Genomic DNA, 71,791 nt, shown 5'->3' with positions numbered 1-71,791 from the left:
AGCCCGGGCCCACAGTAGCAGCACCACTAAGCCCCACAGAGCCCGGGGCAGCCCACCCAACCCCACCGCAGAGGAAAACTACACCCACCCAAACATTCAATCACCAGAGGACCTGTAAAAAAAAAAAATCCTAAAAAAATAGTAATATTCCGGCAGCTGGGGCGCCAAAATAATACCAGAAAATAACAGAAAATAACTTTCTCATAAAAATACGGTTATGTTCAGTAATGACAATACAGTTTGTTGCCCTAATTTTACATGGGATTTTGCCTTTTTCAAGTGCTTTTAAACATTAAATTAGGAACATTTTAATGTGATTAAACAATGAAATTACCTATAAACAAGGTCAATGAATGCGGCAATGTGAATAATAATACTTAAATGTACAGAAATATGCAGTTAACAGTTGGTTTAAATGATAATAATAATGGATTGCATTTATATAGCACTTTTCGAGACCCTCATAGCGCTTTACAATTCCACTATTCATTCACTCTCACATTCACACACTGGTGGAGGTAAGCTACAGTTGTAGCCACAGCTGCCCTGGGGCAGACTGACAGAAGCGAGGCTGCCATATAGCGCCATCGGCCCCTCTGGCCAACACCAGTAGGCGGTAGGTGAAGTGTCTTGCCCAAGGACACAACAACTGAGACTGTCCGAGCCGGGGCTCGAACCGGCAACCTTCCGATTACAAGACAAACTGCCAACTCTTGAGCCACGATCGCCCTAAATAACATTATTTGATGTAAAAAAAAGTTTATAAGAATCATTTTATATATTTTTCCATAGTATTGCATTTGAAACTGGCTAAGATGGCGCCGAGTATGGCAGCCTCGTCGCGAGCTCCCCCAAGCAACAGCTGTTTTTTGTGTTTAATTTTACTTTTCCTTTATTTTTTCACGAGTAGCACATGTCTCCTTGTGTACGACCGACAAACCTTACTGGACATAAAAGACAGACTTTCTCATCACTTTCCGGAGTTCAAGTTTTGCAACACGGACCCTCCATTTGCAGACCCCCCCATTCATCTCACCTGAGACGCCTTTGTTCTCTGACCCTGGAGGCCGCAAATGCTGACGCAGAGGGAGAAGATCTGGCGTTCTGGTTCGACTGAGACGGCGCACTAACAGACCATCGTTACCCAGTTTATTACTGGCTAATGTGCAGTCTCTGGAGAACAAGCTGTGCGAGCTTCGGGCACGGATCTCATTCCAGCAAGAGATGCGGGACTGCTGCGTGATCTGCCTCACAGAAATCTGGCCATCGGATAAGGTACCGGACTCCGCAATACAACTACCGGGGTTCTCTGTGCACCGCGCGGACAGGTCACAGGATCTTACTGGGAAAAGCAGAGGTGGTGGTGTGTGTTTCATGATCAACAACAGCTGGTGTGATTATGCGAACGTGCATCCGGTCAAATCCTTCTGCTCACCGGACCTGGAGTACCTGATGATTAAGTGCCGGCCATTCTGGCTACCGAGGGAATTTACAGCAGTGATTATTATGGCTGTTTACATTCCCCCACAAGCCGACACTGACCGAGCACTCAGGGAACTGTACAGCTCGATCAGCAGTGAGGAAACCGCACACCCAGAGGCGGCGTTTATCACGACCGGGGACTTTAACAAAGGAAACCTGAAGGAAGTTTCACCAAAACTCCACCAACACATCCATTTCAACACTCGTGGAGACCGGCTACTTGACCACTGCTACACCTCTTTCTGGGATGCGTACAAAGCCCTCCCCCGCGCCCCATTCGGCCAATCAGATCACCGCTCCCCCAGCAGGCCACTGCATAGAAAAGGGCAGATGCTACCACAGTGTCATAGAATGTCCTTAACAGAGTCCTGCAGACTCCGAAGGACCTCAGTCTCCTCAGCAGGTGGAGTCGACTCTGACCCTTCTCATACAGGATGTCTGTATTTGTAGTCCAGTCCAGTTTATTGTTGAGGTGAACACCCAGGTACTTATAAGAGTCCACTATCTCAATGTCTTTCCCTTGGATGTTCACTGGTGTTGTAGGGGTGACTTCCTCCTGAAGTCTATGATCATCTCCTTTGTCTTGCCGGCATTGATTTGGAGTACGTTGGTCTCACACCAGCCAACAAAGTCACTGATGACCCCCCTGTATTCCTGATCATTCCTGCCTGATACGCATCCAATGATGGCTGTATCATCTGAGAACTTCTGTAGATGACAATCGTCCGAATTATAACAGAAGTCTGAAGAGTAAAGGCTGAACAGGAAAGGTGAGAGAACCGTGCCCTGTGGTGCCCCCGTGCTGTAGATTACCACCTCGGACACACAGTCATGGAGCCTCACATACTGTGGTCTGTTGGTAAGGTAGTCGATGGTCCATGCAGTCAGCTGTTTGCCTTCTCCAGCTCCCTCCAGCTTCCCTCTCAGTAGTGCAGGTTGGATGGTGACTGGAGAAGTCAAAAAACATGATCCTCACAGTGCTCCCCGCCCGCTCTAAGTGAGAGAGGGATCGGTGTAACAGGTAGATGACAGCGTCATCAACCCCAATTCCAGCATGGTAGGCGAACTGCAGGGGGTCCATCACTGAGCCCACCAGTGACCGAAGGTGGTGCAGGATGAGCCTTTCCATGGTCTTCATCAGATGAGAAGTCAAGGCAACAGGCCTGAAGTGGTTGGGCTCCCTGGGGTGTGCGATTTTTGGCACCGGAACCACACAGGAAGTCTTCCACAGTTCAGGAACCCTCTCCAGGCTCAGGCTCAGGCTCAGGTTGAAGATGTACAGGGCCACCTGACAGAGCTGGTCTGCACAGTCCCTGAGCAGTCTGGAGCAGATTCCATCCGGACCTGCTGCCTTCCTTGCCTTCGTCCTCTTGAGCTGATTTCTCACCTTATCAGCTGTGAAGTAGATGTGAGGCTGGGCTGGAGTGGGGGGTGGGGCTGGCTTTGTTGTGGGTAGATGTGTGGATAGGGGTGAAGCAGGGTTGTGGTGAGAAGAGAGCTCAGGTGACAATGGCATTGCAACCTGGGGGGTGGGAGAGGTGATAAGTGGGCCATTGTCAAATCTGTTCAAAAAAAGATTCAAGTCATTAGCCCACCCCCGGCCAGCAGACACTGTGGCTCCTCCATTGTCCTGGAAGCGTCCAGAGATTTTTTTCATGTTCCTCCAGACTTCTCTGACGTTTTTCTGTTGGAGTTACTGAATCATCAGAGCTGAACAGGTGATGGAGAAACAGGTTTACCTTTTAGGAGACATGAATGAGTTCAAGGGAAGTTATGAACTGTTTCTGAGAGACAAATAACACCAGAACCCTTTTCTACGCAGCTGACAGCTGATAACTATGCAGGGGCGGGTCTAGCAAAGTTTTGTCAGGGGGCCAGGTAGGGCATTAACAAGGAAAGGGGGGCACAAAAAAAATACTTTTCTTTCTTATTCTCATTTTAAATGTCTAGCTTTTAATAGATAATTATCTGAATCTTACAACCAAAGTTTTTATCTGATGTAAAATGTATAGAAATCATACATATACCAACAAAACAGTGTACACTGTCACAACAGCGTTTGTTTTCATTCAAAGGCTTTATGGCTTTTCCTATAATACCAGGTGGGCTGGTCTCTAGTCATTCAATTCAATTCAATTTTATTTATATAGCGCCAAATCACAACAAAAGTCACCTCAAGGCGCTTCATAGATACAGAGAAAAACCCAACAATCATATGACCCCCTATGAGCAAGCACTTTGGCGACAGTGGGAAGGAAAAACTCCCTTTTAACAGGAAGAAACCTCCGGCAGAACCAGGCTCAGGGAGGGGCGGCCATCTGCTGCGACCGGTTGGGGTGAGAGAAGGAAGACAGGATAAAAGACATGCTGTGGAAGAGAGACAGAGGTTAATAACAGATATGATTCAATGCAGAGAGGTCTATTAATACATAGTGAGTGAGAAAGGTGACTGGAAAGGAAAAACTCAATGCATCATGGGAATCCCCCGGCAGCCTACGTCTATTGCAGCATAACTAAGGGAGGATTCAGGGTCACCTGGTCCAGCCCTAACTATATGCTTTAGCAAAAAGGAAAGTTTTAAGCCTAATCTTAAAAGTAGAGATAGTGTCTGTCTCCCGAATCCAAACTGGAAGCTGGTTCCACAGAAGAGGGGCCTGAAAACTGAAGGCTCTCCCTCCCATTCTACTTTTAAATACTCTAGGAACAACAAGTAGGCCTGCAGAGCAAGAGCGAAGTGCTCTAATAGGGTGATATGGTACTACAAGGTCATTAAGATAAGATGGGGCCTGATTATTTAAGACCTTGTATGTGAGGAGCAGGATTTTGAATTCAATTCTGGATTTAACAGGAAGCCAATGAAGGGAAGCCAAAACAGGAGAAATATGCTCTCTCTTTCTAGTCCCTGTCAGTACTCTTGCTGCAGCATTTTGGATTAGCTGAAGGCTTTTCAGTGAGTTTTTTGGACATCCTGATAATAATGAATTACAGTAGTCCAGCCTGGAAGTAATAAAAGCATGAACTAGTTTTTCAGCGTCACTCTGAGACAGGATATTTCTAATTTTAGAGATGTTGCGCAAATGGAAGAACGCAGTCTTACATATTTGTTTAATATGTGCGTTGAAGGACATATCCTGGTCAAAAATGACTCCAAGGTTCCTCACAGCGTTACTGGAGGCCAAGGTAATGCCATCCAGGGTAAGAATCTGGTTAGATACCATATTTCTAAGCTTTTCAGGGCCGAGTACAATAACCTCAGTTATATCTGAATTAAGAAGCAGAAAGTTAGCGGCCATCCAGGTCTTTATGTCTTTAAGACATTCCTGCAGTTTAACTAATTGGTGTGTGTTATCTGGCTTCATGGACAGATAGAGCTGGGTGTCATCTGCATAGCAGTGAAAATGTATGCTATGTCTTCTAATGATGCTGCCTAAGGGAAGCATGTATAATGTAAACAGAATTGGTCCTAGCACTGAACCCTGTGGAACTCCATAATTAACCTCAGTGTGTGAAGATGACTCTCCATTTACATGTACAAATTGGAGTCTATTAGATAGATATGATACAAACCACTGCAGTGCAGCACCTGTAATACCTACAGCATGTTGTAATCGCTCTAATAGGATAATGTCATAATGCCCAGGCCCATTTTTTGTCCCAGTCCAGCCCTGGCTATGCCTGTAACACTCTGCCTATTGCCTTCATATTAAATAATTTTTTGAACATTAATTTTTAAAAACATTTCAAATCGAGGTGACATGGGCCGCGAGATTGAGACAGGCATTAGAGCGTCTGAACACGTGTTTTGTTTGGGTTTCCACCAGCGTGGAATTACCAAAAATAGAGAGGGCATGGCCTAACATATGAAACAGGAAAAGACTCACGTGTAATCCCTTGATTTCAACAAAGTAATGGTATTCTGAATACCACCTTTTTAAACAGTAACTGCAACGGAATACAGTTACTCATATTTTGTATTTTAAATACGTAATGCAGGTACATGAATCCTGTTACTCCCCAACACTGCTTATCAGGGCTTCCTGGAGTTCACCTGGTGTTAGCGTCGAATCCAGTGCCACTGCTTGTCTGTCTGGTACTTTTGGAAGGGTTACATGTCAAGAATAAGGACTAAAATTTCAATTCAAAGCAGTTTTATTTATACACCACCAAATCACAACAATTATATTGTAAGGTGGGACCTTACAACAATACAGACAAAACCTCAACAATCAAATGATGCCTTTTGGGCAAGCACTTGGGAAGGAGAAACTCTCTTTTAACAGGAAGTAACCTCTGGTAGAGCTAGACTGAGGGAGGGTGCAGCCATCTGCCACTACCGGTTTGGGGTCAGAAGACCAAAGTCACACTGTGGAAGAGAGCCACAGACTAATAATAACTATTGATTAAATGCAAAGTGGTGTATAAACACATATCATGGGATGCAAAAGAATTTGCACTGTTCAACAAGTTTAAGCATGTTACATGAGCTATCAGAGCTGCTTTCCAACCCCTGGACTATATAAAGTTAGTATCTATTTGCCTCATAGTGTTTAGTGTTTTGGTCCACTGTTTCTTGTTTTTTCTATAGCTGTGTGAAGTAATGTTGTTCAGAATATAGGAAATAATGCAGAGTTGACTCAAACTGCAACATTACACCTCTATCAGACTGTTGATCAGATGTTTTACCTCCCCATGACCGCACAGAGCAATGCCACGTGTCCCAAACCTACTTCAGTTTGACAAGCAGGAAGTGCTGAACTTTGACCTCTCTGCTGACCTCTGCTGACCTCAGACTCGCCCATGTTTAATGACTCGTTTCATTAAAGGTGTAAAGCCATCAGCAGTAATTGACCATCACGGCACTAACGAACGTCAGGGCTGATGATGATGTTGATCCTGTCAGTCATTAGACCCAAAGATGTAAGAAATGAGTTTTAATAAACGCCCCTGCCATTTTTTTTAATGAAAGCAAAACCAACTTCTTGAGTCATCACACTTTTTTCCTCATTTCAAAGGAAAATGACAGTGTGGTGCATTGGTTTGGCAGTAGATAAAAGTGTTGGATGAGATTAGCGACAGGGAGCATTTTTAACTGTAGTTTATCTTCTTTTAGTATTAATAGGATATTCCTTTCACATAAAATGCAATTGCAAAATGCATCAAGGGTTGATTTTATTCGATTATTGAGATGAATTATTGAATTATTGAGATGAATTATTTTCTCTCTTTCCTATCATTTTCTCTCTTCTCTTTCTCTTAAGCCCTCCCCACCAAGCTAGTTGTGGCAAATGCTGCCCCTCATTTTAGCCTGTCCCGCTGGAGGTTTACTAGAAGGGAGCTCTTTCTTCCCACTATCGCCATTTGCTTCTTCTTGGTGGGTAGCGTCATTGTTTGGGGATATCTCTGTAATATTTTTGTAATTGTTTTTACTTTGAAGTATAAAGTGCATTGAGAAGATTGCTGATGGTGCAGATCATTGGGTTAGCTGGTCTACACAGCTGTGATTCGCTGTGTTTTGCCAGGCTGCAGAAGAAAGATAAAAAATAATATAAAGCGTATGCAGTTTATACACTATCGATGTTTCTTTGATATTTAGCAATGGCAATTAGACAGAAAAGGAATAAGGGAATGGAAAAAGACATTAACATGTCTAGAAACAGTTAATAATATCTGGATGAAGACACTATGTTGGATTATGTTTATCGGACACTGTGAAGCAAAAAACACATTTTTAGGACAGAGACATGGGTGGTGTGTTTGTAAGTAGAGTGGAGCTGCAGAGACATCCAGAGGGTCAACAGTGGAACTGCTGCTGAACAAGTAATTTTTTTATGTCTTATAATAAATTATGATGTCTTTGACTGATTTCACCATTGGTTGCAAACTAAAAAAAAAAAATTAAGACCTCAAAGCTGCTAAATGTGGTTTGTCGCTGTCCCTAATCTAATCAGAGAGGAGATGGGTTTGGAAAACAGTGACAGAGTCACAAATAGAGACTAAAAAACTATCTCCTTTATTATTTATTTTATTAGTCCTTTATTTATAAAGGTAAAAATCTCACTGAGATTAAAAATCTCATTTTGAAGAGAGACCTGTCATTATGGCAAATAAAAGTCAAAAATACATGTGCCACATAAGTACATAACATTTAAAACAAATACAATATCCTCTACAAATGTGAAAAATATACAATAACAGATCAAACTTAGAGCGACATTAAAAACAATCACACTGAGTATTTGTACTCGTTTATAAGAAGTTAAGAAGCAAAATATGTGAATAAATCACAAAATAAAATGTATAAAAGTCAAGAAAAGAACCTTTTGCTGTTATTTCTTCACAGATTAAAAAAAAATCTGCAATTTGATATCAAGTGGGCCAGGGAAGTAAATTGCTCATTACTTATAAAAAAATAAAACCACATACACTTTTTAGTGTAAAGAAGTAAAGATAAAATATGCTGCCTTGTTTGTACAAACATGCTTTCATTTTCTGTTTTTTATTATCTGTTCCCTGTCTTAAATCTCAAATTGAAGTTTAAATGATTATAATGATGTCTTTATTTCATCTCACCTGTATTATTGTAATTACCTTTTATTCCACCCAAGTAAATCATCCCTGGATCGCCTACTAATGGTCCAGTTTAGGATTTTGTTGATGACTTTCAGAGTCCAAAATTTTTAAATGCCTATCAGTCATACATGTCTGAATCTCTGAGGTCAGTGGATCAGTGATCCCATTCCTACAAAACTGCTCACATAATTCCTGCCATTAATTAATGCTTCAATCTTAAATATTATCATCCTATCTCTAATAAACAGTTATGTACCACAGGCCTTCAAGCTGGCTGTAGTTAAACCTTTACTTAAAAAGCATCTCTAGACCCAGCTGTCTTAGCTAATTATAGGCCAATCTCCAACCTTCCTTTCATTTCAAAAATCCTTGAAAGAGTAGTTGTCAACCAGTTTACAGATCATCTGTAGAAGCAGGGCTGGACTGGGACAAAAAATCGGCCCGGGCATTTTGACTAGAGACCGGCCCACCAGGTATTATAGGAAAAATCATAAAGCCTTTGAATGAAAACAAACGCTGTTGTGACAGTGATGTACACTGTCTTGTTGGTATATGTATGATTTCTATACGTTGTACATCAGATAAAAACTTTGGTTGTAAGATTCTGATAATTATTTAATAAAAGCTAGATATTTTAAATGAGATGCCCCCCTCTCCCTGTTAATGCCCCACCTGGCCCCTCTGGCAAAGCTTTGCTAGACCCGCCCCTGCACAGTTACCAGCTGTCAGCTACACAGAAACAGTTCATAACTTCCTTTCAACTAATTCATGTCACCTAAAATGTAAACCTGTTTCTCCCTCACCTGTTCAGCTCTGATGATTCAGTAAGGACATCTCCTGGTTTCATCTTCATGTTTCCCTCTCCCCAGATAACCAAACCGACATAATGACCAGCAGCTTTTACAGCTGTGGCTCCAGCAAACATCAGCTGATACTAGAAATTAATATTAAATAAATTCTAACAACAGCTGATCGAGCTTAAACATGCTGCTTTTGTTTAGCGCGACAACCGCTGGTTTCCTCTTCCTGGCGCAAAGAGGGCGATAAACAAGCAAGAGAGAAAAGCCGGTCAGCTGATCATTGATCAGTTTCATGATTGAATGAGAGAAGAAGAGACAGCTGACAGCGTAAAGACAGAGAAAAACTCCAGCTTTGTGTCTCTTTCCATCCTAGCTGAAGTACGGGACAAACTGTTCCTTTTCACCTCCATACCAAACGCGTAATATTTTCTCTGAATACCGGACAATTCCGTTTTTTAGGGGACGGTTGGCAACTCTACTAACTAACCTTATGAATAAAATAAAGTTCACTATCAGTAACATAGCACCCACCCAGCTGTAGAAACTCCGTCATGCTAGCTAGTATGCAGTAACTGACGGTAAAAAGTCAGCACCTCCTAAACTCCACCTAAACTTGGTTTATATCTGACCCAGATAGACTGCAGGTCATAACTTCTTACTTGAAGTTCAGTTCACCTGACACTCCGGCCGCCCCGGGTCTCTGCTCCTCCTGCCTCACCTTTCCCTCATCCACCTGGCCTCTTGTGGCAGCTCCGCAATAGCCACCACCAAACAACTGAGTTATTTTTACACATCTGCCAGAATCCCTGGCATATCTGCCAGTCAATGAGTTGAGAGTGAGACTGCCGGACAACATTGGAGCATTGCAGTACATGTCAGTTTTCAATGTGGAGGAACAAGTCGTCTGTGGTTGGATTCAGAGTGCTTTTCTGAGACACCGACCAGGGCTTCCCTTGCGCAAGTAAAATCGATTGATCACTGAGTGTCTTGCTTCCTTATCGTTAACGAGAATAAGTTTCTAAACCAGCGGGACCTGTGGAAGCGCAGACCCAACAGTTAGCCTGATCTAGTCTGTGAGCAGCAGGGTGCTGAATCCACTGGCAAATGTTGATGTACTCAAAGAGCCAATAGAGGGATACATCAAATCCAAACCATACCTTGGTTACATTTTTGAGCTGAAAGCAGCTGAGTTGCACCTTGCGCCTGAGGATGAAAAAAATGTCAGAAAGCGGTGTGTAGCCTTCACCATGGATGGACGGACGGAAAAACGTCCATCCACAAAAGGTACGTCCAGATGAACAGAATCACCTTTTTGGGGTTAAACCAGTAGTGTCACTGCCCTCTGCTATGACTGGAGATAATATAAGAAATAAAGGAAGTGACAGCTATTGTTTTAATCACCCCATTATGTCCATTTTGTAGCACATAAAAATTTTTAGTTAATATTTGTAGAAAGACATGTTTTTCCCGTAACTGCATTTTTACTCCAATCTTTGTAGAAAATGTAATTTTTGTAATGCTGAGTAGATCATTTCTAGTATGTGAGAATTTTTGTGACCCCGTTGAGCTAATGGGATTAAATTATAACAATATCTTGATTAAAGTATCATATAAGCGCAGTGCTGGTGTGCAGTGGTGTTATATGCCTTGTAGGGATACTGCTGACATATTATAAACTGTTATGTTTATATCAAACTTTTATCCTAATAATAATAAGAGTCTTTCTTAAAAAATTCAGATCCTTAGAGATTATTTGAGAAGTACAGTGGCTTGCAAAAGTATTCGGCCCCCTTGAATGTTTCCACATTTTGTCACATTACAGCCACAAACATGAATCAATTTTATTGGAATTCGACGTGAAAGACCAATACAAAGTGGTGTACACGTGAGAAGTGGAACGAAAATCATACACGATTCCAAACATTTTTTACAAATAAATAACTGAAAAGTGGGGTGTGCATAATTATTCAGCCCCCTGAGTCAATACTTTGTAGCACCACCTTTTGCTGCAATTACAGCTGCCAGTCTTTTAGCGTATGTCTCTACCAGCTTTGCACATCTACAGACTGAAATCCTTGTCCATTCTTCTTTGCAAAACAGCTCCAGCTCAGTCAGATTAGATGGGCAGCGTTTGTGAACAGCAGTTTTCAGATCTTGCCACAGATTCTTGATTGGATTTAGATCTGGACTTTGACTGGGCCATTCTAACACATGGATATGTTTTGTTTTAAACCACTCCATTGTTGCCCTGGCTTTATGTTTAGGGTCGTTGTCCTGCTGGAAGGGGAACCTCCACCCCAGTCTCAAGTCTTTTGCAGACTCCAAGAGGTTTTCTTCCAAGATTGCCCTGTATTTGGCTCCATCCATCTTCCCATCAACTCTGACCAGCTTCCCTGTCCCTGCTGAAGAGAAGCACCCCCAGAGCATGATGCTGCCACCACCATATTTGACAGTGGGGATGGTGTGTTCAGAGTGATGTGCAGTGTTAGTTTTCCACCACACATAGCGTTTTGCATTTTGGCCAAAAAGTTCCATTTTGGTCTCATCTGACCAGAGCACCTTCTTCCACATGTTTGCTGTGTCCCCCACATGGCTTGTGGCAAACTGCAAACGGGTCTTCTTATGGTTTTCTGTTAACAATGGCTTTCTTCTTGCCACTCTTCCATAAAGGCCAACTTTGTGCAGTGCACGACAAACAGTTGTCCTATGGACAGATTCCCCCACCTGAGCTGTAGATCTCTGCAGCTCGTCCAGAGTCACCATGGGCCAGTCACCAGAAAGGTTCATGCTTGTTTTCTCAAAACAGAAAACAAGCATGAACCTTTCTGAGCATGGTTTTGTGTCTCTGCTTATCATAGCTGGACTAGCCATCGGGCATACCGGGCATTTGCCCGGTGGGCCGATGGTGATTTTTCGTTTTTATGGGCCGAAGGGTTTTGTTTTTGTTTGTTTTTTTCGTTTTTTCCCCGTAACGGTATAAACACTGAAAGGTGGTGGATTGGCCAGATGAAGGGAGATGTGTAAAAATAACTCAGTTGTTTGGTGGTGGCTATTGCGGAGCTTCCACAGATTCAGTAACATTAGCAATAGTGATGGGATTTCCGGCTCTTTTTAGAGAACCGGCTCTTTCGGTTCGGCTCACTAAAAAGAGCCGGCTCTTTCAGCTCCGAACCGGCTCTTCAGGTTGTTTTGTTGCTTTAATTCATTTATTATTAACAATAATATAAAATTATGCACAAAAGGAATTACTAATGTAAAAAAAAAAGTGGTTTTATTTATATATGTTTATATATAAATATATGCGGTGGCCCCTAGAGACAAAACACGTACAAACTCCAAAAAGCACGTACAAACTCCAAAACACATTTCTAGCATGAACTGAACTTCCAAAACAGAGCTACCTAGATCACTTAAATTACACAATTGAAAGCATATGTGTATTGTTTGTGTATTTATACACAAGCATTCATATATGGTCAAATAATAAAAAAATAAATAAATGTTCATTTACCTGTTATTACCACACACCAAATCCGGTCGTTGGTACTTGCTGGCTTGTGTAGCCACTAGGTAACAAAAGTTCAACACTGCCCCTAGCATCCTGGAGCACTTCTGTTGTCTTATGTACGTGTTTTTGAGTTCGTACGTGCTTCAGGGTTTGTACGTGATTTGAAGTTTGTATGTGCTTTGTCTGTAGGGGCCACCGTAAATATACTTTTATTTATTCACTCCACATAAAATGTAATAAATAAATCATATAATACAAAAATCAACTATTCACATTTCAACTTTTAACTATTTAAATTTTCAGCTTTTTCCTTTTACAAATTTAAAGTGAAACAACACAAAACACTGCAAACCACAACACAATTAAATATAAATTAAAATATGAAAACAAAAAGAAGATGCACATTCTCTGTCATATGGACCTGCATGAATAAACTTTCTGAATCCTTTATCATCCACAACTGAAAATAGTTGTGTATGATTACTATACCTTTCTAATGTGACGTTGTTGTCCCTGGCTCTCTTTCTCTGTCTCTCCCTCCTGCTCTGTTCCTGTGCTACTGAGTGTAACTACCGCCCCTCCCCCTCTTCCCAGCTTAAAGCACAAGGCTCGCATGCTGAGTGAAGCGGAAAAAAGTGCGACAACCAACGATTTATACAGGAAAATGATGGCTATTAACAATGTTGCCCAAACTTTTGCATCCCACTGTATTAGTATATTTTGTCATTAGTATAATATGAAATAAATTCTACATGTGTCAAGTCGTGTGCCAACATTTGCTGTGTAGTAGAACTGAGACATTAGTCATTATAAAAATTTATTTGAAATAATATTAAAATTCTCACACAGAAAAACATTAAACATAAATATATAAAATATAAGTATTTACAGAGAGACAGGAATAAAAAGGACCCAGCTGCTCTCCAGAGCAGGAACAAGGCTGAGGAGGAAATGCTCCATTGGAGACTGGTGTGGCCTCTTCAGGGACTCCAGGATGGCCAGCTCCATCACCGATGGACCGTCCTGGGACCCGTCCCTCATCTGCCTCGGAGCTGTCCTCCTCTGTGGGCCTGTAAAACAAAACACAAAGAAATGTGTTTCTCTGCTACTAGATTTTAATTTCAACATCAAAAAAAACAAAAACAGGATATAATCAGATTGGTTGTAGACATTTAGTAAAGGTGATCACAAGGGAATCCCACAGAGTAGAAAGCTATCAGTGCTTGCTGTATATCTGATGCTACAATTACATACCTGTGGGTGCAGCAGCAGGAGCTCAGGGACTGGGGAGCCAGGAGAAGCAACAGGGGATGCTCTGCTGCAGAATCAGTTGGCTCTATCAATACAGTATTAAATGTTAACAGGTTGAATATAATAATCATAGAGTAGACAGTGGTCCCTCATTTATTGCAGGGGTTCTCAGAATAACTAGCCCCTCGTCCCACACTTCATACACTTTTTCCCCACACACATGAACATTACTCACAGTTCTCACAAGTTGATTCCCAAAGTACAAACCTTTGTAGATTGCAAAACGTAAAAGTATTATTATGCCGCGTTGTCTTCATCTGCCTGCCACTTTCGTGCGCCTTTTTCCCTCACGGTGCAGGTGTGTATTTCCAAATGAAGGTCATAGTTATGGGTGTTTTTGTGCTGTTTTTTCTATTGGACGTGATGGTTATCAAAACCAAACATGATAAATTTGGCAAGCGCAGGAGACACAGCACGGAGGAGATTTGTCAATCAGGCTGCAGAATGCAATGCTGTACGTGCAATAAAAAATCAGCGAAAAAGCGAAGCAGTGACGGATGAACAGCGGGACCACTGTGTGCTGTTTATTAATAAACAATAAAATATATTCCTATATGACAACATGCATAAAAGCAGAACGGTATTTGTACATCAGTGGGAAAATAGCGGTGGCTTGCTAGCTTTCGTGCGGCTTCCCCGGGTCAGTGAAAACTTTCAAAAGAGAAATGAATGAACTTACCAGGTTGCTCGATCTCTTCACATATCTTCCTCCAAGCTCGGTCCTTTATATTCCTGTCTCGATACAGAAAGCAGCTGGTGTCGTACAGCTCCGGGTTGTTTGCTACGGCCTTGATTAGCCTTCCCTCCATTTAAGTATGAAGGGCTTTGGCTGGATCTGCCCCTTTGACCTAGGTCACAGCCACGTCACCAGGCTCCTGATTGGTTGTCGGCGCGATTTGACGCTGGAGTTCAGATTTTTCCAACTGAGCGGTAGACGCGAAACGCGCATATGCAAAAATGCAACACAAAAACTCACGTTTTTTTCCCGAGTCAAACGCGCCAGACGTGGTACACTGACGCGCGTTTCACGCGTTTTGGCGTTTTGGCGTTTTGGCGACGCAAATCTGCTTCCGAATTTTCGCGGGACCCGCAATCGCGTGTCATCGCGTTTTTCCATTGACTTTACATGTAAACCTGACGCTCTGTTCGCGTCTATCGCGTTCGGTGTGAACACACCGCAGAGCCATTTCGTTCGCGACCGACCCATCACTAATTAGCAAGTGGTAGAGGCCAGCAGATGCAACATGCTGGCAGGTGGATGACGGAAAGGCAGGAGGAGCAGAGACCCAAGGCGGTGAACTGAACTTCAGGTAAGAAGTTATGACTTGCAGTGTCTCTGGGTCAGATATAAACGAAGTTTAGGTGTAGTTTATTTTCATTGTGCTGACTTTTTACAGTCAGTTACAATAACTTGTACTGCATACTAGCTAGCATGACAGAGTTTCTATACTGCTGGGTGGGTGCTATGATTTTATTGATGTTGAACTTGTTTTATCTTATTTTATTTATAAGGTTAGTTATCAGAGTTTCCAACTGTCCCGTAAAAAACGGAATCGTCTCGTATTCAGAGAAAATATTGCGCGTTTGGTATTGAGGTGAAAAGGAACACAGTTTGGGCAGGTGTCGTGCTGAACTAGGTATCCCCGACAGAATTTGTTTCCCCTGCGTCGGGAGCACAAGCTGGACTGTCCAAATCACGGACAAACAGTATCCCACATTGTTGATTTTTAGTTTACAAACACTTCTTGTAATGACTAACTACTCCTGACATTTTTGAGATGTTAGCTTTTTATACAACGAAGTTATAGTGGGATACAAATAATATCAGGCTGATCCTGCCACAATTTGTTCTCCCTGTGTAAATCACGGACAAACAGTATCCCACATTGCTGATTTTTCGTTCACAAACACTTCTTATTATGAGGCATTACTCCTGAAACTTTGGAGGATTTAGCTCTTTATATAGTAAAGTTACAGGAGAATAAAAATAGTTATCAGCCAAAATGTTAATGGTTTATTAAAATAATCCCATCTGATACCCCGTGTGCAATAAATATGTAATTTTCTGTTGTAACCCTCAAACTGAATGGTAATGTAACGATACTAATTTTTCACTTTTTCACAAAATGAAAACATCATTACTTCCTGCGTGCTCCCAGCACAGGGGAAACAAATTCTGTCGGGGATACCTACTTTGGCACGACACCGGACTTCAGCTACAATGAAAAAGACACAAAGCTGGAGTTATTCTGTGTCTTTGCTGCACAGCTGCCTCTTCTTATCTCATTCTCTCTCCCCTCTCTCTCCTGTTTCTACTTCAATCATGAAACTGATCAATGATCAGCTGATCGGCTTTTCTCTCTTATTTGTTTATCTCCCACTTTGCGCCAGAAAGAGGAAACCGGCGAATGTTGCGCTAAACAAAAGCAGCATGTTTAAGCTTGATCAGCTAGAATTTATTTAATATTAATTTCTAGTATCAGCTAAATATCAGATTTTAATATGACATTCACTCTAACTGATTTTAACTGTTAACTCACACCTTGTTCCCACATAATACTTGTCCTTAGTTTAGTTCTGTATTATATGAGATGTAAGAACGCAGTCTAAAGAGAGCAAAACCTTTTATAATTGTGTGTGCCACAGGATCTTAGACGCAGTTTTCCATTCTTCTGAGCGACCCCCTCAACCCGTCTGTCTTTAAAATGGACATCAGGGACCAAAACAGTTATATTTTGGAAACAGTGCAGTGGGAAGAAGCGCCTTCCACTCCTGAAGTTGACATTCTGGGGCAAACATCCTACCCTCTGCCTCTCCCTCCTTTCCCCACTGGGACACCTGCCCCCCCTCAGCCAGCATCAGATCCTCAGACTGGAGGATTCTTTAGCCACATCCTCCCAGAACCAGCTCCTCTTGTGTATCAGCAGCTGGTTCCACTCATGGTCTCAGCACCAGCTCACCTCTACAGTCAGCCAGGGACAGATAGCCAGGGACAGCTGAGACACCCAGAGGTAGTGACAGGTCTCATTGAAGTTTTATTGATAAAGATGTTTAAAACTGTTGCATTCTTCAATCCACATGAAAGAAAAAGTTTTATTTGACTCTAAAATGCTGAACAGTAAACTTAGTCGCTGCCAGTGAAACATAATTCCAAAGAATAACGCAGGAGATCAAAGTCCAGCCATGTATGAATGTAGTTTTATGCACATCTTCTCCTCCCACTGATCACTTCTTCCACCGAGTGGATAGATCACAGCATTCCAGCTTTTCTCATCATCTGTTGTGTGTTTTGTGTGTTTCAAGCGTAATGTGCTCGGGATTCCACAAAACATGATCCAGTACCTGCATCCTGCTGGAGAACTGTACGTAAAACACACAAACACACCAGTGAACACAGCTGCTGAACATCTATGTTGAGAGATTTTGAGTTTTGTGTTATGTTTATTTGCAGCTTCATTTAAAGGAAGAAGAGCTTGTGAATTGAACAATTGCAGGAAAAGGGAGTGAGACGTGTGCAGAAAAAATGTGCTGTGACAGCCAAAAAGCTACCTCCTGTCTCAACAGATAAGATAACGGTCTCTCCTTTTAAGGAGATGTTATTGAGTTCTATACATACCAAGCTACCTCCTGTTTCAACAGATAAGCTAACGGTCTCTCCTTTTAAGGAGATGTTATTTGAGTTCTGTACATGCCACACCTATTGCTGTGAAAGCTTGTTTGAGTATAAATAAAGAACGTACTGGGAGCCCCGGTGCGATTCCTCTGTGACACACACACACAGTGCACACGTTGGTGCAGTGTCGGGGCATCGCCCATGTACATGTAAAATCTTTGAGTCTGTGTTTCTTTGCCTCCTAATAGTTTTCTCCTCACATTTTCTTGGTCCTTCGAGCCGGATAGGAGGCATCGGCCACTGTATCCTGCCGTCGTGGAGAGCCCGCACTGAAGTCTGTCGACAGCCTCCTCTAGGAAGGAGTGAAAGTCCAGGGACGTTTAAATTCGGGTTCTGGCCAGTGTTCTTATCAAGTGGTCCACGACGCTGGGATCCAGTGGCTGATCTCCAACATAGCCAGAGAATCTTGGGGAGGTAAAGAAACCACTCACTTACACTCGCGTAAAACGAACTTAGGTCTCACCCACCGAAAGGGTTTAATTAGTCTGATCCACTGCACGGATCTGTAAAATAGGACTAATCCGCCGAAAGGATTTCAAATTAGAGGTTTTTAGGACTGATCCGCCGAAAGGATCTACGTGTAAAATAGGAGTAATCCGCCAAAAGGATTTCAAATTAGGGCTCACCCACCGCACGGGTCTTTAGGACTGATCCGCCGAAAGGATCTGCGTGATTGTGTAATAAATGTTTGTGTTTTCTGTGTGTTGAGAGTGAATTGATTTAAACAGCACAATACGCTGCTGAATCACTCTCACTGTTATTGTTATTTTATTTCCTGTCAGCAGCCAAAGTACTGGTGACAAAGGAGAACGGTTGGGTTCCGTCTCATGGGTAATCAGCCCACCAAGTTCACTGTTGACGAGCAGTGGTTAGAAAAAAAAAAAAATGTCCAGGCGCCGGACAAATTAGTGTGCAAAGATGGAGAAATCCTAAAAAGACCAAATGTCCCACCTGGGAAGGAAAATGTAGCCCATCTGCACTATCACAACTTAAACAAGCCCTACTAAAAGGAGTAGGGGAAACAAAAAATTTAAAGAAAAAAGGAAAACGCACGCAAGAATTAGAATATTTCCAAGTGTGGAAGCGAGAGGCAGATAGACGATGTGAGAATAAACAAAAGAAACAAAAAGAAAATGAGACAGCGTCCGATTTTTTAGACCGCCTGCACCCGGTTTTTAGGCAACATTCAGGAATGGATTACAATGAAGGTCCTGACGGTCCTTACCAACAGCAGCTAAAAAATGCATTCCTGAATGGCCTGCTACCCCCAGTGAAATCCCACGTCAAAAAACACTGGGTCACAATGAATACGGGACCACTATCCGACGCATTGCAACATGCCGAGCACGCTCTCCGTGTAATAAAGAAAAAAACTGCAAGCACAGGTACTTTCACATTAGATCCAGAAACAGGGTTTATCGCATTCTCAGGAGGATTTAGAGGTAACAGACAGGGACAGAGGAGAGGAAATAGAGGCAGAGGAAGAGGAGGATTTAGAGGAAAGGGCCAGAGATACGTAGGACAGACAGACTTACGCGAAAGAAGTGAAGAAAGAGATAATACGTGCTGGAACTGTGGCAAGGAAGGGCATTTCGCCAGAGATTGCAGACATAAAATGAACAAACGACAATACTCAAATTGAATGACTAAATGAGAAAAAGCCAAATGAAAATGACAAAAGTGACGCAGAAGTATTTAATGTCCATCGATTAGTTTCTGAAGTAGAAGGCAAACCTACACTGACAGTATATGTTAATGGCAAACCAGTGCAGATGTTATGTGACACAGGAACAGCAAAACCGTTTTGAACAGAAAACCACAGGAAGTACAATTCTCAGAAGATACTTTAATAGTAAAATCAGCATCAGGTCACACTACAGTGCAGTGACTGACAAAACCCTTATTAAGTGAAAACTAGAGATCAGAGTAGTTTAAAGTAGTTTAAAAAGGTTGGAAACAGACCCCACCGAATAGATATAAATATAAGAAGTACAAAAATAAAATAAACAAAGACAAAATTACATTAGAACTTATTTTTAACGTATTGAAACTAATAATAGGAAGGATAACAACCTGTAAACTGATATTAACAATGAAACATAGTTGGCATGACGACCATGCCCAGAATGTATAGAATGAATAAAAGGAAATAATTCGCACGAAAACCTATTAAATAAAATAGAGAGATGCATAAGGTACATTAAGGCTGTGTCATTGTTCAGCCAAGGAAAGTGTGTGAAAAGGTAAATGTCTCCAGCTTGGGAAAGGGTGAAACTGCAGATCACCCGAAGCCCTTGATGGATACAAAATAAAATATAAATAATATATTATAATAAACTGCTTGGTTCGCCATGCAACAGAGAGAACGAACGTGACCGAAGGTTGGATCTGAGATGAGGCAAACAGAAGACCAGTCTAAAAAAGTAGGCACAAACCTGTTCAGAGAAAAAGCAAATCTGCGCAGATTGGATGAATTCTAAATTATCTGTTTGCTGAGTAAGATGATCCTAACTATTAAATTGGCTCAGTAGTAGTATAGTGGTATACACTAATAAAATATTGTAATATACTATTGTTATTATATAGAAAGAAAAAAGATGATAATATTAATAATGACATAATATTAATATTAATAATAAGAAGCATCTTAGTCAGTTATGATGTGAGGTGGACGATTGTTATGAAGTAGTCTGCATCAAGCTTAAGGTTTGCTCAAACTCAGTATAATGACATATGAGATGAAGAAAATAAAGAAAATATCTAAACTAATTAAGTGCATAGAGGCACTTGACCTGCTTGAAAACCTGTCATTTATCCTAGATAAAACATTACTGAGATATAGAGCACACCTATAATAACAACTAATAAGCCAAACCCTGTAGACAACAGCTAAAGCTACAGGATTGAGAAGCTGAATTAAACATGTGGACACTGCTAAGCTGATGAGCATGTTACACATTTTCTTTTATTTTTTTCTTTTATTTGTTTTTTTAGAGCAGAAGCTGCATGCTATTAAAAGCCAACACATGCAGCTGTCTGTGTGCTCAGTTTTTTCCCTCACACTTCTGCTTTGTTTCAGTGGCAGCATTTTTTCTTTTTCTTTTTGTGTCATACAAAAAGAAAAACTCATGTATGTTTTTTGTTTTTGTTTGATTATTTTATTTTGTTGGTTTGGAAATGAATTTGTGACCATACTTGTGGATCACAGTGACACATAGTGATTAGGCATATAATTTACAAATGCCTAGTTTTAGAGCTGTGAGCTATGAGCTGTGAGCAATGCAAAGTTTAAAAAAAAGAAGAAAAAAAAAATATATATATATATAAAAAACCCTAACTTCAAAGTTTGACATATGTAAGATGTGTGAGATGTGTGAATCCTTTGAAAAACTAGAAATTATCTAAAAATGCCTTAAGTGAAAATGTAATGTTGCATCTATAGAGAAGAAAAAAGAAGAAGAAGAAGCATTCAGTTATTTAAAAATAGGCATTACAGACAGATACAGTTTTAGCATTGCCTGACTATGATAAGCCTTTCTACTTGCGTGTAGATGGAGGAGCAGGTTATATGAAAGCTGTGATAACACAGGCATTTGGAGAAAAACAACGCTCGTTAGCATCCCTGGTGAAATTTAGACTCGTGCAAATTAGACTCTGTTGCGTCAGGCCTGCCTGCATGTGCAAGCCTGTATAGCCGCAGCAGAGGCAGTAAAAAAAAAAAGAGTCAGCTGCACGTATGCAGTCATATGTGCATGTGAATTGTACGCAGGCCAAAATATAAATATATATACTTACAGCCAGTTTGTTTTTTCAGCAGTGCACCACTTTGCAAAAATTTGGCATAACAGAGGTATGGTCACCTCTACGGGTAACCCAGTGCAACACGGCAGCTTATTAAAAATCTTATTGGAAGTGATCACCTTGCCAAAACAATTGGCACTTTGCAAATGTGCAGCACATCAAAAAGACAACTCTATTGTCATAAAAGGAAATAATTTTGCAGACCAAACAGCAAAACAGGCTGCACAACAATCGGCAGAGCTACTAGTATCCGAATACTGCCCACAAATACCACTTGACGTACTAAAAACCGAACAAAAAGCTGCAACAACCACTGAACAGAACAAGTGGCTGAAATGTGGAGCACAACTGAAAGATGATTTAATGGTCTGTGATGGAAAACCAATATTACCAAAGTCTCTACACAAAACAGCAGCCTTAGTGACACATGGAGTAACACGTGTCAACAGGAGGGATGGTGAAGATAATCAATACACACTTTTACTTTTACACTATAAATTTTTTGAAATTTCAGCAAAAGAATTTGTAAGAACATGTCTAATCTGTCAAAAATATAACTCACAAGGAAACTTAAGACCTAAGAAAGGCCAGTTCCCCACACCACCTCATCCATTTCATACCATCCACATGGATTTTATTGAATTGAATGAATGTCAAGGCTCAAAATATGCCTTAGTGATCATAGATGTGTTTTCAAACTGGCCAGAGATTTATCCAGTGAAAAAAGCAGATGCAATCTCAGTTGCAAAATGTCTATGTAATCATTTTATTCCAACATATGGTATCCCTTCTCTGATGAGATCAGACAATGGGACACATTTTGTCAATGATGTGATCAGTAAGGTCTCTGAAGCACTAGGATTCAGTATAAGAAATCATTGTGCTTATCATCCATGGAGTGCAGGGTTAGTAGAGAGAACTAACGGCACCATAAAACAGAGACTCAGAAAATGCCTGAAATAGATAAAAATGCAAAGAGTTTAGTTTATTTAAAAGGCAGTGTGTGCTGATGCTACATTTTAGATTAAAAGTTAGTAGAATTACAGAGGGTTTGTAGATTGTAAATACAAAATGAGTTTGATTAGCCTGTAGAAACACAAAAGAGTAACAGGAAGTGTGTGTGTGACAGGAACTTTGCATGCCCATAAAAGGAGTGAGCACCCAGAGAGAAAAACAGAAGAAACAGACTCTAGCCAGATGAAGCAAATGGAGGTTTTAAGAAAAGAAATGAAAATGATATTAAGGGTATGGTTTAGTGTGTCAATACAGGTCACAAATAAATAAAGGTGGACTTTTCTCAAACCATAGATTAACATAATTGGGAGAAAACAGGCCAGAGTTTGGCTTAAAATTTTACAGCTTGACCTCCCACTTGTCCCGATCCTGAGAAGAAGCTCAAAGGACAGTCAATCTCCTGATGAAGACCAACAGAACATCGTGGACTTGAAGAATTAACAGCAGGCTGGTAAGAACAGTGTGGCATAACTGTTTAAAGGCACTGAATGTGATATTTTGCCTGGCTGGGACTTAATCTAAAAGGAAAATACTGAAAAGAAACAGAGAAGAAACAGATTGTGTTTGTTGGAGATTCAAGACAACAAAGGACACTTTGAGAAGGGTACAGGGGCCAGTGGGAAGGTGAAGCCCAGAGGAGTATAATTGGGTTGAAATTGACGCCTGAACTCATGATGGTGTTTAGAGATGTCCACCAGATCACAACAAAGAGGTAAACAAAAATAGAAAACGCACATATACAAATTGTTACATGTGAAATTATTTTTGGAAAGAATCAGAAGTAAGATAGTTTGAATCAGACCTCAGTGAAAAGATGCATGAATTGATGCAAGTGAACCAATAGATAAATCTGTTAGAAAGACAACTTTAGTAGAATGGATGGCAAAACTAGTAGAAAATAGGGATATTGTTTTGAACTGCTGTGCGACGCTTCTCCAGTCTCTTGCAGATTACAACCAGGCGATTGGGTCCTTATACAAGTACTCCAGAGAAAGAATTGGAACTCACCTCGGTGGGAAGGTCCATACCAAGTACTCCTAACGACACCAACAGCTTGCAAAATCGCTGAGAGGCCCTCTTGGATCCACCAGAGCCATTGCAAAAAAGTGGAAGTGAGTGACAGCATAACTTAAAGATACCACCACCCCGACTCTTTGGTGATCTACAAGGTGAAGAGAGGGCTGATTGGGTATATCCCGCCTTCTACTTCTCGCCTGTAGTCTACTCACCAGAGCAAATCGGTGTGTCTGGTCATCATGAAGATTATTCTGCTTACCACCTTGGCCCTGCTGCTTACAGCATGGACCCTGATGCACTTAATGGATCAAGAAGTCAACTTGCATAGAAGGACATGGACACATGACAACTCACACCTGGCCGAAGTGACACAGGACCACATCCATCCCTGGATGAACAACGCCTAGTATAGATACATATACAATCGCACAGAAGGCAAAGATTGTTATATATGCTTACACATGCCTGCTACAACACAGCATGCTACATTATATGGCAGACCTATGAACATGATCCAAGTGACATGCGCAGCAAGCTTTGCCAGTCTAGGTTATCAATATTCAGGAATTGTCCTAAACCACAGCGACCCCCTGACTATTGGACTATCGTTTTGGGCTGTTTTTAAATGCATCGACCAGCATCAACAAAGAACAAAATCAGGAAATTGATGCCATAAGAATAACTGTTATGCAACACCGAGTTGCCCTGGACATGATCTTGGCAGAAAAGGGCGGACTGTGTGTTTTGTTTAATACAACTTGTTGTAGTTATATTCCAGACAATGTGCATTCTGACAATATGACAAATGCTCTACAATTACTTAGAAACATTCAACAGGCACAGGTAACCGATTGGGCAAATTCACAAAGTAATTGGTGGGATTGGCTTATGAGCGGCTCATGGAAAATACTGATGTTTAAGGTTTTGATGTTTATTGGTGTAATACTTATCATGTTTTGTATCCTTATTACATGCATTATTCCCTGTGTGAGAGGAATGGTATCAAGAATGATATCCCAATCTCTTGTTGCATATGTCACTGTGCCAGACGAGGAAGAAGGAGAAGATGATGAGTATGAAACTAATGTGATGAATGATTATGTTTGAATGATACACATTTTATGACGACTAGACCGAAAGCACTCACAATGTAGGGTCTGTGTCTGAAACACATTGATGTATCTTTTGAATTCAGCTACAAACAGGAGGGAATGTTGAGAGATTTTGAGTTTTGTGTTATGTTTATTTGTAGCTTCATTTAAAGGAAGAAGAGCTTGTGAATTGAACAATTGCGGGAAAAGGGAGTGAGACATTGTGTGCAGAAAAAATGTGCTGTGACAGCCAAAAAGTTACCTCCTGTCTCAACAGATAAGCTAACGGTCTCTCCTTTTAAGGGGATGTTATTTGAGTTCTGTACATGCCACACCTATTGCTGTGAAAGCTTGTTTGAGTATAAATAAAGAACGTACTGGGAGCCCCGGCGCGATTCCTCTGTGACACACACACAGTGCACACGTTGGTGCAGTGTCGGGGCATCGCCCATGTACATGTAAAATCTTTGAGTCTGTGTTTCTTTGCCTCCTAATAGTTTTCTCCTCACAATCTGTATCTTCATAAACTCTGTTATCTCGTATCCGTCTCTGCATCTGTGTAGGCACGGTGTTCCAGTCTGGGATTTTGTCCCTCCTGCTCCCCCATCCAACACCTCCACTCCAAAGTAAGTTTCTGTGGTGCTTTGTGTCAGTGATCTGCAGGAATCTGTCTGTCTTTCATCTGCAGATGTTTGTGCGAATTATTGTAATCAGCTTCCTTTAATGGTGCCTCCTTACATTCAGTTTCACAGCTTTACTCATGTTTTTAAACTACTTTGCTCACAGCTGTACACAATGCTAACATGTGCTCTGACTCTGTGTTTTATTCCTGTAGAAAAAGGAAATGTGAAGCCCAACAGGATGAGGACCGGCTGTACATAAAGAAGCCACCAAACGCCTTCATGATTTACCTGAAGGAGCAGAGGCCAAAGGTGACGGCGGAACTGAATATAACTGGCAGTGCAGCCGTAAATGCAGTTGTGGCAAAGAGGGTAAGTGTGTAACTCTGCATATATTTATGCATCTGTTAATGCTTTATGCTCATGTTTGTGCATGTGTGCCAGCTGCCCTGTAGTAACAGTGTAGCTGAGTATTTATCTATGCTGACAGTGGGTTCTCATGATTGTCTGTCTTCAGTGGAGGTCTCTCTCAAAAGAACAACAAGCTAAATATTTTGATCAGGCTGAAAGCGAGAGATGCCGTCACGCCACAGAGCATCCAGACTGGTCCACCAAAGAAAACTACGCATGTCCAAAGTGCTAACATGCAGTTCATACATGTGCCCATCACTGCACTGAATTATGAAACAACCAGTGCACAGAGTTTGGATCAACTGATGAAAATTCTCATATTTTTGTTTTTAGGGCAAAAAGAGGAAGAGAACACGAAATCGCACCTCGAGCACAGGTGAGAGGAGATTTCTGGGAATTACAACGTTTTTTCATGTGAAATGTGATGAAAAGAAGACGGAAATCTGTTAACAAAAGAAGACTTACTGTGTTTTTGTTTGTGTTTGTTTGTGCAGCATCTGAACCTAAACAGGAAGATCAACAGGCCAAGAGGCTTTGTGTGACGCCAGCTCAGACACAACCATCTTCTTCTTATTCAGTTGCGAAGGAGCCTCTTGAGCAGCCACAGAGACAGCCAGCTGTTACCAACCTTCCTGATCAGCAGTCAGCGTGTGTGCAGCTGCAGAACACACAGACAGCAGCTGATGCACCTGTGTGTCAAGTAAATCCGGTCCTCCCAGTTTCTCATATGGATTTCTCCCCATCTGCATCACTGGCCTCCTCTGCTGCACCCGTTCAGCTCCAGGCCACTTTTGTCAGTGACACTGATGAAGCACTGCTGTCAGTGGTGGAACAGCTTGACCCCCTCCTCACTTCTGAGCAGTCTCAGCAGCCCTCCTCTCCACTCACTGGTCATCACCTAAATCAGACCAACCCTGCTTCTCCTGTATATACTTCTCTATCCACATCATTTGCCTCTTCTGCCACATTCTTTCAACACCAAAAAGAGCCTATTGGTTTCGCTGACATTCAGGAAGACATGTGGTCACTCCTTAACCACCTCCCTGCCACTCCACAGCCTGATACATTCTCCTTTCCTAACATTCCTACTCTGATTAGCCCTGCTTCTCTGGAGAATTCCTCTCCATCCAAATTGCTGGCCTCCCCTGTTGCGCCCACTGAATGCCAGTCAACGCCTCCCTTCTTCAGCCAAACTGTAAAAAATATGATGTCGCTACTTAACGACCTCGAACCTGGGCCCTTTGCACAGCCTCTACAGCCCTCCTCTCCTCAAGCAGACTGGTTCTAACCATAATCAGATCAGTCCTGCACCCCCCAAACCACGGCTACCTTCTGTAATAAAGTCTTAGCTCACTGCAGTCTTTCCTCTGTTTCAGAACTGCTTGCCAGAAATCTCTCCGTGTGTGTGTTTGTGTGCACGCGTGTACAGATAATCCGTGTTTTGGTGTGTAAATAAAGCTTGATCAAAAAGTAAGTCAGCTCTTGAGTCTGCTTTTGGATCAACCTCTCGTATGAACCCTCTGGGTTTGTGATGATATCACTCATATAAACCCTTTAAATGGAACCCATAAGGCTGCCATTCCCTGGTGGTATGTGGTCTCACACACTGAGGCAAGGAGAGACCTTTGGTACTTTATGCTAGGGAAATGGCCTCCAAAATCCAGTGGCAGTGTATCTGCTTATGTAAAGCTTTATACCTGGCTGTCAGCAAAGCAGACGAACAGTCTATCAGATAAATGCACATCCTGAATCTGGTTAATGAAGCAGCACATCACAGGAGACAGAGACTTCACGGGGCTGCTGCATTCCATTTGTAAACGGGCACTGGAAAGAGAAAACACACCTACACTTGCCATTCATAGGCACACAGCTCTTGTAAATTAAGCCCTCACACTTTTGATCATTGCCACCATAGCTGGAAGCAAACCTTTAGCTGAGCTGCCCTCTCAAGAGGCAAGACAGAGAATGAACACTGCAGGTAGCAGCTCCAAATACATGATGTACATCTTGCACTGGGGCAGTAACGTCAACTCCTTAGTAAGGAAAATCACTATAGGCTATTCTAGAAGTCGCTAAGTGATGCCATCGCCTAATTTGCATAATTGGTCATGCTTGTAAACTACGCTGTAGGAAAGAGAAATAACATCGTGGAAAAGACATAAAGTGAGTAAAAAACACCCTAAATGCATTTAGAATATATTTAGAACTACAAGTTACATTTATCTTAATTTCAACCCTCCTCCTTTATCTGGGCTTGGGACCGGCAAAAGTGACCCGTAATAGGCACGCTTTTTAAGTAGTTTTTAACCATCATTTTGTTAACAAACTACATTAGCAATCTAAATGGACCAAAAACAGACAATAGAAATAAACAGTGTCAATGTGAAAAAAAGATTAGTCAGGTCCTAATTCAGGCTGATTGTGTCACGGTCCCCGTGTCTCTCTGGTTGGCTCACGCTGGCTACAGGTTTTGTTGTTGTGGTTCGTTTTTGTTTTTGTTTTTGCTTTCCTTGTCTTTCCTCCTCCTCTCTGCCTGGGTGGAGCTCGTTACGGGCTCTCGCTCTTGGCCCACGCACCTGTGTGATTGTGTCCACCTGCTGCTGATCTGGCTGATTTCCCCAGCTGCTATTTAAGGCGGTGGCACAGAGCAGCTCACCGCTGGAACGTTGAACCTCCTGAGTTCGTGCTCTCGGCATTTTCAAAAGAATCCCTTGTATGTATTTTGCTGTGGAACTAACGTTAACTTCTGTGTGTAGATATCCCTCTTCTGGACCAAATCACGGGACCTGCCCGGGTGTGGCAGCGTGTGTGGAGTTTTGGAGCGAGTGCGGCTGAAGAGGAGTGCGTGTGTGCGGAGGAGCTGTGGCGGTGACTGTGTGGAAGAGGAAGCGTGTGTGTGGATTCCCCACCCCCCCTTCTCTCCCTGGAGCCCTGGACCCCCCTCCCAACTCACTGTACATATATATATAGCACTGAGGTGATCCCTGTTGTAAATAAATCTCCTTTTGGTCTCTTAGAAAGAACTGTCTGCGCGTGAGTCCGTTCAGTAGCCATGACAGATTGTTTTGTTTTTTCAGACATCCCTCCACACACACACACACAGGCTGTGCTGGCTCACAGAAAGAGTGGGTCATCCTCATTTTCGTCAAGATTCTCTATCTCATGTTCAGCAACTGTAGCACTTGACTTAAATGAGTAAGCAGCTGATGTGCCAAAAAGCTGCAAAACATTATCAGGCAGCTGGTGTTTTTTGTTTGCTTTTTACCACACTCATCTAGCTGAATACTCTCTCAACTTCAGCATTTGAGTGTGGCAAGGACAATACAGACACATCAGCCTTTGCAAGTTCTTGAAACGGGTTGATATCAGCTGCATCCCTGTACTTCCAAATCTCACTCCAGAAGTCCATTGTGTTTTTTGTCTCATTCCTTTTACTAAGATGGATAGTACGCCATTGGTGGACACTCTTATCTATCGCTTCATGGGAGAAGCCAAGGAGGTTAGCAATTTTTTCTATTTCTCCAGGGCTCTTGTTGTGCTTTAGAGTTTCCTCCACATTGAAAACTGACATGTACTGCAATGCTCCAATGTTGTCCGGCAGTCTCACTCTCAACTCATTAGTGAGGGATCATCACAGCACAGAAACAGCTTTAGTGAAGGTTACAAATGATCTTCTTATGGCCTCTGACAGCGGACTCATCTCTGTGCTTTGTCCTCCTAGACCTTAGTGCAGCGTTCAATACTGTTGGCCATAATATCCTATTAGAGTGATTAGAACATGCTGTAGGTATTACAGGTACTGTGCTGCAGTGGTTTGTATCATATCTATCTAATAGACTCCAATTTGTTCATGTAAATGGAGAGTCCTCTTCACCCACTAAGGTCAATTATGGAGTTCCACAGAGTTCAGTGCTAGGACCAATTCTGTTTACATTATACATGCCTCTCTTAGGCAGTATCACCAGAAGACAGTGTAAATTTTCACTGCTTTGCTGATGACACCCAGCTCTTATGAAGCCAGATAACACACACCAATTAGTTAAACTGCAGGAATGTCTTAAAGACATAAAGACCTGGATGGCCGTTAACTTTCTGCTTCTTAATTCAGATAAAACTGAGGTTATTTTACTCGGCCATGAAAATCTGAGAAATATGGTATCTAACCAGATTCTTACTCTGGATGGCATTACCTTGGCCTCCAGTAATGCTGTGAGGAACCTTGGAGTCATTTTTGACCAAGATATGTCCTTCAATGCACATATTAAACAAATATGTAGGACTGCTTTCTTCCATTTGCGCAACATCTCTAAAATTAGAAATATCCTGTGTCAGAGTGACGCTGAAAAACTAGTTCATGCATTTATTACTTCTAGGCTGGACTACTGCAATTCATTATTATCAGGAAGTCCTAAAAACTCCCTGAAAATCCTTCAGTTAACCCAAAATGCTGCTGTAAGAGTCCTGACAGGGACTAGAAAGAGAGGGCAGATTTCTCCTGTATTGGCTTCCCTTCATTGGCTTCTTGTTAAACCCAGAATTGAATTCAAAATCCTGCTCCTCACATACAAGGTCTTAAATAATCAAGGTCATTAAGATAAGATGGGGCCTGTAGTACCATATCACCCAATTTAGACCCTCCAGGGGCAAGGGTACCTAGACCTGGGGGCTTAGAGTACGCTTGGGGAGTGTGATTGTGTGTACAGTGTCTATTTATGTCTGTCTCCACGTTGGGTGAGTGCTGAGTAATTTCATATGAGAGCATGAGGGTGGGAATGGATGTTTGTATCTGTGTGTGCCTGTTTGTCTGTGTCTATATGTCAGGTTGGGTATCAGACGCCTCCTCTCTGGGGACATCTCAGGCCCTCCATGGTACGGAGGCCTATCTCCCCCCACCACTCCCCCTGCCATTGGCAGATGCCCTCAGACATCGGTGCATTGGTGGTTCTTTGTGTCCGGGCATGGGCTCACTCCTGGTGGCTGCTTGTCGGGGCCTGGAGCCTGGGGCTCGCTCGGGCCCCTTCGGGGGTGGGGTGCCCTCGGCCTCTCGGCCTGGGGCTCGGTCACTCTAGCACAGCTGGCTGCCGGCGGAGCTCACAGGCACGTCACTCCAACCCCCCCCCCCCCCCCCGGATCTCCTCCATACCTGCTTCATGCCCTGGAGGACGGGGCTGTGGCTCCCCACACCCTCTAGCAGATCATTACATGAAGGAACCTTTTAAATACAACCGCGCTCATGCTCACAGGTGTACACACGGGTGCTCACACACACAAACTACACCCGTTTTGGCTCCTATACCTCAAAGCACACTGTGCGCTGTCGATCTTACGTGCTGCACAATAATGTTTAATATTTAGTAATTACTGTTATATTCACATAGGTCATTGCGATGATGTTGTTTATTATATTGCTCTCTTTTTTTTTGCTTGTTTTCTCTTTTTTCTTTCTCAACAGGTGATCCAGGTGATTGATATATGTATTTTTTGTCTGTTTGTTTTGTTGGTTTTTGTTTTTTGCCCTTTATCTGTCCCTCTTTCTTTCTCCCTTTTCTTTCCCCCAGTCAAGTCTGTCCCGTGTATAGCAAGTGAAAATAAAATAAAATAAACAATAAAAGCAAAGGTGAATCAAATAGACCAATACTGCAAGGCTGGGATGGTCCATTTGGTAAAGTAAATCCGTTGGGCATCTTTCTTTGCCTTTAATTCTGATGGCAAAAGAACCAAACGGGATAGGTGAAAAAAAAAAGTTTGTGTTTAGGAGTTTTGTCTTTGGGCTTTGGGATGAACCGGTTTTTGTCTGAGTGTGTGGCTGGGTCTGAAGTACACTGGGATGTCGTGCTTGGAGAAGACGCTCCTGAGTTTTTCTGATAAACCGGCTACATAGGGGATGACAATATTGTTAAATCTACCAGTTAACGCTTGCTTGTTAGTTAGCTTAATGCTTATTCTTATCTTCGGCTTATTCTTAATTACTTTTAATCATTTTTAATTATTTTTTTGACTGTTTTATCCTTACACTTAGTTTTTTTATGCTTTTATATGCAATTCTTTTGCTTTTGTGTTTTAATGCCATTCAACCTGCTAGCATGTTTTGGTACCTTGCCATAGCCCTCATCCTTCCCTGTTACTTCATCCTACTCTCTTGCATGTTAAGCACTTTGGTACACCACTGGTTTTTAAATGTGCTATATAAATAAAGTTTATTTTGTTGTTGTTGTTGTGTTTGTCTTTCGGATCCTTCCTAGTTGGGAGGATAGGGCTTAAAATCTGGGACTCTCCACCAGTTGCTTTTAGAACTGAAGAAGCTTCTCCAAACACTTTTCTTTCCAAGCTCCTTAGACCACACCAGACTACCTACCATTGCTCCGTTGTCCAGTTCTGATGCTCACATGCACATTGGTGGTGGTTTTGGTGGTAGATGCAGGTCAGCATGGGCACCCTGGGAGGTCTGCAGTTATGCAGCCCCATTTGCAAACTGGAATGCACTGTGTATTCCCACACATATCAATTGAGCTATCAGTAATTTTTAAACCAGCATCAACTTTTTTGGCAATTTGAGCAACATTAGCTTGTCACAGTTACTCCCTGTGTGCATCAGTGAGACTTGGCCAGTGATGACCCTGTCACTGGCTCACCACTCTTTCTTCCTTGGACCATTTTGATAGATACTGACCACTGCAGACCAGGAAACTCCCACAAGAACTGCAGTTTTGGAGATGCTCTAACCCATCTAGTCACATCACAATTTGGCCCATTTTTCCTGCTTCTTAACACATCAACTTTGGGACCTACATGTTCACTTGTTCGCTGATATAGCCCACTCACTAACAGTTGCTATCATGAAGAAATATCAGTGTTATTCACTTCACCTGTCAGTGCTCATGTTATACCTGATCAGTGAATTGCACTGGAGCAGCCCTTGAATTTATATAAGAGTTCATAATTGAACCATTTATTTTACTTGTAAATAAAACCACTAATTGCTCAGCTGTACCGGTGATATGAATGGTTAAATAAACCATAAAGCCATAAATAAAGTCAAACACCACAGTCTGTTTTTTTAAACCGAAGTTGTATTCAACACATTTGTAAATATCATGTTTACAGAACATTCGATTGTGTACAAGACTTAACTCTTCCACCAAAGAATGCAGTAATACCAGCAGAGAGCCCAAGTGGGGGGTTGTCCCACTCCCGCTGCAGTGAAGATGACAGATCAGTTTTAAAGGTGGTGTAAGTTGGCGGTGAGCGTTATTGTTTCAGGACAGCGACTCGAGCTCAATAATGTCTCAGAAGGGCTGTTTGAACGGAACATCAATTATTCATCCTCTCATATGTACAGTCTCTTTGACAGCTGCTTCACACGCTCCCCGTCAAATCTGCTGCATCAGTGGAATCTGTCTCCTCATCGTCCTTCTCCGTCAGCAGAGGACGGCGCGTGCACCAGACACAGACATCCGTTTTTCGATTCAGGGACCGAACTCACGGGGACCGGAGTAAATTGTCAAAATAATTTACGGAAGACTATTTGTGAATCACACTTAAAGTGAAAGGTTTTTCTATTTCTCAGCCAACAAAGTTCACTAATACACAGAAGCATTCCGAGAAGGGTATGAAAAAACAAATCTGCAATTGTGGATATTTAACACATTTTACTATAAAAAATACGTCATTTATCAAATCTCAGTAGAATTGTGTTGGAAAGTAAAACCTTTCACATATGATGATGGAAGGTAGTGCAATATAAGAGATCATATGGTAAACTTCAATGAACAATTCATTCCCATTAAATGCAAACTTGACCTTAAAGGGGACCTTTTTGCTTTTCCTTCTTTTCTATCACACTAACATATTTTATGTTATTCACTATGTCAAGGAAGGAAATCATTTTCATGAACTAAGCAGGATACGGTAAGTAGGCATTATTTTGAACTGTGAATCGTACGACGTTGCTCATTTAAGAGTTCAAGAATAAAAATACGGAGTGAGAATGAGCAGAATGGGTCCCCTTTAAGAGCATTTTGTCTGAGGCCAGCAGCTTTGCTGAACCTACAAAACCATTTACTAGAAGGTGATTTGCAGCACACGCTAGTTCCCAATTGGAAGCTTGGTTGAAGCTACAAGGAATAGCTGTTTGGAAAAGTAACCGATTAAACTATTTGTTTTACTTTTCTGGATTAGATGACACAGCTATTTTCCACAAACGTTTCATATCATCGCGGCAAAGTGCTCTTCCCAAAATTGGCACTCCAGCGATGCACTGTATGATATATTAAGTGGAAACATTTACATCTAAGTTCTAGGGTAATAAAACTATTAGTGATTTAATAAATTTGTTGAATTTAAAATAAATAATTGATTTAATGCTAATGGAGCTTTTTTTAAAAAAGAAATCCTTAATGACTCAGTATTTCAATATAGAGTTGCTTCTAGCAAGCTCTTTTTTCCTTTTGGTTGTTCACAATAAAATATACAAAGTTTTTTCAAAAGTTTCTCCTAATAAGATCTCAAATTTGAAATATGTATTTTCATCTTTTTCAAGTTCAGCCCTCATTGGTCGGTGGATATCGAGGCATCATCTACTGGTAAACAATTTTTCTTCTTCTTCTGTAGTTTAAGCAACAGTTCTGTGCTCCTCCTTCTTAAGCACACATTTAAGTGTGAAACTTCCGTCACAGTGGTTTAAAAACATCATGTCTCTCTGTAAACCCCGAAAGCTGTCGGCAAACTCTCCTCCTCCTCTCATCTGAAGGCGAGGCTTTAAAAGAAAATTTACCAAAAAAAAAAAAAAAGTACAGTCTACAGTTTTTTCTCTCCACTCAGACGAAATCAGCTGCGTATGGCAGAAACATCATAAAAAGCAGGGAATGTCCAGAACAGCTGCAGGTCGTCCAAAGTGCCTCGGGTTATAGCAGCAGCAGGAGCAGCAGCAGAAATGCAGGCAGGTCAGAAACGCCCCTCCTTAGATCAGGACAGGGTGAAAACTTTTTTTTGTTTGTTTTTCAACTTTTCTTTCAGCTTTTCCAGAAGCTTCGACGACCAGAAGGAACCCTGCCGCCCTCTCCTGCGGTTTGGAGGTTGAACACTAGGTGGTGACACCTCCTCGTGATCAGCTGGAGCTGCTGGAGCTACCGCCCTGCTGCGCCTTTGAAGCTGAAACAGAAAAAACAAAGACATTCAGAAATGAAATTCTGTCTCAAGATATAATTTAAAAGTATTTGCTGTGGAAATAAACTGCGCTTTGTCCGGGGTTCGTTTGTACCTGTGAGGTCTCTGAAGCGTCTCTTGGCCTCGGCTCGCTCCTCAGAGTCAAAATACCAAACTGTGATGGCGTACCTGAAACACAAACGGCAAGAACAGTGTCTTCAGTGGTTGCCATTGCTGTCTGTAACGACCAGTGTGTGTTAATAAGGGTTACGTTTTTGCTAATTAATTTGTCATGTTTTAAGGAAAATTACAACACATCTAACAAATGCTAACAAAGGCAGATGGTCCAAGTCACATGCAAAGTGAGGATTGCATCATGTCTGTAGTAGTTACAGGAGAAGCTGCCTCATGAATTGGGGTACTGATGGGTTGGTTGGCGGGTTACCTGGTGGTATAGGAAGGCTGCACTTCATGTGGGTTCCTGCGGTCTGACCAAAAGAAGAGCAGCCTATCAAAAAGTGGCTTGATGTCTGCCACGTACGACTTCCCTTCTGGAAAGATCCTGAGAATGCCGCCATGCTCCTGATAAACAACAGCAGGAAAGACAATTTAGTGAAAGTTCTTTTTCTCTCATTTCTATTCACTCCTGTCCCCAGACAGAAACCAATAATGTACAAATATTCACATCTTAATTCAAATCAGTCGCGATCACTTCCTCTGATTTTATCAAGTCAAAGGAAGCAAAAGAACATTTCATACTGATATCATCAGAGATCAAAGTCAGAAACTTCACTATTCACTCAGCTCACAATCAGACTTGAAATCATAAAAAAAGATTAGAGATGGTGATCAAACACGAAAAACTGAAAAGAGGGTTCGATAAATGAATAAATGAACAAAGTGTAATAAGCACCTTGGCATTCCAGTTCTTGTTGAGGTAGTAGATGCAGGTGATGCAGCGTCCATCACAGTTGGGATTGTCCACGTGCTTGACATAACCCGCCCCATTTCCTGGGTAACACGCCACCATAGCCTAAACAGACACGCACAAGCAGAAATAATTAGAGCACTCCTGTGTCACTACTACCACAAAACCCTGCTGCTTTAAATGCACTTCACCACGAGCTCGGACATCATAGAAAGTGCTAACATTAACTGCTATTTTTTTCTCATGTGTTTTTATTATTTGACGACATTACACAGATAAATAAACTTTTTGCTTCACAGATTTAATTACAAAACACAATGGAAAACAGCACATACAAACAGAACTAATTAGTTATTACTTGGTTACTTTTTATTTTTGTTACCACCGATATTGTAATTATTCATAATTGTGGTTCTCATCAGTAGAATTTAACTGAGGCTTTGTAAACTTGTGAGCTGTCACAACTGCTGCTCACATTTTTCCAAATTTTTCACAAATCAAACCATCAACACATCAATCAAGAAAGAAAAGAAAAGAAGTGAAGTTCTGAAACTGGAGTATAATGGAAGGAACTGATGAATAGTAAAAATACTAAAATATCAGGAATAAAATTGTAGTGTTAACAGAGATAACAGGAAATAAAAATGTACTAGACTTTTCTTTTAGTTTAGCACAATCTGATGTAATAAGATGATCATTTCCTATGGCTTGTTTTGGAAATATAATAACATAATATAAAAACAAGTAATGCTGGACGAGTACAATGGCTGATATAATCTTCGAAATAAAAGCTGGCGCGTTGAAAATCAGTTATGCTGACACAATTACACATACTTCCTCTATGTGTGTGCGCATCAATGTGGGTGTGTGTGTGGTGGTTATTTACTAATATTTCTCGTGTCCAGATGTGCTTGTTGTGGTTGCATGCCTACACACATGTATGTGTGTGTGTGCGTACGTGCTGCCAGTCAGTATTGGGAGGAAATTGGAACAGCCGCGCTTGTGGTTACAGTATTGATAAGAGGCCATAATAGTTTTGCAAAGACCGACAGATTTCCCAACACAACCAGGAATCCTGACGTCACTGAGATTTTGGCCCCATCATCTATTTGTTCCACTATTTTTTGAAAATGAGCCATTTCTTTTTACATGTTTAAAATGAAAGAAATACTAAAACTAGTTCTTACAAACCAGTGCTTTGACTACAGAGTCCTCATAATTAATTGCTTCCTCGAAGCAATAAATAAAAATAAAATAATAAAAAAAGAATAAAAATACAATAAATATTCACAGAAAACGAGTTCATTTCAGTTAAAATGGAAACCTTTTCCAAACAGGACATGGGAGGTGGGAGCTAGGGGGGGGTTCCCTGCATCCCCTGCCTGCAGCGCTGCAACCTCATAACCCCAGCAGGAAGTGTCTGATAAGCTCAGAGTAAGAGACGAGACTGTGAGATGTGAGACTGTGTCTCAGAGTCAACAGAAAACAAAGCACAAACTGTGATCCTTGCCGATGAAACAAAACCCAGTGGTCACAAACAGCTGATTCTGTGCTACTCAGGTTAGATCTGCTCAGACTGCCCACTGCAGCTAAACAGCTACATCTAGCATTTCACAGACTGATATTATTATTTACTTAGGCTTGCAGTAAAACACACCTACCCTTTTAATTTTTTCCAAAACAGAAAAAAATATTAAAAGACAATTTATTAAAGTTTTGTGCAAGTTTCCATGTTTCACCATTTGGCACTGAAAAATCAATCATTTTTTCCAGAATGTGGACCCTACTTTACAAATGAAAGGAAGAAAAAAGGAAAATGACGTTAGAGAAGATTGATGCTTGTTAAAAACACATGTTCCTTAAACGTGCCAAAACAAACATCAGCAGCACCGATTTATGTCAAAGCGTGTTATCTTTACCATCTCTCTGACGTCAACGTCGTCACCTCACCCCGATGATTACACACAGACTGCACGCAAGCCCCTCGACCAATGCCTGTAGCTCAATGTACGCACATGTCCAAGACATGAGCGTGATTTGCATTTATTCACGGAACCTCGATAACAGAAAATTATAGAGGCAAAACGGCAGCAGTCACGCTGTCAACGTGCTTGCCCCTTTTCTCTGATGGGATTTTATTGTGAACCCCCCTTATTGTCAAACACATGCGTGCAAAGGCCTTCTACACCTTTGCACGCTCCATAGAATCTCATGGAAGCAAACATCCTGTTCACTTCCTTTCCTTTACGATTATCAACACACATGCCAGTTTATACAGGAAGGTCACAGTGTAGATTAACCCCCGATCCAATAGACCATTCCCTCGATACATCAACGACAACAGCAGCACACCTTTAGTAACCTTACTGACATCAACATGTACCACCTGATGTCTGTGTTTATACACCCGTCGCATGCAACCATGTAGACGCCACACCCCTTCCCTTTTGGGCGCTCTCGCTGTGAAACGCCCCTCTCTATTGCTTTTCATGAGAAGGGGATCGGGATGGTGGGTGGGTGCAGAAGTCAAGCCCCCGTCAGTGTGTGCGAGGGACTCCAAACGTGCACGTAGTTTCAGGCCTCCCTGGCTGCCCCTAGCGCTGATAACGAGCGGCTGACCTGCTCCACAGGCTCGCTCTGAGGGGAAGTGGAGAAATCACGCAAGTTTGTTTACACGTCGCCACTAGGGCACGTACACACACACACACATACAGGCTTCATCATCATTACCGTCATCGTACAAGTGAGTTCCTGTAGAATGAGAAAAAAAAAAAAAGCGCGGTGACAGAGGAGGGGGGCTGAGCGGAGATGAAATGATAGACTGTGAGAGGAAAAGGGTTGAAAACAAAACGCCTTAGAACTGTTTTTCAATTCAACTTTATCTTATCTCTCTAGCAGAGGGAGATGCAGAGAGGGGGGAGGAGAGGGGCACGTGGAGATGTTGTGCAGGTGTGGTGATGTCTGTGCGGTTGTTTGGCAGGTTTCCAGCCAGCTGATGGTTTAATGACAAAGCTACGTGTGGCGCGTGAGGCTACAGCGTGTCTGCAGCGCCACCGACATCCAACAGCAGTGATTCTGCAACTTTTAGCAAACCCAATCCAAGAGGTTTTAAGACCTTTTTAATACCTCACAGATACTGGAGCTCGACTGTTTGGCTTCAACCACCTAACAGACTGGTGTCAAGCAATGCTTGGAGTTGGGTTTGTCTACTACTTTGGGTGCAATCTTTGATTTTTAATTATGTCCAGCTGCTTGTATCATAATCAGAATTGTATTTCAAACTATTATTAAAGGTTTTTTGTGTCCTCCAGACAAAAGACAAATCCTGCTGTTTATTCTCCTGTATCATCTCCACGTGTGTGTGTGTGTGTGTGTGTGTGTGTGTGTGTGTGTGTGTGTGTGTGTGTGTGTGTGTGTTGTAACCAGGCTGACCCATTTTCACAAGAAGTTCTATCTGATAACACATACACACACAAACATGTGATAAGAGCTTACTGTACACTGCAGCACGTGAATGTGTGTGTAATGAGGATACTGTATGTGAGTGAGTGAGCTTTAGTGTGTGTTGAGGAGGAGTGAAGGAAGAATTGAATGTGTACGTGAGAATGTCCACTGCTACACGCGCATACCTTCACGCCCACTCACACGAATGGGCGTGTATCTGTTCTGCTGTGTCTGACTTTCCGAGGAACAATGTCTTTATGGGGACATTTTTGAAAATTTAAGACAGTTTGGTCGCTCCTTGCTTTGGGATTTAAAACTTTAACAAGAACTTTTTGAGAGTTAGGCTTAGTTTTAAAGTTAAGGTCGGGGTCATTCGAGCCCAAGTGATGCTGATCTCACAGAAAAGGACACAGACACAGTCTGGCATCCATCAAACACTGACTTGATGTTGTTATTTCAATAAATTAGCTGACTAGTTGTTGCAGGCTTTTGATATCATTTATCTAACATATTTTTCCATCTGTGTAAAATAGAATATCTGTAAGTGACTGACTAGATCTCCCCCTTTCTGTTGAGTTTCAGTTTTTCTGCTCTCCTGTAACCAAAATGTAAAGTCTCACATCTCTTAGATATATTCAATTAGATTTTTAGAAATGCCAAACAACAACAACAACAAAAAAACAAAAACATAATGTGAATTTTTGCAAATCAGATCCAAATGAAATTGAGGTATTTTAATAAAATGCAGTCTCAGTCTTGCAGTTCCTCCAAGTGCCACTTGGGGCTGGTACTAAAAAGCAGTCAATGCCCATGCCCATGTTGAGCATTAAAAGCATATCCTAGTACAAAAATTGATTTTGGCCTCAATGGCTGGTTTCCACTTTCATAAAACTCTGAGTAGGGGGAATATGTTTATGACACATCCACCTGGATTTTTATATTAAGAAGATGCCCACACTGATTGGGACCTCATACAGGTAGTCATGGGGTTTGCTAGGCTTGCTGTGACTATAGACGTGAAATTATGTTACGAGGTGACAAACCCTTCAAATTTTTCTTAAAATGCAGCTCATAAATGTGTCTTTTTTTGCAGGATGAATCAAGGAGATCCCAAGATTCATTGCGGATTGGTGGTTTGGACAGTCCAAGCAAAGTGGTCAAAGAATTCTCTTTTAAATGTAAGCACATTTCACTCACCGATCGAGCAGTATCGATGTTAAAATTACTGAATTTCAAATTCTTCATTAAGTTACATTTATGACACGAGTCGTTACTTATTGCGGCTCAGGTCCAGCAGTCTAAAAGCCTTTAAAACAAAAAGCAGCTTAAATTTTTAATTTAATCTTACACAGACTGTGGCAATGTTATAGGTAATGAATACTACCGTCTTGATTTGTCTTAGGACTGCAAATGTCAGGGGAGACTGAGAAACCCACTGATGCAAAACTTCTTTGGTGCTTCAGAGGAGAGGTGATGGGATAGAGGTTTTCCACTGCTGATGACCCTCTGGGACAAATTCATCAATGTGTGAGAAAAGGGAAGAGAAACTGGAGTCTAGAGCACCAGCTTAATGGGTGAGCTGTTTTCTACCAGTCCCTCAACTATAGAAAATTTTAAACCAATTCCTAAATATTTGCTACCTATATTTAAAGCAAGTATCAGCAACAAAATGTCCTTGAAAATAAGTGTGTGTTTCCCCCGACACACTTATGATACAACAAGATTTTCTCACCCAGTAAAGGGTGAACAGTCAGTTTACCCTTATTTTCACCTGAAACACACAAAATGATCACAATTTTATTTAGTTTTCTAACATTATTATTATTAATATTGCCCTTAAACAAAAGTAACTAAACCTTTCATTCAAATATAGTGGTTTCAGTATGTTTGTCTCTCAGATGTAGTATTTTAGGTACAAAGCGATATGAAACGGAAGTAAGTAAATGTATTTTGATCAGTTAAATTCTACCTCCAGCCATTTTTATGGAAATGTATGAAAAATATACATCCTACAATAAAATAATACATTTAATGTAGGCCCTTGAATATTTTATTATACTGTGCCAAAGTGAAATGACATTAGTCACACAAACTACACTAACTAACTGTTTACTGACTAATTGTAACACTACTGTTAGCTAAAGGACACAGCTTAATAACGTTGTTTTTACATGGATGGGGTCTTCTATCAGTGCCAAGTACATCACAAAATCTAAAAGTTCTCCAGTAAAAGTAAAACAAATTAGATAAAATAAAGATTTTCTCTAGCTGCTGTGCACACGAAACAGTGCGTTGTATCTACACCATCTCACTCAAGGGCGCCTTAGTTTCAGCCTTCAGTCTTCACAACTTGCATTATTATTCCTACAATACTGCTGTTCATTATCTGTCTGAGAGTTGCAGAGTTATAGTTGTTAACACATTAATAAAACTTTAGATTTACTTTGAACTGCATTGTACTGCATAGACATTATTTTATGTCAATTCAGCAGTTTATATACTGCTAGTAAATACAATATTGTTATTATTATGTGGAGGCTCATTCTGGGTCAATGCCCACAGGTTTCTGTTCAGGTTAATAGGTAGAGACAATACATGTAAAAGCTGAGAATGGTACTCCTACGACGGAACCGTAATCTTCACGCCATTAATCATCACTGAGCAGCGGAGAACACCCAGAGGACCTGACCTGATCTCGTAAATTCCCTGCCCTTCCTGCACCGTGTTCTGGTTTCTGAAACACTGGCTCAGGGCCCAGAATTGGTCAGTTACTGAAATACTGCCAAAGGGCCAACAAGTTACTGAGAAAAAGAAGAACGTCCAAGCACAACAGAAAGAAAGAAAAGGATAGAGGAAAAAAAGCAGAGCTCCAGTCAGTGCCTAGTGATTAAAACAGACCGGAGTTATGTAGAGTCCACTTGAGCTCACATCTGCCTTTTTCACAACTAACAGTTCGCTGTAATAAATACCAATATTAAAACCACTGTCACAGCATGCCATGTTTTTGTGCAAGAGCATTGGTGTGTTTACTTCTAAGCATGATGCACCTTTCCACTGAGCAGCTAGAGGAGGAGCACATGTGAGGAGTGTGTGATGAGCCAAGCTGTTAAATGAAAGAAGGAAGGCCTGAGATAAACAGCATCTCCTGATCTCAGCATCACTTATAACCAGCTGGAGTCCAAACCAGCGCACAGCTTCAGCACAATGCCACTACTGACAGTGGGGAGTGACATCTCCGTTTTTATTTTAACCTGTGAGTTCCAGACACACGAAGTTTATTTTTAACTGCTGACTGGAGTTTGTTGATGGTGAAAACTACACGAAGCAAGTTGGAAAGTCTTTACGGTCTAAATCACAAATAAATTATATTAAAAAAATAGTTAAAGAATTTGTTACTTAACTAAAACGAGTTTACTAAAGTCGGCTTGAAACAGTGTACCCTTTTAAAAAGTACATATCTTATGATGCTTATTTCGGGGTTTTACTCACTTTAGCTCTGAATAAACTACTCATGATGTGCTTTATTTGGGCTTTTTGGTTTTCAAACATTCGACGACAAACTACTCATGGAAGCTAGTCTGATCGTGTTTAAAGATCGGTTCGTATTTTGCTTTCCTCAGTTTTGTCAGCTCTGGTCCTCTGCGTCTCCTGTTTGGTCGCTCCCGATCAAGTACTGGCATATTTTGGCCCTTTATTAGCTTGTTTTTCTGAATCGTCACGATGGCTGTAAACCAGGATCGCGCCACCAGGCGGTTTCGCTTACCTGGGATCTTTCCCGAATCGCTTTGTTTCCCAGCCTCCCGGAGCAAAGGGAGATCAGCTTATCGATCAGGTTGAGCAAGAAGTTGATGGCCTCGCAGCCGCGTTCCGATCCGCTCACCCAGGCGATCTTGTCTCCACGGATGCTCCTCCGGTGGACTGCCGGGACGGATCCGGCCAGCCGGCCGTCCTGCAGAACTCCAGAGCGGTGCATGTCTTTCACCTGATCCAACACCGCGCCCCCGGCCAGCTCGCCGAGGAGTCCGTCCACGTAGTAGAAGCCGTATTCCTGCAGGGCCGGGACGACCTGCTCAAGAGCCAAACGCTCCAATTCCGTGTCCGATAAGTGTTCAATGAAAGGCATTTTAACTGTTGAGGTAATCTTGGAAGTTTAAAAAAACGTACAAAAAGAAACGAGTCGCAGGTTCAAAGTTTTGGCTGTAAAATGATTGATTCGACAAACAGAGAGAGGGAAGCCCGTTTCGCCGTCAGCTCTGTTTCTGTGACGGTCTGAATTCAGTCCTGCTGAAGTCCAACAGTCAAGCACCGAGCTGACAGACTTCACGGAATACCTCTGAAGTCCTGCGTTTCTCCGCTCGCGTTTATCATCCGGCTCTTATTCTGCCCACGACACAGGCGATCAAGCGACTGTACAAGTACACCACATCCGGTAACGGATTTCACAATAAGTGTCGCACTGCCTGACAAACCTTTTGCCTCTTGGTCTGTTAATTTTTAACGGTGGTCGAGGCGGTTGCTATGTTCCCCTTATCAATTGTCTAACAACATTTTTAGTTATTACAAGGGTGTCTGGAACATCAGTTCCAGAAAAAATAAAATGATAAATAGCTGAAAGAATAAACCTTCAGCGTGGGACTAAAATATTTCAGTATGAGACTAAACAGGCTGCTATAGAGCATTTCTCATTAATTGCTGAAAACTAATCAATAATATGATCAAAAGACATTTTAACAAATCATTTTGTACAAGTGATTTGTCACGTAAAATGCTAAATATTCTAAGCTCAGTAATAGTTCAAACTAATCTGTCGCATTATATATACACTAAGCATTCGGATGAAATTCAACTGTATTGAAATTCGTCATGATGCTTAACTGTAAAACACAAAGCTAACTTTTAAATCAAATGCACTAATTCTGATATTGATTCGACATTTAGCCTTCAATAAGACGAATTCCTCTGAATTGACAATTGATTCTTGAGAGTTACGATAGTTTTATAGCTTTATTTTACAGGAATGCCGGCCTACTTCCGGTGGCATTCCTCTAGCTTTACAGTAGAGATCGGGGAGTGAATGTGCGAGGAGTGAGAGACGTGCTGGATGTGATGCCCACTATGTGGGGGAGAGGTGAGGCTTCGTGACTTCCCAACTGCGTTTCTCTTTTATGGCCTCCTCTTACATCACGTGACGATTCGCGTGTCGAATCATTTTCACTTGAATTCCCACACAAAACAAGCGGTACACAAAAAAACAATGTGCCACAACAAGAAACCACGGCAGCACAAACTCCACACAAATCATTCACCTCGTTGTCAGCAACACAAAATATCACGCAGTAAAGTTGCCACAATGCGAGTTAGTTAAAGTTAAAGGAGCAGCAGTAATTCGGTAACGTGCCCACGCGCTGGGCGTGCCCGTCGCCATTAAGTACTAAGTGAGCTGCATGTAGCCCTCGCGCTCACTGCCTCCTCCCCTCCCTAACGGAAGTAAACAGTGAACGTGTACTTGACCACGTGCAGGGAAAATACAAAGCAACTGCAACGGAAACTATCATGCAGCATACAGGATAATAATATTAAAATAAATAAATAAATAATAATAATAATAATAACAATAAAACTAAACCCATAAACAATTGAAGTGTATTACCAGGTATGTCTTAAAATCGTTCATCTTTAATTAATTATTTGCAGCAATTTTAAATTCTAGTATTCAATTAAATTTTATTTATACAGCGCCAAATCACAACAACAGTCGCCTCAAGGCGCTTTATATTTTAAGGTAGACCCTACAATAATACTTAAATAATACTTAATACTTAACTTACCCCTGAAAATCATTACCAACAAAATATAGTTAAAGAAATAAAGTGGGGAAAAACTGCTCGGAGCCCCCCCCCCAACAACATATAAGACTATGATTATGGTACTATAATTATTACAGTGGAGTGTCAGTGAGTAAGCAGCAAAATGCTGTTGCGGCTGCTCCAGGTGCTGAATGCTGCACACTTAGATTACAGAGACTCAAAAAATAAAGATTGACTTTATGTCAGATATTGGATTATATCTGACGTTAAGCTGGAAAAAAAAACCCAAAAAACAAATCAGGATTCCACAGACCTGCTGAGATATGTGAGCCCAACAGCTCTTTGCTTTTCATAAGACAACGGAAAGGTTTGAAATGGCTGGTTTAATCTACAGCATTATAAAATGTTGTATTGTTCACTGTGTAAAAACTTCCTATGATTACCACAAGCTGTAAAAACGCAGTGTAGTAAAAAGCACAATGTTACACTCTGAAATAATTTGGAAGTATAATTCAAGAAAAGTGTACTCAAGCACTGTAACCTCCTAAATGTTCTTAATTACTGTCAGGAAAAACATTTGAAATCCCTCACAGTAGTCCTTTAACACAAAGCACCATCCCAGACTGTACACATAAACTCCAAAGTAATCAAGAGTTTATTGAGAAATAGGTGCCCTGCCAATATTGGCAGTTATGTACAAATCACTGATAAAAATAAAGATTCAAAGATCCTGAGGAAACACTAAAACAGAATTCCTATGGAATTAAATCACCTTCAGATATAAAGTAAGTGAGGTTCATGGGGATGTAGACGGAGTATGACAGCTACTAACCTTGTGCCTTCCTCTGATCTTGTGCTTCTCCAACTTCCCATCAGCGTAGGTGACCAGTTTGTCCATCTTCGACAGCAGGTAGCCGATGTTCTCGCAGCCCGGCTCGTTTCCTTCCACCCAAACGATCTGGTCTCCACGAATACTCCTAGTGTTGTCCATGCCTCTGCTGGCCAGCTTGCCGTCCTGCATCTTCCCGGAGTGGTGCAGCTCTTGGACCTCTTGCAGAACCCGGCCTCCAATTTTGCTCCCAAGGAAGTTGTCAATGATGCACATGCCATAGGAGTTCATGTTGGGGATGATGTAGTGGAGCACCAGTCTGTGACTGCTGCGGTACCTCCGGTCTTTGGATCTGGGATGGGCGCTCCAGGGAAGAGCATAGGGTACGATCCCGGCCCTATTTTTCCCAGCCCCAGCCCTGGCTATATCGCTGACTGTTTTCCCGACTTCACTCACAGCCTCAATTCCAGTTTCAACCCCAGTCCCATTTTCTTGGATCTGACCTTTCATGTCTGCAACTGTAACACTGTTGCTGCTGGTCCCAAATGTAACGCCATCTCCAGTATCAAACCCTGTATCAAATCCAGCTTTGACACCAGTCCCAATCTGGGGCTCCACCTTGGCCCCCACAAAAGTGTCTCCAGGTCCAGTGTCAGCACTGCTAAGCCTCCAGGGGAGCAGCTGATCTGCATGTCTGTGGTCATTATCATCATCATTGACAAGTTTGTGGGAGTCAGTTTTAATTTCTTCCTTATTCACAACCTTGGATAGAGGACTCATGTCTGCATGCGTTCCCATCCGACTTGTTTAGCTGCTCTACACTCTGCTGACTGTTTTATAGGAAAGCACAAAGCCCCCAGGAAAGAGCAGGAAGACAGAAAATGAGCAAGCTGGTTTCCAAAATAAGAATGAGAGTAAAGGCCACCTTAATAGCTACACAAACAGCCATTACAAAAATATATCAAAAAGTTGAAAAAACAAGTATCACAAGAATATATGCTGGAAAGGACTGTCCTTCACTATCCAAAAACCATCCAAAATCATTTGTCGACAATGCTTTTATTTTGAAAGTTTTGGTCAGAAGTTTTTGTTGCATTGTACTTTAATGGGTTTTTGAAAGTCTAATAATAATAATAATAATAATAATAATGTTTTAGGTTGTTCCACCGTCTACCGTGACCTTTCTGGCAGGATAGCCTGTCTATCGAAGTTGTACTTTTAAACTTATTCAGTAAAATATAGGCGGACTGTTCCTCCAAAACATACACAGAATGTCTTAAAACAGCTGTCGGACGCGCATTTCTGCCAGCATCGCGCTGTTTGGCCGACTCCAGACCGTTTGTATCTGCCAAACTGAGAGTAAAGTCGTATTTTTTACGTTGTCATTAAAAAAATAAAAACAACATTTTCTCGGAAACAGCTGTCGGGGTAGTGTACCTGCTGGTTTTTCCCCCAGTCAAAAAGCCGTGTGAATCCCGTTACTGCTCCCAAAAAAGTCGCAGTGGAATAATCTGCTGTCACCTCGGAACGTACGTGACTTGCGGCAGATTCTAGTACAGAGGCAGTCTCGGATGACCGAAGCGCGCACTGAGAGCTCGAGCGAAGCGTGCACGTTAGCTGAGACACCCCGAGAGTGCAGGAAGGGGCTGAAACATCACTGCTGCTATATAAAGACGCACAGCTAAACTTTAAAGAAGTGACCATCGGATTAATAATATCGGTTTGCTCATAAAAGCAACACGTTCAAGTATGCCGATTTTCTGATGACTGTATCTTACAGCCGTCGAACTGTACAATACCCCTATTTAAACGTGCATTGGTTAAGTTAGTTATCTGTTTAAGCACATTTAAGTAGAGAGAACCAAGAGATTTTGAGTAATTATCAAAAAGGAAGAACAAACCTCTAGGTTCATTTATTTAATGATAAATAAATGATTAATGATAATTTAATCCTCTTATTCAGAGGAAGGCGTATAGATACGTAAACACGGCATAATACTATTTAGCTCTGGAAGGATCTAAACCTTAGAGATCGCTATAAGTAGACATTAAGGTCAGGGGAGAAGGTAAGGTGTGGTCAGGGGTGGCCAAGGTCACCACAGCAACTCTATTCAACCCACATATAAAATGTAAAAGTTTACCTTCATGAAATGAATGTTTTTGTTTGTTTGTTTGTTTAAAATTACAGGCATTGATTTTTTTTTTAACAAAAGGATGTTAGAAAATTATGCTGTCAGTAAAGGTTCTAGAAGAAGAGCCGGGTATCAAAATGTAAGTCAAAATGAGGTTTCATATGCTACACTCATCTTTATGGTGGAATAACCATGGAAATTTGAGCCAAAATGCACTTTTTGAATAATCCAGGGCATCAGCGTTTGTTTCTGCTCCTCTTCAACATGATCATTGAATTGGTGCCATTTTGCTATTGAAACTATGTAATGATATTGATGATCAGAGTATGTTGTAGAAGAAAATTATGTTGAACGACAAGATTCTGGCTTTGGGTTGTGACATGTGGAGATGGTGTAAAAATGATTTTTCTGCAGTTTTTAACAGAGCTTAAGATCTGTTTTTCAACCATGAAAATGTAGGACACGAGTGACCCATAAGAATCTGCATGGCAGGCATAACAACAGCTCTTCAAATTCCCTAAATAAGTGAAGGTGCTTTAGTGCTTCCCATATTATGTCCTTTAGGATACACTGGATGATTCATTATGAAAGGAAAGGAGGTAATGCTCTCCTAATAAACCGTCAGACAATAAAATTTCATGCCATAAATTGCTGATTTGGTCTAAACCAAACTTTCAGATACAGGCTGTATTAAACCTTTCACTGGACTCTGAACGTTACACTTTTGTGATCCAATCTACATTTTGTCAAGTTATTGCTTTATATGAATATTTATAGTAAATTAAATTAAAAAGAAAGAAATAAAATCTATAAATTAACATTTTAATACTAACATGATTTCTTTGCAAGTGGTTATATGACCCACATGAGAAAACATGGTGAGAATTTGTGGAGGGAATCATCTAAGACGTTCTTTTTGTAGTCCCTTTTAAGGACATTGTAGTTTCACCTTAAGAGACCCACATTAAAGATCAAGGAGCCAGTGTAAGGGCAATTGGATTCTCTTCACATAAATCCTTATAAATGCTTCTTAACATATGTCCTTGATCACATGATGTTAATCATGGCAATTGCTTTGGACTATTCCATTACAGCCATTTCATTGATAATGGTAACTGTGTGTACATATGTTGGGTTTAAAACTTTAAATAACTTTAAATTAAATTTATTTTATTTTTTTTTAAATCTAAGACCAAATTAACTGAACAAAAACTGAACAGACAAACTATCAAATTCTTAGCGCTGGAGACACAGGGTGTTTGGTTTGTTGTGGTTCATCATGGTTCTGGTCACACAGTAACATGTGTTAACAAGCATCTGCAGAACGCAAATCTACAGTACTGGACAAAATGACTGGTTTCACCTCATTTCTTTATTTTTTGCTAGAAAAATGGAAGAAGTCAAAGATGGAAATACAGCAGCATATAAGCAAAAGTAGAGTTTTTACAGTTCTAATGAGCTTGAATGTTAATTTTTGGTATCACCACCTCTACTCTTCAATAAAGCAATATTTCTTCTAGGCAAGCTTTCTTGTAATTTCCTTAGGTAGTTTCAAGAATAGTTCTCCAGATTTTTTTAAGGACTATCCAAAGTTCTTCTTTGGGTGCTGGCTGCCTTTTGTTTCTTTCTCTTTCAACCCCACGCTACTTTAATAATGTTGGTATTTGGGCTCTGGGGAGGCCAATCCATGACTGACAGTCAGTGATGGGAATAACGGCGTTACTTTTTTCAGTAACGAGTAATCTAACTAATTACTATTTCTATCGTTACAACGCTGTTACCGTTACTAACAAGAAAATGCGGTGCGTTCACATTACTATTTTTCAACAAACAGTGTTGAAGCTGTCTTCAGCTTATCCCATCTTATATCAGTTGCACGGAAGTAGCTGTAAGTAATCTGGGCGCTACAGCTTTAAGCAGCTGCGCGCGCTCCCGCGGACAGCAATCACTTTCTGGTAGGTGATCACTTTTTGACACAACACCTGGAGCTGGGGGGGCAAAACAATGACATGAGTGCTGCTGTTTGGCTGAGGAAGAATATAGTAGTCATGGTAAGCCAATCACATGACCACTTCAAGATGACAAAGCAACAAGGTGCCATACCAGTTTTTAAATTGTGTTGATAGGCCACGTGAAACCAGAGTCATGATAAACAATACATACGTGTGTTTTTTCCTGAATAGTTTTGTCACGTTTACTGTCTAAGGACAGCGCTAGCAAGCACTCTCTGCTTATGACCAAAAAAACCCAAAACCCCGCCCTTTCGTGTTGGTGGAAAAATGCACCGTGTCGACCAATCAAAAAATGATATGGCAACATGACATTTGGTTGTTTAGGAAGAGGAAGAAGTTATAGGAGTGACGGCGAGAGAGAGAGCGAGTTTTGAGATGTGAGAGATTTGTGACGTTTAGCGTGTTTGGAGTGTGTAGTTAATGTGTTGTCTTGTGTAGTTAGTGTGTAGTGTTGTGGATAGTTTTGTTTTTTTGTGTGTCAGAACAATGAGCTGACTGCTGTCTCCAGGTAGAAAACAGGAGTGACACACCTGCTGCTGTCAGACCTGCAGGTATCAGGCTGTGATGTTCTCCTTTATAGTGGACAGAAATTTTTGGAGTGGCACAAATAATTTGTGTGGCATCTTATTGAATGCAGAACACCTGATTGTTACCTAATAGTTTGAAATGGTTATTAAAAAAGGGTAAAAGGTAAATGGCTGCAAATAACTTGCAACATAGGATTTTAAAATTGACAACTTATATTTGCATTTAAAGTTATAAAATATGATTCATTAAACATGTTTGTGGTTGTTACAGTAAAAAATATAACTTTTTCTACTCAGATTTTATGTTTTTTGTCTGATTTTAGATCAATTGTGTTAATACAGTATGTCAAAATGAAAACATGACTGTAAATTCAGACACGTGAGGTTGTGCTGAAGAGGATGATACCAAACAAGGCAAAGTAAATAGTTTTTAAAGGTGAAATGTAGAGGAAACATCAAAAGTAGTTATATATGACCAATTATACCCTGGACCTCATTGGGTCGCAAAGTAACGCAATAGTTACTTTTCAAGTAATTAATTACTTTTAGAATCTTGTAACTCAGTTACTAACTCAGTTACTTTTTTAACTTTTAACTTTAACTTAACTTTAACTTTTTAACTAGTAACTATAATTAATTACTTTTTCAAAGTAACTTGCCCAAGACTACTGATAGTGTTGCACTGTGTATTTGCTTTTATCCAGATATATGCATTGGCAACTGTATTTGTTGCTTTTTTTCATGTTGAAAAAAGACACAAGTGACAGCAACAAATACAGTGGCAAATACAGTGACAGATGTTATTGCTTGATAAATCAAAATCTGACGCTAAATGGCAAACTGACTGTTTTTTATGGAGCATCTTTATACTAAATTGACCACTCAAAGCACTTGCCCAGTCACATACACATTCATTTAGCACTTCTGTGTTCATAGTTCCATCAGTTTTGATCTCAAATACCACTGGCTGAATTGCAGCCCCATGCAATGACAGAGCCTCCACCGCGTTTTACAGATGGCTTTAGACTCTCACTGTTGTATGTCTCGCTTGGCTTCAGTAAACAGTAGATGGATCAACTCAAGGAAAAATGATGAAACTGTCCATTTCTGTGTCAGGTCTGTGCTGGATTTTTTTTTCTAATTTCTTAGTGACATGACTTGAAGATACTGTTCATAGTTTTAAGGGCTGCCACAGTCTTTCACTTGTCCAGTTTCCTCTGTTTTTTTAAGGACACATGGCACACCATGCTGAGCTATAGATAAGATTTCAGCCAACAACTCTTTGGGAATCATCTTATTGTACCTCATAGTACAAAAATACTATTTTATGCCTTTAAAACTGTATTATTGGGACTTTTCGTGCTGATTCAGTGAAAGAAATGATAACAAACAATATGTTTTTGTAATGGGCTGCTAGTAAAGAAAGTGAGGTGCCTGTTATACAACAGTTGAAATACTTTCTAAATAAAACAGACTGCTGGCAATACTAAAAACAATTGGACTAGATTGCCCTTTTGAGTTATTTTAGTTGCTTCTATTTCAAACATTTTTATTTGTTTTAAATATTATTAGCTGACTATAAATATCAATAGCATTAAAAGTCTTTCAGTATCACTATCTTGTGTTGGCAGCGCTCTACAGCAGACACTCAGTGACCCTGCAGGGTGGATTCAAGGTTGAAGAAAATAACCCGTGTATCTGATAACCAAGTACTTAATAAGGAATCAGAGGGTGCAGACGTGTCACGTCGTGCCTCGCTGTCGCTGCTCACTCCCCGGAGCTCCATTTCTGAGGAATGTCTGCATACGTGATTCTCCACACAGCAGTCAGCTTCCTGTTGCCAGATGAAACAGGGACGGTGTTAAAGAAGCTGTGCCAGCTCTACCAAAGGCTTGCCCTTAATCAGCACAGTGACACCCATTAATGACCACACCCCCTATGAGTCACTGTTTGCTGCAAACTGGTTGTAGTGTAAATATTTTTTTCTCTCTTCAGACAAACACAAAAGTCAGAAATAACAGTGACTCTTGAGAGCAGAGGGTCAAAGGTCACCTGAAGGGGAATGCCATTTTGGTAAGTTCAGCTTGTTTCCATTACATGTAATCAGCTTGGATGATGGCCCTGCAACCAATAGTGTCAGTAGAGAGGGCGTAAAAGTTTTAATATAATTTAACATCATCAACATATCACCAACATAATGTCTTTGAAAAAAGAACTACAAATTTTATTCAGCACAATATATTATTTGCTCTCCAACAGTTTCCACAAAACACACGAATGTTTTTATGCATTTTTATATTTTTTATTTAAACTGTATTGTGAAAGGGCTTCCGTTAGGTCTAATAAACATGTAAAGGCTCTTTTAGCACCTAGTTAGGGTTTTACGCAAAATTTATTTGAACCTAGATCCAAACTGATAAATCAGCCTTGCCTGCTGGTAGTATCTTAAATTAGCTTAACTTCAGTTTTATTTATATTGCACCAAATGACAACAATACTCGCCTCAGGATGCTTTATACTGTAAGGTAAAGACCCTACCATAGTACAGAGAAAATCCCAACAATCAAATGACCCCTTATGAGCAAGCACTTGGCAACAGTGAAAAGAAAAAACTCCCTCTTAACAGGAAGAAAACTCTTGTAGCATCAAGCTCAGGGAGGGGCAGCCATCTGTCGTGTGCCATTTGGGGTGAGGGGCTGGAGACAGGACAAAAGACACACCGTGGAAGAGAGCCAGAGAAATGTTTCAAATGGTTTTTATATTGAAAAAAACAACAACAACTAACTAATAATTGATCTTCTTGAAATAAATAATCCCCCTAGTAGAATATAATATGTTCCTACCTCTGAAGATGGCAGTATATAAAGAAATTGTTTAGACCACCGCCATTTAATCACAAAACTACAAAGAAGAAAGTGTTGCCAACAACCACAGACAGTATAAAAGACGTACAGAGATACTGTAATGTCACCACATTATTTCTGAAGTCCTGCTTTGAAGTGTTTCCGCCATCTTGGTTGCAAAAACTGGATGTGACAAGAAGGTCTTACTGTGTGACTGCATGCTCATTGGCTAACAGCTTTTCCAATCACAAGTCACTACCCAATGGATGATGCTCCTTTTGGCCCAAGAATGATTGACAGTGACTATAAGTCAGTAAAGTTTGTACAGAGGTCAACAGAGAAATGCTGGTTTTCCTTAGACTTCTATAGGACTGGAAATCCTTTTGCAACTACAACTAAACACAACAAATCACTCTAAGAGTTTAAACTGCCACAACCATCACCATCATCAGGTTAGTGCCATTATTCTTGGTTAAGCAAAGTATACTCTTTATAATTGGAAGATTTGACCATTCAGGGCTCAAAAAGGGCGTACAACACAGTCAAGCTTTGTTTAGATTTGCACGTGTGGGGGAAAAAGGCACTGTGTTGCTTCTTGTTCATTATTTAGCGTAAAAATGAACATCTATTAAGAGCACTAAAATACAAAGCAAATTAAAGTAGGTGTAGCCTTTAAAAGTTAACATCTGATGACATATAAGAGACAATAAAGGTATATTTGTCAGATTGTTTTTGTGTTTCATGTTTCGTTTTTGCGGTTCAAACTCCAGTGAGCACCCTCTTGTGCGTACGTGAGAATAGCTTCATCGTCTGAGTTAACCAGTAACCAGACCTCTGCTTTCTTTCTGATCTGCAGCCAGAGAGCGAAGGAAGGAACGATTCTTTGGCAGAGTCAGTACATGCTGTAATTTGAGAGTGTAAACTGATGTGTTTTTGAAGCCTGGCAGCGACACAGAGGAGATTTCGACTGAAGCTGCTGATGGCTGATAATCAGGAGATATCAATTTGTGATGATTTTCAAGACCACAAAAATCCACTCTAATTCATCTGTTTTTCCTGGAGGCCTCTGAAACTGAGGTTAGAATGTCATGGGACATGACAGGCTTTTTCTTTTTTTTACTGAGGTTTATACAAGTTCATGGTTACAGGGCAAGGCTAAAATAACACCTGACAGTCTACTGCAAGCCATTACATTATGATGCCTCATAACAAATCCTACAACATTGTACTGTCTGACAGGATTAGATTCAGATATATGCAGAAAATATGCAGTTTAATCCACAAAGGAGTGACTGAAGGAGTTTCACAACCTTTATCCACAAGGCTTCTCCAGTTGCGACTGACTGATAGGAATTTCTGTGGATTAGCAGAGCTCCTATACTTTCTATTAGAAATTGGCTGCCATTCAGGAAGGGGGCAACAGATGGTACCTTCTATGAATAGGAGACAATGGTAGAAAAGCAGAAAAAAGTTTTTACTTTTTGTGTCTGTAGCTATAATATGTACAAACAAACAAAACAGAATTTCTGTCCTTTTGGCTTTTCTTACAGAAAAGCTGGTATAGCCATAAAATGCTAGCTGATGTATGCTGACTGGTTTACATTAAGCAACAGCACATGCATAGTTGTGGTGGTTGTAGGTGTGACTGTACATGAAGTCCCCATGTCACAGCAGAAGTCCAGAATGGTGCATATTAGCAGTATATTAGACACGGATGTTAAATGTGTCGTGGAAAGCATGAATTAAACTGTCTTGACTGTAGACAACATTAATATTAAGTGTGTTCCAAGACACAACATGTTGTACCATAATTTCCACAAAGTGCACACATGTGTCTCAACATACATTTTGAAACTATTCTTGCAAGTTTTACAGCTCAACCTCCGCCATGGCCATTCACAATACACCAAAGTGTATCAAAATGATAGATTTTTGTTATTTTACACATTTACTTCTTACAATTTAATCCCAGTTGTGCCGACAGATTTATTTCATTTACTACAGCAGTATTTCTTTATGATGTAGAAAAACAGACGTACTGTTGAAATTGTGCTTCTTTGTCTTATATTAGGAAATCTTAGTGATTAAACGTGTAGTTAAGTTTCTTTACACCGACAGAAAATAGAGTTTCACAGGTCCGGCCCACATAAGATCAAAGTGAGCTGTATATGGCCTGCCATGTAAAATGAGTTTGGCATCCTTGCACTACGCAAAAAGCATCAAAGTTGGGTTAGAGTTAAATAACCTTGTGTCTGTATCGTTCTGTTCTGTCTGGTGTTGTACTGTTACTTGCAGTTTTATTTGGAATGTAGTCCTGTGTTGATTGTCTATGTAGCACCATGGTCTTGGATCAACGCTGTTTCCTTTCACTTTGTACTGTACCACTGCAGATGGTTAAAATGACAATAAAGCCAGCTGACTTGACTTGAATTGAAATAAAGAGAAAACCAGCAAGCCAAGCGAGCTAAATGAAGCAGTCAGATGATGGACATCCTCCAGTAGCTAAACAAAGAGATGGGAATGACAAAGGTTAAGGTGAACAATGTATTGGTAAAAAACCAACAGCAGGCTGGGAGCTGGAAAGATGGAAAGCTCATTAATTTGTTCAATTCAATTCAATTTCTTTATTGTCCCACAAGGGGAAATTAGTTTAGCAGCAGGATAAAAATAAACAGAACAATACTTTAAAATAATAATGACAATAAAAGTGATAGAAAGTCCAAGGACAGTTATTTGCCATTGAGGAGACAAGATGCAGTGGGGATAAAAGAGGCCTGGAGTCTGGAGAATAGAAATTCCACAGTGGTATTCGTTACATTACATCTCTGTCAGTCAATTATTTTTTACTGCTTCCAATTCAATTTAGTGTCAGTTAGTTTACCAAAAAACAGAACAAAAAACCCCAAAAACAAATGAAGAGAGAAGAACAGAAATGGACTCAGCTTGGGGGGAAAAGTATTCTTCCACTTATCTAAAATCTAGTGAAGTCAAAATTTACAGTTATACTGAAGTAACAGAAGTATCCAAAAATGAGGCCGTGATGATTCACCTGGCTGAGTGTGCTCTCAACGGCTTCCCTCACAAACTTCTCTATAACAGAGTCCTGGTGCTTGTGTTTGTCAAATGAATGACAGTAAAATTAACACATTAACACAACTTACCATTAAAAAGGGGAAATTGTGGGAAAAAATACTGAATTGAAACACAATTAGAATTACATTTAAATTCCATTTCACTTTCACCACAACAACAATCCCCTCAACCTGTTTTATATTTTATATTTATTTTACATTTATATAAAACACAGAGAAAACCCCAGCAATCAGATGACCCCCCCTCCCCCCATGATATTAATTACAAGTTTTAAAAATCTACATACGGCTCTTTTAAACCTTTAATATTTGCTGCTGTATAAAGCTACAATTATTTACATTGTAAATACTTTTTATAATTTTTTTTATTGCATAAGTAAATGAAAAAATACTTTTGTTCGTTTGTGCTAAATTTTACTATGATGGCTAAAAATGTAATAATTGTGGACAGGGTTGTTCTTTAACTGCTACAACACATGCATGCAGAGACTTTTAAACACAAGTATGTCCCAAACATACACTGGAAACAATGGACATAGTCATCCGTTAGCTTGGGCACACCCACTTAAAACCTTTAGTTGAATATGTTGGTTTCTTGAAACCAAATCCATCCTCACTGGGAAACTGAGTATGTTGCATGCCCACGCAGTAGCAAGTTACCAGTTAGCCTGTAGCCTGTTTTAATGTCTATTTTAATCAACGTTACACAACGGAAATCATAATTTATCAGACAAGACCTCATAGTAGTGATTAGTATTTGTCAAAGTTTTAGATGAAATGGTGAAACTTCAGATTTGCTGTAATTCAAGACCAAAAAAGAAGCAAAATTTCAGCTTTTATAAGTTCTTTCTTTTTTGGGGGGTCTTTTAAATGAACCATAGATTATTTAGTATTTTATATTACAAATTTACTTTAAAAAGTAACTCTATAGCCCATGAGGCAGTTGACTCATTGACAATCAGGCCAATGGTCATCAAAAAAATCATAGTAAAAAACTTTTAAACAAAGAACAATAATACTCAGGTGCAGTAATCTTACCTTAAATTTGTACTTCAGTTTATGTAATTCCCAGAAGGTTGATTCTGTTCATCTGGATTTAGCGCTTTCAGTAGGAGAAACGTTTCGTCACTCATCCAAGTGACTTCAGTCTCAGCTGACTGCAGGTTTCCCCAATCTTATAAACAGTACCTTTGTGCAATGACTGAAACTAGCTCACTGAATGAATAATGGGCTGTGAAGTCAGTTCCTTGATAATTAATTAATTAATGTGCAAATGCACGGTTTATAAGGTTGGGGATGATTGAGCATGCATCAAGACCTTCAGTTTATGTAAATACTCATAAACATGTTTACAAAACTTTGATGATGAAACCCACAAGATCCACTTTAAGGCTGTCTTTTTTTATTGACGAAAGTCTTGAATGGACTGTTTACAATAATAGTTACATTCACTGATAACAACGCAACTGCGTTCATTCTTGTTTGGATTGCAGGAGCAAGAGAAAAAGAAAAACATAGAAACCCTGCCATCTAGTGGCCTACACTGACAAGTGCACAGGAAGGATTGAGACCAAGTGGAACAACGTTAGTTTAACATCCCTTTAATGAGTTCAGTGATGTAGAAGAAGAAATAGCTCACAAAAACAAATGATTAATTCCATTTACTAATATATTTGACTATAAAACTTTACAAATATGTATTTAAGGTTATATATACATAATTGAGAAAAATACATCATTTTGCAAGGAAAGGGGATCGTAATTCTTACAGGAGTAACATTGGCAGTACAAATACACATAAAATATTTTCACATTAAAATGTATTTTCGCTAACATTTCTGTGCTGAAGAAACTCTTGATGATGACCACAGTAACATTAACTTTGGATAATTAAGCACTCTTAAAGCATAAAAGGGGACAATGCTGGCTTTTCAGAGCAATGCATATGTACAAGCACATAACACCACACGTTACCGTCTCACAGCCTCATAAAGGAAAAAAAAATCGCTTTAGTTTCTCAGTAGATCAAAGTGAATTTACTAATATTGACTGTATAGTTGTTCTTGGTGTGCTCTAGTCGCTGCAGTTCCATTGGTCTAAATTAGACTTGGCAGCAGATTAAAATCAAGCTTAACAACATCTCTACATTTTCTGCATCAACAAATTAATACTTGCACCAGTCTCATGACAATGAAACTTCATTCAGTAGTTTGGAGGTGTATTCTGCAGTAGTACTTAGTGCAGGCAGAACTGCTGTGCCCAAAATCAGACCGTGTTAATTTGGCTTACAGCAATAAGGGCTGGAGTGTAAAGTTAAAAAAAAGAAGGATGTGTCAAACCCAGCTTTGTTGCAGCAAGTTCACACTGTGATGATTATTTATTTGATCCCTGGAATTTTAAGTGATTACAGTGCCACTTAAAAAATGACAATGTGTGTGGAAGGGAAAAGAGACAACTGAAGACTATTGAAATAATTTATGGGGACTAACCAAATTTGGAAGACAGCAAATTGAGTCAACTCATGTCCACTCAAGACCTTCAGGTGGGCAACAAATCCTTTAAAAATGGGCGGGTGTTTTAGACCAAGATTCTCTAAAATGCCCAGACTGCTTCATCACACTCACATTCTGACCCAGCTTGGACTAATGGGATAAGGATGAAGGTCCTTATTGTAGTGGTGGAAGTAGAAACAAAAGCATTTTTTACAGATGTGCACCTCCAACGTGGAGAATAAATCACTCATTTAACTCACTGCAAGTGCATTTGATTTGAGAGGAAGTCACTGAAAGTTACTCAGCAGTTTAAGTCATGCCTTTGACCTTTATATTGTAAAAGGATTAACCTTTTGACTGAACCGTCTGATGATGCACACGATCAACAGTTACAGTGCCCGTATGTACAAACCATAGCATAAAAGTGATGGGAAATAGTTAAGGTGGAAAAGAGTTTATCAGTTCCTAAGAGCAACAACTTGACAGCCTGGATTGAGAATCAGGTGCCCTCCGGATCCAGTCCTGCTCAAAAAATGATGTATTTTTTATTCTATGTATTCTGTTCATCGTCCAGTGTGTCCCATCTCTGAATGTAACTAAAACAACAACTGTTTTAGTGTATCAATGAAATTAACAAAATAGTCCTCTTAACGTACACACATTAAGGCATAATTGATCCAGAAGAGAGAGGAGGAAAAAAAAAAAAGAAAAAAGCACAGCACAAAGAACAACTTAATGTGAATCAAAACCAAGCACACCCCTTTTCAAGGCTTTGCCTCCAAGCCCAGCACTGCTCACAATCTGAACGTCAGTAGCAAAGAAACAGTCGTGAGGACTGTTTCTTTGCCTACAGTGTCCAACAAAGTATCTGGCATGACCCTCCCAGCCAGATACTTGACTGTTGATACTGGATCAGTCTTGGAAAGGAGAAAATTTCTGCTGCAGAACCCCAGAGGACAGCAGAAAGACAGGTGAATGGGGAGTAGGCAGATGGACTGACAGGAAGCCACAGACATACACGACGATCCGGATCCCTGGATCACTGGATGACTTCAAAGTAGTGCAAGATGGCCATGATGTGCTGTGGCATGAACACATAGCCGGTGTATATGGCCATACCAGCCACAGAGATCAGCAGGGAGTCTGAAGAAGTGACGTTAAGGAGGAATTTCTGAAGACATTCAACCACAAACAAACTAACTGATGCGCCTTCAACAATCAGTAGCTGGTAATGTGATTTACATCCAACAAACACTGCCTGCTAATGGATACAGGCTGGCAGCCAGTTACACCTGCATGCAAATGTTTGGCCACCAAACAGTCAGTGACCCATTTTCCTGGTTTGTGAATAGAAAAGATATCAATACAAGCCCTGCAAAATGTTAACTGGCTTATATAACAGCTGTGGCTAAAGTGTAGACACAAAGTCTCATAATTTCAGTAAGGCAAGTCAAACTTTAGTGGTAAATCTTCTAGCAACTGGAAAGAATTTCAAACTCGTTCGGCAGGATTTACATTCCAGAAAGCAGGGAGGAAAAATATTTGAAATAACTTTAAAACTATGTACAGAGAAAGCCACAATAATGCTCTCAAAATCACACTATTGAGCGTAAAGCATGTTTACACGCTTTATAATTACCTTGCTAATGTAAACAGGAAAGCAGACTGTTGCTATCATTTTGCTCAAAGCATGGTCCAATAGCCATTTTCATTGTTGAATGTCCTTGCTGATAGCTATCATATAAGATCACCACTACACAAAAAGGCAAGTTGCAGAAGGCTCTGCAGCTCTTATACTTGCTGCTTTCCACAGGCAGCATCTTCCAGTGGGAATATGTGACACTGTTGTCTTGCCTGACAAAATTACTGTGATTACAAGAAAAAAATTAGCAACCGCATCACACACACACATCTGAAAGCTCCTGGTTCTTCAAGGACAGAAACTGCTGCTTTTTATCATCTTACATGATGAATATACATTTTTAACTTATGACTCAAAAAGATCATTTACAGTACCAGGAAACTTTAGGTGGAGGAACTTCAGTGTTTATTTTTGCTCCATTTAGCTGTAAATGTTGTACTAAACAGATTTTAAACTTGTGACAGGATGTTTTGCAATGAAAATAACCTTGGAGGTCACAGCTCTCTGCAGAGCTGTACACCTATCAAGTGACCAGATATTTCCTAACAGATTTGTCAACCAAGAAATTTTGTCAGTCACTGACATTTTCCAACGCTCATTCACTTGCCATTCCCGATAGGAAAAAACCCAAACCCTTAAATACTTACAAAACCTACAAGTCTCATCAGCCACTGGAAGTTAAGTTCATCGTAGCCATAATCCGCTTCTTGTAGATCAACAATAAAATAACCAGTGTGATCCCTGAGCGACTGCGTTACGTTATTTGATGAGATGCAGGCCGATAACGAGCAGGAAGACACAGTAACACACCTGACCCTCGGAGGGAGACGAGATACAACCCGACAGTGACGCCAACTGTACAAGACAATACATCACGCACAGAACGTGATACTGATGACTTCCTGCACTGCCACAGATCAAAGTACAGTCATAAAACCACCAACAAGGGATACACTCTAATTATTAACTTCACTCAGTTAACATTGTTTGCGTTTTTTAAAAGCATAAAATTAAAATAAAGGTCATACGTAACGTGTATGTACTTCACGCGACAATCACCTGACCGACTCTCTTAAAGTAGCTGAAGCTAGCTTAGCTTTGATGCCGCCTAAAGAGTCAACTAACCGCACAAACGCTGGACTTGAAAGCTTGTTTTGTATATGAAAGGCAAAGTACACAGCACTACAACAAAGTGTGAAACATTCTTTAATGTATCAGTGAAAGGAATTTGACACTTTACTCAAGTCTGTCACTACAAACACGTTTCTTTATGTTATGTCAACTACGTTATGAACTAGGAAGCGATTTACGCACACATCGCTCCAGTTTTCATCCGTTTATACACAAATCAATTACAGATTAAAACACATAACTTGTAGAATAACATTTAGAGCCGTCTCTACAATGTGGCGGATGAGTGTTCAATTCAGAATTGACTAAGCTGTGAACTCTTTAGCTTTCAACGATAACAAGGGCCGACTCGGTCTATATGCCGCATTTGTCATAAATCACCGCTCAAGTGTTAAAATGCTGTAAATGGTTTATACAAACAACTGAAGCTATGTTTACTTTTACGTAAAGTTAGCGCTATTAGTGAAAGATCTAGGTCAGTCAGGCTAGCGTTCGGCTAAAGGTAGCAAATTAGCTCGGTAGTACATCCCTTCAGAAGCCACTTCAACACGGAAAAAGGATACTGAACACCGTCCTCTCCCAGGGCTCCAGCATGTACAAGGCTGTCACCAGAAGATACTGGTAGTAAAACCAGGATAACTGCTTCCAACACTCTCCAAGTGCCATGGTCCAACTTTTAAAATCAACTTTGTTCCTTCCTCGCGGCTCTTATCCTCTTTATGTTTCGTGGTGAGGTGTTTTGTGCTCACGTAAGGTTTAATCGCGAGGCGCTGGTTTCCGGCAAATCACAACTCTGCGTTCAACCGTATGATTGTGACGCAGCCCTGGGTGTTCCACCTTCCTAATTTCAAAATAAGAGTCAAAAGTAACTTTCAACACTACATCAAAGATGGATTTATACTCTATGTTTCAGAACAGCAGCTCTATTTTTATTTGCTTGTTTATCTTGCTTTGCCTTAACCGAGTGCCCATCTTAGTGTATTTTCTTTCCATTAAGCATCAAATATCTTGGTTCTATAAAACAGATTTTGAGTCACCCCCCAAACCAAAGCACTCTACTGGCCCAAACACTCACTAAAACACTAAATGTGAATCATTCCATGGCTGAATAGATTCCCCAACAAAATGCTATACTCCCCAGTTTGAAACACATTTCCTTAAGAAGTACAGATATTTATGAAATCAGTTAACTACCAATTAAATGTCAGGAAACTATATTATGATCATAGCAACTGTGTACAAGTGAGGCAGACAAAGCACTGTCTCTATTCCTACAATTCTGATGGACATCAGAACATTTACTTACCGAAGCCATAACTGTGGCAGCATTCATATGCTGAAAATTACCCATCTCAGACGAGATTATTTGTCAAGGAAAAATGATGTAGCCTTTCAAAAGTTTCAGAAAACTGTATTTTTTTGCATTTTAAAAAATAAAAACAGCAGCAAATGTAAAACTTTTAGAAGTCTCAAGTTTTTCAGTGTCAGTGTGATTTAGTCTATATTATTTATGGCCAATTACGCAGGCCAAATTAGCATGATGGCAAAATTGCAAAAATACACTGATAGTCGTAGAAAGTTCTGTGGCTGCTCTACTAACAATGCACAATAATGACCAGCATTCTAACTACAGCAGTGCAAATTGGTCGAAAACAAGCAGACACTATGAGTGTTGAAGTATTCTGCTAATAAAATAACAAAAAATCTAATAAAACAAAGCACAGGTTTGATCATGCTCTTGTTAATATAAACAGCATTGTAATTCAGATTAATGAGGGGAAGCTAAAGGAAAATCAATATGTTTTAATATAGGGGCAAACTGTCCTGTCAGAAATTGATGAGGAATTTGTGTAATCAAGTGGGAGGAGGTGAAGTGTAGGATTCATCCAGAGGAGAGCTGCATTATGCGGACCTGTACCTTAATAAATCAGATTTGTGTGACCGATTTAAATTTTCTACTCCCAACATTTTTGCTCTCCAAATTACACACGCAGTAAGACAAGACACAAGAACACCGGAGTCAACGGCAAAAGGTTGTGTTCAGGCGCAGCACTTAAAGTTTTACAGACATGAGCTGGGACATTTTTTCTAATCCTGAAAAGGATTTCATTTTTGTTACCTGCTGAACAATGTGTTCAAAATGTGTATGATAAACATGATCAGGCGACTGATCACAGACTGATTTGCCATCTCAGCCGTGACGCTGAAGCAAAAAAAGCTGTCAAAACTGTTGTAACTGCTGTAAACACAACACTGACAAGTTATCACTGGCGCCATGATCTTATTTGCAAAAAAAAAAAAAGAAAAAAGAAGATGGACATTTACACATCCTGCAAATACAGAACAATAACAGCGTTAATTTAAAGTGATGAGCACACGTCCAGTGTTCACTCCCCTTTAGCTTTGCTTTGGTGAGCATTTTGGATATAAAGACAATGATCTGAGCCACGAGGTGTGAAGTTAGAGACAAAGTCCAGCTCAGACCTCGTTCAGTCCTTGTCAGCAGTGGCTGGCCAGGATGTTGAAGAAGTGGTAAACCTCATCTTTATCGAACACGGCCACCTCAGTGGAGCACTCAGAGCACTGCACCGGGTGGTACACCTCATCAGCATCCATCCCCATTGCTGCTGGAGTCTCATCCGCAGGCGTCTCTGTCTGCTGTCCCCTCCTCCTCTTCCTGTTCCTCCGGTTCTTCTCCTGCTGGTTTTTGTAACGCAGCACCTCCTCTCTCTTGACTGTGCAGTTCATCACAAACATTGCTCGATACTGCGTGCGGTACTTCTCGTGCCTGAACGGACACAAGAGAGATGTGTCGTTACATTTTAAAATGACAAAATCTCTACAAACTAATGAAAGTTTCTCTTACAATCACTTCAAATCTTTCTTTAAAAAAAAAACAAACAACAAAAAACTGATGTAGAGTATGAAGTGACTCACATGCCTTGTGTTGTCAAAACAGCTTTGACTGTGATACTATGATCCCTAATCTAACAATACGGACAGTGACATGTAATGGGAGTTGGGCAATGGCCCGTTGGCTCTCCTTAGTCAGCAATAACTAGTTTTTATTCATGTTTTCATCACATATTTAATCATTCCAGCTTTTCAAACATGGGAACTAGTCCTGTGCATATATGAAAACATGGGTGTAGCTTTGGTGTCAGTGAAGTAAAGCTTAAGTGGAAGTGGATTAACCTGCATTCTTTGTAATAGCCAGCAGGGGGCAAGTCCTAGCTTTGTGAAAAGGTTCCAGTTGTTTGAAGTATATGGCTAAACGGCCCTCAGCAAGGACATTCTGGATAAGTTAAATCACCAAATTAAAGTCTTAAGGCTCCAGTACACCCTCTGCATTGGTCGCTTCACACGCTGCAGCAAGCTTATCACGCAGTCACTTCTATTTATGCCCATTAGGGCATAAAGGAAGTCAGTGCATTATTTGCCTGAATGATGGGTGTCGCCACCCAAAGAATACCGCCAACATCAGCACTAATATATGAGGAGAAGAAGTCAAAACCCCAAAGTCTCAAGTTTTCAAAATGTTTCAAAATCTCCCTCTGTATATGTGTATGTCTCTGAGCTTCTGTACTGGAATATCATTAAAATGGTGATAAAAACCTGACACAATCGTACACTTGTGTTCAACCCAGCTGCGACAGCTGCAGTGGAACGCTCCAGGTTACAAAATCAAGAGTTGCACCACAGGCGGAAGATAAATCAAAACAGCAGTGTGTGCGAACTGATGCAAGATTATTTTCAGTGCACACTGCCGTGCTTTGGGGCACACGGTGAGCATATTGAATACAACATGATGTTGTTCTCAATCACAACAAGAGACCTCAGCTCTCCTAAAATATATTGCATGTGATACTTTGGCACGCTGTGCATAAACAAGGATTAATACAAACACTTTTCAAAGACTTTTCTTAAAATGTCAGTATTATTAAGTTCTAGCAATTTTCCCTCTGCTGGACTGAAACTCCACTGTGTAGGACATGAAGCACGTTTTAGTGTAGTAAAAAAGAAACTTACGCTCTTGGCCACTATCAGACATGGTATATGTAACACTACTCCTTCATCAGTCAGACTTTGTGGATGTCAAACTTCTATAGAGGCGAGCAGCTCTCTGATCTCAGTTAACATTAGGCTGACACCTTAATCTGCTGCTGGGTAAAGATAGGGATCTGCACTGTTTTGAAACCTGCTGTGGAGCCTCACCTCTGACAGTCCAGGCAGAGTGTTGTCATGCAGGCGGGACAGTTAAGCACAGCATCGCTGTGAGGCAAAGCTTGAGGGTGGCGAAGCTTTGAGTGAAAAGCTGCAGCAGGTCGTTTTCTTCTGCTGTACCTGCACAGGAAGGTAAGAGGTGGAATGAGTCTCTGGAGGGAAATTAAAAAAAAAAAAAAAAAGAAGCAAAAACATCTGGAGGCATGTGTTTTAGAAATTGTAAGAGAATCTGTGTTACTCTCTCCTCCTGGCGTCAACCCAGGCCTGGTCTCTGTCGTCCTCGTCGGGGTCGTACAGCAGCTCGTCATTGGTCGGAATGGTCCGCTGTCTCCGCCTCTGGCTTGTTGAGCTGCCTACAGAAGAAATTTTAAATACTGTTAGTGGCAGGTTGTACATGTATTCTGTCATCATGATTCAGTTAAAAGGACTAGATGTTACAGTCCCTGATAATGCATTGCTTTAGATGGAGAGACTCTCGAGGGATGGCTGTTATGAGGAAAGGCAGCCTAGAAACTTTGCCAGCAGCACACATCGTTGTGTGCCTCAACTTTCGGTCTTTTACCCAGGCTAATCTGCCATTTTCCTTCCTCGGTTAGGTTTAGGGATTAGAGATCGATCTAGATTATCATTTTAAATTTGGGACAGATCATCAGTAGTGGACCTTGGATTCATCAGGTGTTTCGGCCATTATCACTAGACACCCTCATCCAAGGAGGCCCTGCCAGGGTTGATTAGGCCCTGGAGTGTGTCACTGGTTTATGTTAAATTGTTATTTCTCTCCTTTTTTCTTCTGTTTAGTTTCCTACAGTTTATTTTCTATCTATTCACTGCAACTGAGAAATAATACTTACCTCTTTAGCATTTATGGAGCCTAACTTCTTCAAAGGGATAGAAAAGGTGATAGAGAGAAATAAGACAATGACATCTTAATGACTGTTAGTAACCACAGCAGGAAAACCAGTTCTCTTACTCGGTGTGCCGTCCTCCTCTGAGTCCGAGTCAAAATAAACCTCATCATACATCTGTGGGTTAGAAAGTCCAGGACCACCAACAGCACTTCCTCCCCCTTCTGCTCCTCCTCCTCCTGGTTGTTTTGAGGTCTCTACCAGCGAACAAACACACAAATGCTAAGCACAAACTGTATTTACAGAGACGGTCTGTCAGACACAGCAGGATAAGTTAGTTAACCTTGGGATTAAACTTGGCTTCCTCCTATACCACTAGTGACACAACATAATACTTGTTTTGTGCTTAAACACACGCTGCAGCACATTATTTAGTGAGTCAGAAATTAATGCTGGGCTTACACTGTGCGATTTTTGGCTCATTCTGAGCCGATTTTTCAGTCGTGCGACTGTTTTGGGGATCGGCCCGAGTTTCGCCTTCATCGTGTTTCGTGCATCGTGTAGTATACGTAGGGTAACGAGAAGCGATTAACACCTCACGACCAGCTCCCGATCATCAATCGCTCGGTCGTAAGAAAATCAAACCTGCCTGAAATCCTGTCGGCCGTCGTGAGGCTGTCACCGCAGCCTCTCACACTGCGCATGCGCAAACACAGAAATGAAAGTGAAAAGACGGGGCACACGACACAAGCGATGGAGGCACAACTTGTAGAACTTTGGCAAGCTCATCTGAGCCTTTCCCATGTGGCCTCACAAAATTATCATGACCACAACAACCGTGAAAATAATTGGATGGACATTGCTGCTCAATCACAGCTGCCTGATCAATGTTTTTCATTAGCAATTTAGCAAAGTTGATGGTGGCAGTGTGCGTGTCTGTGTGAGTGAAAGACAGAGAGGGAGAGCGAGCAACAGAATTTCCGTTATAACTTCATGTTATGGACGCACAACAACAGTGGCAACGCCGGTTGTTTTTTTGGAGCCAGAAGTGGCCATAATTGGACAAGATGATGGAGTGCTAAGTTTTACTCAGCAAATAAATGAACCACACAGCTGATTATTTGTAAGATATTTTCATTAAAAATGCTCAAAACAACAACATCACAAACACTGTCAGCTCATTCAATGACTAGAATTAGCTAAGATGAAGCTTTGCACACAGCTTTTGGCTATAGCTGCCATCTAATCAGTTGACAGAAAACTAAATCCAGACATATCACTAAGAAAATACAAATACTAGCAGCTGAGTGTTACCTGCTGCTGGTCCCCAGGTTCCCTGCATGGTCTTGATGGTGGAGCTGAGCTCTGCCTCCATCTCTTTTTCAAAATCATCCTCGCTGGATGACTCGCTCTCCCCAGTTAGATACTCTCTGATCAGCTTCTTTTTCTGGTCCGGAGTGCCGTTCAGGAGCACGTCCAGCTCATCCTCCGAACTGAAACAGAGAGAAAGTTTTTAGGAAAAAAAAACAAAAAAACACAGACTCCCAAACCCAGAAGATTAAGAAATTGAAGTAACCATTCATATGTTATTCTGCACATGTAACATTATATCATGTAGTGGTATCGTATAGTATTTAACAGACCAAATAATTAAGCACTTAATTTGAAAACCAAGAATCCACGTCGAAACTGTCGCTTTAAGCTTAGCTCAAAACCAAAATAAGTTGCCTGTACTCACTACATCCATCGGTACATACATATTTGCTGCTTTAATAATGAATAAACTTCAGATCTTCAGGTAGACAAGTTCTTTTGAAGTTTTTGACACATCAAGACATCGCAAGACATCACTTATAACTATTAATAATTATGACGTCTTGCTTAATTTTCTCCAATTTAGTGCCATAATAATAAATCCAGAAAATTCTTGGCTAATTAGGGCAATAATAAGCATCTACACTCGTGTATTTTATTTTCTTCTCACCCCCTTGCCTGCAACATTTAGTCTTATAAAAATCTGCCGCCTTTCTATAAACATAATTAAGCAGTAACATCCATGTCACGTTAAAATAAATGCACCGTAAAGAGGGGCTCAGCGCAGTCTCCCTGCTATTCTAGTTTGTTTACATGTTAGCTCCCAGCTAGCTATCTGCACTTTAGCCTCCCAAAGCCAAAGCTGCGCTGGCCCCTAAAAATAAACACCCGTGTTACCCTCGCACCTGCTGGCGGCCCGCTCTTCGTCGCTCGGCTCTTCGATCTCATATGGCTCAAAGTCTTGTGCTTGACCTAGCTTATTCATGTTAAATGTTAGAGGAGCGTTAATTACAATAGCATGAGGTGCTGATAAGTTAGCTACAACACGCCAAATTGCTTCTTCCGCTTCCGCTTCTTCTTCGTTTGTGTTTAATAAGGGTTGGTAAGCATATACTAAAGACTATTACCGCCCTCAACTGGGCTGGAGTGTGGGACAGGCGCTTAGGGAGGAATATAACAAAAGGATGAAAAAAAAACTGCTTTATGTTATAAAGTTGTATATATCCCCAATAGTGTCACCAGCAAAGCACCCCCACACTATCACACCTCCTCCTCCATGCTTGTAGAGACCATCCGTTCACCTTTTCTGCGTCGCACAAAGACACGCAGAGTGGAAGCAGCTCAAATTTGGACTCATCAGACAAAAGCACAAATTTCCACTGGTCTAATGCCCATTCCTTGTTTTTCCTAGCTCCAAACAAATCTCTTCTGTTTGTTGCTTTTCCTTAGTAGTGGTTTCTTAGCAGCTATTTGACCATAAAGGACTGATTAGCACAGATGTGTCTGCTATTGGAACCCTCTTTTCCAGACTGACTGAACTTAAGTAATAATGGACTGTGATTTCTCTTTACTTAGGTGACTGCTTCTTGTAATAATATGGTTGTCAGCTGTGTGCCAACCTGACTTCTGCACAACGCAACTGATGGTTCCAACCCCATTAAGCAGGCATAGTTGGTGCTGTGGGAAACATTAAAATCTCACACTCCAAGCCCCGCATCATCACAAAAAGAAATTTAAAGAGTTTTCAGTGAGCAAGCTTTTCTTCACAACTTCTTCAGTTTTAACTGGTGTCGTATTACATTGATTGACAATGTCGATTTAGCTTGGAAATATTTCCAGAGAGTTTTATCTACTTTGTGGACAAACATGCCCCCTTTTGTCAGGTCAGAGTTAAAGGTCGGGTGAGCCCCTGGTTCAGTTCTGAACTGGCTGGTCTCCTACATGAGAGAAACCAGGTCTGGGCAGCTGTGAGATCAGATTCTGATGGTGATTGGCCACTTTTTCATGAGCTGCAGAAAGGCCAACTTTGACTACTTTTTGACTTTAACCACTGACACTCGAAATGACTCTAGGTGGTGAGGTTTTGGCAAGCTATAAAGTCTCTCTGTCAGCTCTCATTCCACAGAGCTACCTCCTCACTTAATTATTAACTCCACTCCTGTGTCAGACAAAACCAAAACTCTCAATTGTTGTAACAAACACGTTGTTGCTTCTTATTCTGTGTAGCACATACATATACAACTCTGCTGGCAGTTCCTCAGTTACTAATACTTTTTCCTTTACACCCTTTATGGTAGAAGAGGTATGTATCTGCTCAAGGCATTCCATTGAAACTGCGGCATCATACAAATACCTAGGTATTGTGATTGATGACAATCTTTCCTTTAAGCTATGCATTGACCACCTAATAAAGAAACTGAGGGTGAAGCTGGGGTTCTTTTTCAGAAACAGATCATGTTTCTCTTTCACGGCAGGGAAAGGACTTGTTGCTGCCACTTTTTTACCCCTCCTGGATTACGGTGATATAACTTACATGAATGCCTGTGCTCATCTGTTGGATTCTGTCTATCATGGGGCATTAAATTTATAACTGGCCATAAACCTTTAACACACCACTGTACTTTCTATTCTCTTGTTGACTGGTCCTCATTGGCTTTACGCAGGACGGTTCATTGGTATCACTTTATGTATAAATCTTTTTCTGGTTTACTGCCCTCTTATTTTTCAGAGTGCATGTTACACAAACAGTTTAGTCATAGACTGCGGTCTCAGGACATCATTACGTTCACTGTTTCATCAGTTCATACAGAGCATGGAAAAAAGGTGTTCTCCTTTTCTGCCCTGTCTTCACATTATTGAAGGATTTGAAGCTCCCTCAACTGATTTCACTTGCAGACTTTAAAAGACGAACAAATGTTTTTGTGAAATCATCACTGGGAACTTGTTCTTGCCTTTGATATGACTGTGTACATTAGACAAGTTTAGCTATTTTATTGTTTCTGTTGTTGTTGTAAGTTTATAATGTTTGTCTGGAACAGGTCTTGCCTGTAAATGACACATTGAGTCTCAGTGGGTCTACCTGTATAATAAAGGTTTAATAAAAATAAAAATGCAAACACAATATTGAGTTTTTAAATGATTTCATTCATTCAGAAAAAACAAAAAGCCACCCTAATGTACCCAGCCCTGTATCAAAAAGTAATTGGTGTGAGGCTGCTTTGATGTTTGATGACCTGGACAATTTGTCGTAATTCATGGAACCATGAATTCTGCTCTCTGCCACAAAATCCTGAAGGAAAATAGCTAGCCACTAGCTTGTACCTTGAAGCTCAAGCACACTCGGGTTATGTAGGAGCACAATGATCTGAAACACACCATCAACTTCACCTCTGAAAAAAAGGTTGTCATCAAAGTCAGAGCAGTTTTAGACGCATGACCTTAAACAGAAAACCCTTCAATGTGGCTGAAGTAGAACAATTCTGGAAAAAAGAGTGGGCCAAAATTCCTCTACAGCTTTGTGAAAGACTCATTGCCAGTTATTACAAATGTCTGATTGCAGTTCTCGCTGCCAAGGGTGGCACAACCAGTTATTCTGTTTAGGTGGTAATTACTTTTTCACACAGGCTTGGATATGTTTTTTTCCTTAATAACTGAAATCATCATTTCAAAACTGCAGTTTGTATCAACTGCATTTTATCTTTGTCTAATATTACAATTTATTGGATGATCAAAAACATTTAAGGTGTGACAAATACACAAAAACTAAAAACTTCTTCACAGCACTGTATATTACCTTATAACATTTGTGCACTCAAACAATTTTTTTCCCAGGTGATGAAATAAATTAACAGTTTGTTTCATTGGTTGAAATTGTCATTTCAAGAGTATTTCATGTAAGAAAGCCATGAAAGCTGACTGCATCACTGATACTGGAGGTGATTCTCAGGAGCCAGGTTTTGATGGTGATGCTGGCATGTAGGCCGCACATCCACAGTAAAACACTGGCTTCATTAATGCAGTTTGTGCACCATCTTTAGTCGTCAGAGGACATACTGGAGGATCTCTCGACACCTGTCTCTTCTCTGTT

The 71,791-nt window shown here is 40.7% G+C and overlaps 4 protein-coding genes across 4 annotated transcripts; 1 reads left to right on the top strand and 3 right to left on the bottom strand.

Annotated features, from left to right (window-relative positions):
* Positions 1-16,376: 16,376 nt before the first annotated feature.
* Positions 16,377-26,772, top strand: LOC146365222 (uncharacterized). Its single transcript, XM_084915510.1, has 6 exons — positions 16,377-16,682; positions 16,975-17,033; positions 24,831-24,893; positions 25,103-25,259; positions 25,632-25,674; positions 25,793-26,772. The coding sequence occupies exons 1-6, from the start codon at positions 16,377-16,379 to the stop codon at positions 26,584-26,586; spliced, it is 1,422 nt and encodes a 473-aa protein (XP_084771636.1). The 3' UTR covers positions 26,587-26,772.
* Positions 26,773-32,348: 5,576 nt separating this feature from the next.
* On the bottom strand, positions 32,349-46,993 carry egln3 (egl-9 family hypoxia-inducible factor 3). Its single transcript, XM_084914932.1, has 5 exons — positions 45,454-46,993; positions 35,356-35,475; positions 34,888-35,024; positions 34,558-34,631; positions 32,349-34,448 (listed from the first exon to the last, which is right to left on the bottom strand). Exons 1-5 carry the CDS (start codon positions 46,246-46,248, stop codon positions 34,405-34,407), a joined length of 1,170 nt encoding a protein of 389 aa, XP_084771058.1. The 5' UTR covers positions 46,249-46,993; the 3' UTR covers positions 32,349-34,404.
* Positions 46,994-57,436: 10,443 nt separating this feature from the next.
* sptssa (serine palmitoyltransferase, small subunit A) lies at positions 57,437-62,125 on the bottom strand. Its single transcript, XM_084914991.1, has 2 exons — positions 61,885-62,125; positions 57,437-59,691 (listed from the first exon to the last, which is right to left on the bottom strand). Exons 1-2 carry the CDS (start codon positions 61,985-61,987, stop codon positions 59,588-59,590), a joined length of 207 nt encoding a protein of 68 aa, XP_084771117.1. The 5' UTR covers positions 61,988-62,125; the 3' UTR covers positions 57,437-59,587.
* A 586-nt stretch (positions 62,126-62,711) lies between these two features.
* On the bottom strand, positions 62,712-68,789 carry eapp (e2f-associated phosphoprotein). Its single transcript, XM_084914990.1, has 6 exons — positions 68,610-68,789; positions 67,705-67,883; positions 66,516-66,647; positions 65,784-65,898; positions 65,537-65,665; positions 62,712-64,109 (listed from the first exon to the last, which is right to left on the bottom strand). Exons 1-6 carry the CDS (start codon positions 68,687-68,689, stop codon positions 63,821-63,823), a joined length of 924 nt encoding a protein of 307 aa, XP_084771116.1. The 5' UTR covers positions 68,690-68,789; the 3' UTR covers positions 62,712-63,820.
* Between the last annotated feature and the right edge of the window lie 3,002 nt (positions 68,790-71,791).

The sequence above is a fragment of the Perissodus microlepis genome, chromosome 19 (assembly GCF_051167445.1).
Source record: "Perissodus microlepis isolate ML-2025 ecotype Zambia chromosome 19, ASM5116744v1, whole genome shotgun sequence".
Classification (NCBI taxonomy): Eukaryota; Metazoa; Chordata; class Actinopteri; order Cichliformes; family Cichlidae; genus Perissodus; species Perissodus microlepis.
Note: the sequence above shows the minus strand (reverse complement) of the source record. Positions and strands in the feature narration are given on the sequence as shown.

Excerpts from the sequence above, each read along its gene's own strand:
- egln3 (XM_084914932.1), bottom strand. The coding sequence starts at position 46,248 with ATGGGAACGCATGCAGACATGAGTCCTCTATCCAAGGTTGTGAATAAG. Across the intron at positions 35,476-45,453 it reads AGATCAGAGGAAGGCACAAG|GCTATGGTGGCGTGTTACCC; the intron begins GTTAGTAGCTGT and ends GTGTCTGTTTAG. Across the intron at positions 34,449-34,557 it reads ACGCTTCAGAGACCTCACAG|CTTCAAAGGCGCAGCAGGGC; the intron begins GTACAAACGAAC and ends TTTCTGTTTCAG.
- LOC146365222 (XM_084915510.1), top strand. The coding sequence starts at position 16,377 with ATGGACATCAGGGACCAAAACAGTTATATTTTGGAAACAGTGCAGTGG. Across the intron at positions 24,894-25,102 it reads TCCAACACCTCCACTCCAAA|AAAAAGGAAATGTGAAGCCC; the intron begins GTAAGTTTCTGT and ends TTATTCCTGTAG. Across the intron at positions 25,675-25,792 it reads AAATCGCACCTCGAGCACAG|CATCTGAACCTAAACAGGAA; the intron begins GTGAGAGGAGAT and ends TTGTTTGTGCAG.
- eapp (XM_084914990.1), bottom strand. The coding sequence starts at position 68,689 with ATGAATAAGCTAGGTCAAGCACAAGACTTTGAGCCATATGAGATCGAA. Across the intron at positions 65,899-66,515 it reads AGAGGAGGACGGCACACCGA|GCAGCTCAACAAGCCAGAGG; the intron begins GTAAGAGAACTG and ends TTTCTTCTGTAG. Across the intron at positions 64,110-65,536 it reads CTCTGCCTGGACTGTCAGAG|GCACGAGAAGTACCGCACGC; the intron begins GTGAGGCTCCAC and ends GTGTCCGTTCAG.
- sptssa (XM_084914991.1), bottom strand. The coding sequence starts at position 61,987 with ATGGCACTTGGAGAGTGTTGGAAGCAGTTATCCTGGTTTTACTACCAG. Across the intron at positions 59,692-61,884 it reads CTGGGAGAGGACGGTGTTCA|ACTCCCTGCTGATCTCTGTG; the intron begins GTATCCTTTTTC and ends TCACTTCTTCAG.